Source organism: Oncorhynchus masou, chromosome 17, assembly GCF_036934945.1.
Source record: "Oncorhynchus masou masou isolate Uvic2021 chromosome 17, UVic_Omas_1.1, whole genome shotgun sequence".
NCBI lineage: Eukaryota > Metazoa > Chordata > Actinopteri > Salmoniformes > Salmonidae > Oncorhynchus > Oncorhynchus masou.
The window spans coordinates 27,123,269-27,195,357 of NC_088228.1; the positions used below are offsets into that span (position 1 = coordinate 27,123,269).

The 72,089-nt window shown below is 41.7% G+C and overlaps 1 long non-coding RNA gene across 2 annotated transcripts; it reads right to left on the reverse strand.

The window, feature by feature from the left end:
* Positions 1–4,048: 4,048 nt before the first annotated feature.
* LOC135558190 (uncharacterized) lies at positions 4,049–40,972 on the reverse strand. 2 transcript variants are annotated; one of them, XR_010458321.1, is made up of 4 exons: positions 40,718–40,972; positions 5,249–5,534; positions 5,044–5,150; positions 4,049–4,928 (listed from the first exon to the last, which is right to left on the reverse strand). It is a non-coding gene; the product is annotated as an uncharacterized LOC135558190 (long non-coding RNA). The 2 variants fall into 2 exon arrangements; XR_010458322.1 differs by lacking the exon at positions 40,718–40,972 and adding an exon at positions 15,535–15,567.
* Between the last annotated feature and the right edge of the window lie 31,117 nt (positions 40,973–72,089).

Sequence of the window (72,089 nt, forward strand, 5' to 3'; positions counted from 1 at the left end):
TCCCTTTGCTGTCCAAGAACAGACAAATCTCCTCACGAAGCTCGAAACATCTTTGAAGCACCTTTCCCTGGCTTAGCCATCGCACCTCTGTGTGATAAGGCAAATCACCATGCTCCGTTTCTAACTCCGTCAGAAATGCCTTGAACTGGCGGTGATTCAAACCTTTGGCTCTGATAAAGTTAACTGTGCGCGTGATGATGCTCATTACATGCTCCATTTTCAAGGCTTTACCGCACAACGCTTCCTGGTGTATGATACAATGATAAGCTGTCAGCTCACCTGTCGCGTTTTCCTCTTGCATCTTTTCCCGTATCTTCGCCACCAGTCCGCTCCTGTGTCCACACATCGCAGGTGCTCCGTCGGTTGTCAAACCCACGAGTTTTTCCCAAGGCAGCTCCATCTCATTTACACATCTTGACACCTCTTCATACAAATCATGCCCCGTAGTTGTGCCATGCATAGGACGTAAAGCCAAAAACTCCTCTGTCACGCTTAGGCTGGAGTCCACTCCGCGGATGAAAATTGACAACTGGGCAATGTCAGAAATGTCGGTGCTCTCATCCACAGCCAAGGAATATGCAATGAAATCTTTTCCCTTTTTCACAAGCTGCTCTTTTAGATTGATGGACAACTGGTCTACTCTCTCGGCAATGGTGTTTCTGCTCAGACTCACATTTAAAAAGAGTTGCCTTTTTTCTGGGCAAACTTCGTCACAAACTTTAATCATGCAGTTTTTGATGAAATCCCCTCCGTAAATGGCCGGGCTGATTTAGCGATCTCTTCTGCCAAAATAAAACTGGCCTTGACAGCAGCCTGGCCTTGTGATTTGGCTTTTTTGAACAGAGCCTGTCGAGATTTGAGGCCTCGTTTTAATTCCTCTGCCTTTTGTAGCCTTTGTTCCATGTCCATATTCTTGTTTTTGTCCGCGTGTTTCGTTTCATAATGTCGTGATTTGGCTTTTTTGAACAGAGCCTGTCGAGATTTGAGGCCTCGTTTTAATTCCTCTGCCTTTTGTAGCCTTTGTTCCATGTCCATATTCTTGTTTTTGTCCGCGTGTTTCGTTTCATAATGTCGTCTCAGATTATACTCTTTCAGTACCGCCACACTTTCTCCACACAGAAGACACACAGGTTTTCCAGCTACCTCCGTGAACATATACTCCGACTCCCACCTTGTTTGAAACCCCCGGTTCTCAGTGTCCACCTTCCGTTTTGCCATTTTTGATGGGTATCTGAAAGTTAATTTTACTGTGATGCTGACGACTGCTGTGCCAATAAATATTGAAATGAAGCAGCCTACTGCTCGGTGCGTCACCGTTGCATTGTGGGAAATGTAGTATTGGTGCGTGTAAAAGATCTGCGGGCTGCCGGCTTGCTGCGGTCTGCGGGCCGGTTCTAATAATAAATCAAGATCATCCCAGGGGCCGTAAAAAACCTTCTCGCGGGCCGGATGTGGCCCGCGGGCCTTGACTCTGACATATGTGATCTACATGATAAGGCCCAAACGCATTCTCACCCCTATTCAAAACATGTTGAATAAAAATGTCTTTATCCTGGGCCAAGTACTCCAACCATTGAATGGACCCACTAGAGTATGACTTGAATTGGTGTCGGTAGTTGTCAGGCGAGGGGATAGCTATAGATGCTGTAGGTAGAAAGTGTGTATGATAGGTTTTCATGCATGCCGATGCAATAGTTGTACAAATCCAGGGGTCAATGCCGGCAACTTTGATGACCTTTTCTCGGAATCTGACGTATCCGTCACAAAGTATAACCACATCACTGTCACAGTATGATTCCATCTCTTTATGGAAATCAAAGGTGTTCTGTCTTACTGTCTCATACCACGTCATGAATCTCTCTCGCTCTTTGGGAGACATTTGAACAAACCCGTACATTTTGGGGCTGGGATAAGATCCGATATAATGTAGATTCTCCTCAGATGTGAAGAAGTGGGGAAACCAGCCTTTCACAGAGTTTTCCAAACCCAAGGCCTCAGGCATTTGAGCCAATCTCATGGGTAAGTAACTTAAACTGTCAATGTATCTCTGGTTGAAGGTGGGGTCTACAAAACACAAGATTTTACTACCTTGAGCTATGACACTGGATGCAACGACTTGCTATATCAAGGGGTTCAAATGAAGGTAGGAGTCATAGGTTCCAGAATTGTGCACTATAAACATGAAGTTTCTGTACTGGGGTTTTCTAAAGTGTTTTAGAAAGAGGAGTGCACAATTGGGCCCCTCTGCCGACCACTTATCACCCTTGAAAGTCAGGGTAGATACAAAAATAGGCAAATGAACCCCTGATTGCTGATTAGTCTCAAAATCATAAAAAACATATTTCTCTGAATGTTCATCTTCAGCCAAGGGCTGAATATAACACTCGTGTGGCACTTCTTGAACCACTTCAGCGTCTCTGCTTTTCAAAGGCCCTTTACAGATTGGACAATGTATGATTCCACACACATGAGGTTTAGGGCTGTCTATTTTAAGGTTGTAATTGCAATGGCATTTTGGACATTTCTTGTTAATGTCACAACTGCTTACAGATTTACAGGCCTTGGGGTGCCATGTTTCAATTTTACTGTAACTGTCACGCCTTGGTCTTAGTATTTTGTGTTTTAGTTTATTAGTTAGTCAGACCAGGGTGTGACATGGGTTTATTATGTATTGTATTTTCGTATTGGGGTTTTGTAGTGTTTGGGATTGTAGCTGATTAGGGGTGTGTGTGTTAAATAGGTTGGCTGCCTGAGGCGGTTCTCAATCAGAGTCAGGTGATTCTCGTTGTCGCTGATTGGGAACCGTATTTAGGTAGCCTGGTTTTCGCTTTGCATTTCGTGGGTGATTGTTCCTGTCTCTGTGTTAGTTTCACCAGTCAGGCTGTAATAGGTTTCACGTTCCGTTTGTTGTTTTGTATTATTTAGTTGTTCATGTATAGTTTGTTCGTTTGTTTTCACATTAAACATGAGTAACCTACACGCTGCATTTCGGTCCGACTCTCTTTCAACAAAAGAAGAACGCCGTTACAGTAACAGTAGGCCGAACGACATGTGCGGTGACAATCCGAACAGGGAGTCAAGTTTAAGGGACACATCGGACACGTTTTATCCAGACATTCTGAACAGTTATAATAGGCACGAGTGCCCCCCCCCCCCCCTTCGGGTGTAGCCTGTATGACAGTCTGGGCACACATATGGTGCGCCTAAAAACGCTGTGATGTTGGTAATAGCATAATAATCTGAGGATGAGGTTGTGGGTTGTTTTGGAATTTCAAGAGAGCTGCATTAGCTCTACTGTGGTACAAAACCACAATTTTTAATGTTCAGAAAGTTTTCAAATTTGACTATGTCGGAGAATGACACCGCATCCTGTATACCTAGACCCACGGCCATTTGGAGCTCTCTAGCCTTGTGTAACGCCACTAGATCCGTACATCCAGGGTTGAGTAAATGTGCGAGGCCTATTGCAAAGCATAGCTTATTACCAGGATTGTGAACATTTATGAGATATGCCCTTTTATTGCTTATGAATTCTGATTGCATTAGGCAATCTAGTTTCCTTCTCTGCCCCCCACCACCCAGGGGTTGACGTATTGTTTGCATTACAAGCTCGAGGGTCCTATCAGATATGACGGATAAATTTGACTGAACAGGTTGTTCCAGCAGGGCTATAAATTGTTCAAGATCTGCTTCGTCATTGGGTAAAATAAGAGATACTGTGTTTTGCATGCTATCTCCACAAATGTCCTACTGTAAGACATCACGAGGTTCGCCATAATCTCTTGCCCTGTCTAACAGTTCGTTCAGAGTATCCAATAGCATCACATAAAACACAGCATAGTCAAAATTCTGATTCAGCCATGTGAAATTGAAAAACTGTTGAATCTCTGTATTGCTGAATTTATTTCGGTACACAACCTGGACACTTCTATCGAAACCATCTCCCTCCTGATTTGAGACAGTTTTCCAATTCCTCAAAAACATTGTATTGCGTTTCAGACTCTTTGGACATGGGAGTTAATGGCGGGGTCTGTGTGGGGTCCTGTGTTGAAGATCTTATGCTCTCATTCATCTGGATAACTTCTTTGGGACTGGGGGGCAGTATTGAGTAGCTTGGATAATAAGGTGCCCAGAGTAAACTACCTGCTACTCAGAGCCAAAAGCTATAATAAGCATATAATTAGTATATTTGGATAGAAAACACTCCGAAGTTTCTAAAACTGTTTGAATTATGTCTGTGAGTGTAACGCTAGCGTCTCACATATCCCACAGAGGCTAATTAACGATATGAGTGCGTCAGGGATAACAGGTTTTCATCGGTCGTCCCGGACTCTTCCATAAGATTAATTAATTATATGAGTTCGGCAGGAATCTGGGATAACAGGGTTTCATCTATCGGAATTATGTCTGTTACCCCAGCCTCATTGATCTGGTAAATTAAAGCTTGGAGTTCGGGCAGTATCTGGGATTACGTCTGTTGGCTTATCCATTTGGGTAATTAATGATGTGTGTTCTTGTGGTATTCTGGAAGGATACATGTTACATATAGGTTTTTAGCATCTGTATTTGCTTTTTTTAATCGGTTTGTTGTTTACCAAACGTGGTATTGTTCGATGCCAGAAGGATAGATCCTGACTGTATCGCCACTCGAGGAAAGCCACCATTCATTTGTGTAGCAAAACATTTCTGGAAAGGCTGTGAGAACCTAGCTTGTTCTATTTCAAGTTTGGGTGTTTCTACAAAAGAATTGGATGAATCAAGAAGGTTGGCCGCTTCACATAACATCAAGTCGTCTACCTCCGAAATGCCATTGAAATCTTTGAAATCATCTGGTTTTGGTGTTTTATTGGGGATGTCCTGTGTGCCGAAATCCTCCGCGTGCTCTCGTTGTGTATGGTATTCTGTGCCGTTATACGCTGGGGAGGAGTCTGAAAGAAAATAATACATACAAAATAGGTTATTAAACATAAAATATATTAGATAAAAAATGTCAAATACATTTCAGATATAATACTATATATTAACAATACATAATTAAATTACCTGGGCTTTTTTTGATGAGGGCTGTACTGACGAATCACCGGAAACCATTGCCTCTAGACTTTTTTCACCAAGCATTCCAGATTCTACCGGGCATGTCTCATTGGAGTCTGAAAAAACATTATTTGTCATTGTTTTAACATATTCAATCATAAAAATGTATAAATAATAATACAATTTGTATAACTAATAACAAATGGCATCATACCGTGTCCATGTAGCGCCATTTCTTGAAGCAGTAAGTTTCCGGCCCAGTAACACTTCTGGGGCTGAGGTGATTCTGCGCAATGCACTTGCGCCTGAGTTGTGCGTCCCTTGTTTGGGTCTTGAATATGGAGCGAGTGGGTGGAGGTTCCCGGGGGATTTGATGGGACGGTTATATCCTCTGTTCTTGGTGTGTTTGAAAAAACGTTCATACAGAATGGGAGAATAGCATCTATTTCATCGTCTCCGCCGAGTCCATAATGCAACCGGGATCCTTTGCAGACTGTCAGCTGTAAACACATAAATAGCTTTTAATATAGGGTGCACACTTTTTTTAATGTATAAATATTCTTATGGATTTTATTATTGGACTTACGTCGAAAATAGTGTGATGGTGTCACACCCTGACCTTAGTTATCTTTGTTTTCTTTATTATTTGGTTAGGTCAGGGTGTGACAAGGGTGGTTTGTTTAGTTGTTGTATTGTCTAGGGGTTTTTGTATGTCTTGGTGTTTATATGTCTATGGTTGTCTAGATTGGTTCTCAATCAGAGGCAGCTGTTTATCGTTGTCTCTGGTTGAGCACCATATTTAGGTAGCCATATTCCTTGGTTATTTTGTGGGTTGTTATTCTATGTTTAGTTGCCTGTTCTGCACTAGCCATATTGTTTCACGGTTCATTTTGTTGTTTTGTTAAGTTCTGTTCAGTGTTCTCTCCTTTATTAAAGAGTTATGTTCGCTTACCACGCTGCACCTTGGTCTCCTCTTTATGACGACCGTGACAGATGGCGACTGGCTGCACATGTTTTGCTCCTGAGAATCCCTTTCTAACGCTGTCGGTTCCCAATCAATTATTCTTGGTAGCAGCTGGGTAAAGGATGGATATCTTACAAACGTTAGATAATATTAACATATATTTATACGATATATATAAATTTTAAATTATAAGAATATGTGCATTTGACATATTACCTAAAAATCGTTGTCCCCCGTTTAAAAAAAAACATAACTCCTGTTTAATATTACAATAATATCAAATTGTAATATCCAAACAATTCCTTTAAAATACCTAACGCCTCCAAATCTAATATATTATTTTCACTAACTCACCTTCAGAAAGCTCCATTAGGACGGATTCACAGATTACCTTTTAGCTGTTCTGGGATGATAACTACTCTGGGCTGTTAGCCTGGTGTCTGGAGTTGTGCTTTTGCCGTTCGTACAGAATGGATAGTATCTGTTTCACTAGCCTCGCTCCGCAGTCGTGTCTGTAAACAGTCGATATTCTGTAATGAGCTTACAGAGCGGGGGTGCCGTTTTTCGGTCGGCATCCTGTATGCAAAAATGTTCATATAGTACCCCAGAAGGTTTAGAGACCCCAAAACACCAGGACGGTGTCTCGACATATTCTGTCTGCCAGTATTTCCTTTTGATTTCCTACAACCTCAGGGGTAGCAGCTTGGGGTGTGTCCGATGTAAATGTATATACCGAGGTGTGGGCGCCGTTGGTATATGTGCTGATTAGAACTTACATTTGTTTTAAACCGTAGGAGGTTGTCTATTCATGATATTTTCTGCTTGGGTGGTTTGACTTTTTAGCCCCCACATGCTCTGGGGTGGAATAAATACATATTTGAAAGGCATGTGTGGTAATGCATCGAAAGTGCCATGCCCAATTGAAGAGACGCACACAAAATCCTAAACAGCCTCACACACCTTTTTGGTTTCAAATGCCCCATGCAGAGACACACACTCCCATCTCCTTTTGTTTTGAAACACACACACATACATGTCCTGCACACACACACACCCACCCACGCGCACGCACACGTCTTTTCCGAAAGCCTTTTTCTCCGGGACAGGCATGTTGATAAAGCAAAAAGCCAGAGCCCCTTCGTTAAAGGTGAGATATAGCATTAATACCCTTTATTTCATTCTAAATCTTTAGTACAAACCTTTTAAAACATGCTATAATTATTTAAACATTTGACTTTTCCTTTATTACAGATAAAGGGCCCGGCTCTATGGGTTAGCCCTGACATCCATCCATCTCCAATTCACCGTCGTCAAGACAGACTCTCTTGCTCGGAGGATATCCCACACACTCTCTGTCAAGGCTCCGTAAGTTTTCACTCCATGGGTTAGATCAAACGTCTTGCATGTAGACCCTGGGTACATCTTAAGGAAAGAAGCGGCCAGCAATGTAATTGTTCACGATTTTGGAAAAGACTGTCCAGCTTATTCATCATTGTTATGAATATAGGGTAATCAATCCATTTAAAGCTAAACACTGGCATAAAAAAATTGACATCCTTGCTGGCTTTGGAAAATACATATGAAATGATAGATTTTGTCGCATTTGTACTATCATATTGTTCACATGCTAAAATTGTCACTTTGGAGTCGGGGCTATACGCCATTGAAGAGATCCTTATGGCTTTCAAATCACTGCGCCCACACACAAGCTCATCCAATGCATAGCCTGGCAGGGTTGTACCACTCAGGGCCTGTTCAATTTGACAGAGCGCTAGCCGTATCTTAAGCCATTCTCTCATACGCAGCGCAGGAGAAAAACTCCCGGGTTTTGCATGATACAGGGGTTTGGGACCGCTGTCTGTGAAAATCTTCACAGTTGAATCCTCAGGTTGGAATATGTAAGCCATATGTCCATCACTCGTATCCAAAATCCAATAAAACATTCAGGGGCATCATACAAAATGTCCTCGATGCTTTTATCATTGGGTTCGTGTCAAGAGATGCATTGCACCCCAAGAATTGGCCCAGGAGACATAATTTTCTGTTTAATTTTCTGGGTTTTATTTTTAAAATCTTGTGTGTTGTTCTGGGTCTTATTTATAATGCGTCTGCCACCAACACAACCCCCCCCGGACATTCCTGCTTCATAGACAACAACCCTAAGGGCAATAAAATAGGGGGGTGTGGGGCCATCCTCTTTGACATGTTCAAACACATCCCCCCGGTTCAACGAGGTCCCTACACATCAATCATCATGACAACTTCAAAGGAATAGATGCAATATAGACATAAATTAACTCACACTCTAACACCTGACAACAGAAACAGGATGCCCTTATATGGGCATAACCATGTGACATCTTCCCGCCAGGATGTCCTGACCGGATGCCCATATGTGGACATGTACGCGTCATCCAGACATAGGGTCATAAATCAAACGTTTGACGCGCGCCGTCTATTTTATTCTCTCTGCCATCATTCATATATAACTGACTATGGATCAGCTTTTTATTTTATATACACTTCACATATTACATCCCTCAATAGACCTACAAAACTCATGAAAAAATGTAAACAGTGATCAGGACAAATAATATTTCGGAAAAACATACGGAATGTTCACTGAAGCACCATTCGTGCTCTTCTAATGTGCCCTTTCTTTCCTACAATGGAGGCCAAAAGGCTTTGCACAAAGTGCTGCTATTTAAATCAATACATCCCTCATTACAGAATAATGAATATTTCATCACAAAGACTATTACTTCAACTGAATAATTTAGTTGTGTTATATTAGTCAGGGATAGGGAGGGCTCAGCGTTACCCTGGTCCCGGCATGGACCCTCCGTTCTAGACCCACTGACACATCATTAAGGTCTTTAAACCAACTGAAAGGTTCTGGAATGGGGTTCATGGCTTGTCAGTTTGCAAATGCCATGTGGGGTCACAGTTCAGTCCTATGACTGGCAAACTGGATCCACACATCCAATTAGTGATGATACACACGACTTTATAAGCATTTTTCGTTATTATAATGAGCCACTTGCCTCGGTCAAATTCCCTGGTGGATGAATAGCTTTTGAGCTCATTCTGAAAATCATAAACCCTAGTCACCTCATAATTATATACGCCAGGCTGTTACTCAAAGAGTTGTGAAGAACCAATAGAACCAAGGGACAATATGGGGTACATTCAGCAGTGAAAACAACCCACTATAATGGTTTGTGATCTGACCGATGTTAAAAGGACAAGCAAATTCAATGACATTTAATTGGGGTATATCAAGTGATGGTGCTTTCACCATCCAGGTGACAGACAGATAAATGTGCTTCACCCTTTATGAACACAACCACAGTGGAGATAAGAATATTCTTTAGCACAGAGCTATGCTTTGGTTTAAATGAAACTAGTGCGATTCCGCCATTCCTGTAAGATTATGGAAATGTCAGCTACTCCCCTGTCTCTCATCTCTCAATGGGTAGCAGTAGAATGAGTGACACTAAAGGCACAGTGGGATAAGGACATGTCACCGCAAGCAAAGAGATATGGTGATTGTGATGAGTGCCCATTTCAATCAGATCTCTACTCATCCTCACTCTTTCAGTTAATCTGACTGACAATATAATTTGGTAATGTTTTCCATTAGCGATGTACTTTTCAGGCACAAAGAGGTATAATGAGATGTCACATGTACACACTGACAGTCACGTCAACTTTCCTTTCTTCCTTCAAAATGAAGCAATATTTTAATGACTGCTTCACAACTGTATGAAAGACTGACATTTTAGCCATACATACGGTATGAGCAGCTAACCCGATCCTTACCAGATGCATCAACATTTAATTACTGTAATCTATTTTCTACAAAAAAATAGGGCTTGTGTCAGTTTTAGTAGACACTGAAGACATCCACAGATCACCACAGTCCATAACCATCGCCTTCCCACCCCGCCATGGTGACAGTCAGTAGGACTGAGACTGTTACTTACACTCTGGCGATGACCCAGCCATTTTCTCTCCAACAGACTGATCTCACAGAACTCAGGGACCACATTGATAAGATACTAGTGTAGTGGTTGACTTCTCTCATCTCTGCACCACATCCAACTCTCTAGCTACATCCTCAATGACACCTTATTCCTTATATGTAGTGCACGACTTTTTACTAGGGTACAGCCTGACCTCAGAGCCATACAAAACATACTATTTCTGAGCACCTGCAAGACCTATGATAACTACTTATGGTCTAGTTAATTTAGACAGAAAAAGTAGGCCGTTGGTTGGGGAGGATGGATCGGCGTAATCCGGGACCTTCTAGCAAATCCATAGGTTGCATGTTCTTTGGGGACAACTGTAGCATTTTTCCCTAAAACTTATTGTAAACCTAACCCAATTTAACTAACCTGCTACATAAATTCACCTAACTTTTGTAATTTTAGTTTGCCTAACCTTTCACATAATTTATCCTTACCTTGTCGTTAGTTCACTTTACCACCAACGTAAAATTTCCACATAATGCACATTTGTTGTTACACGCAACCTGGTCTCAGAGAAAGATGTATAGTAGTAGATGTCCCTCAAGAAATTTGTTAAGTGGCTTCATCCATATCTGATTGTACAACTGGGAATGACGTATAATACTATAAGTCCTCCAATGATATTGTATGATATTTCAATCATAATGTAACAAAACATATCATACTAATTGGGCACCACGTTGAAAAGTAGTGGCATTCGGGACACACACTCTGGCTGCCTTGGTGCCACTATCACATACTGCAGTTCCTTGCCCACCAGAAGACCCAAGAATGATCCATACCTGTTACATTCCCCAGCAAACCCCAAAATGTTGCTCAAACAGAACAGGGAACTAACAAAGAGTCACTGACCAACAACCAAAATTAAGCAGGTGGGGTTTTAGGAGTGATTCTGAAAGACACTCATGGGGGTGTCCACTGAAATTTGACTAGCAACAACAACTGCAACCTAAAAGACACTCACCATGAGCACCCACTCAATTTGCACAAGAGGCAAACAAAAGAAAAACATACACCAAACTTAAAGACAGGAGGCAAACTGGGGTGGCAGGTAACCTAGTGGTTAGAGTGTTGGACTAGTAACCGAGCAGTTGCAAGATCAAATCCCAAACTATCAAACTATGCCACGCCAAATAATAGTGTTGACCCTCCACATCTCTCAAGGCACTGGGCTAGCCACTCTTAAATATCACCTGGGCTAGCACAGGTGAAACACCTTACCACTAACAAGATGGCAACCAGCACAGGTGTACCACATACTGACCAACGAGGTGAATCCAATTGGCGCACACTACAGTGTACATGCTCATGATCTATACGCGCTAAAGTCCATCCTCGAAGCATAAATGCAAAAAACAAAACCTGTAACAATACCCCTATAAGTATGAAACTATTTCCTTTACAAATAGTTTGCAGGGGGAGAAATGAGAGAGAGGCCCCAGGCCCCATGCTGTTCCCTATGTTTGGTTTGTTGTGAGAGCATTAGCAAACATATTATAGCTGCATAGACCACCCAGCCATGCAAATATACAATAACAGGTATATCATTATAATAGTGTTATTACCACATACTCAAGTGACGAGAAGAAAATGATGATGTCCATAAATGTACCTAACTCCATTTATGGCAGTGTTAAAATATCCAAGGGATTTTATCTGCAACACTAAGCAGTGCTCATGGTGTGATGGTCACATGTGATGAGGCCAGATCTGACTGAAGTTAAAGTAGAGAGTGTGTAGCCTAATTATTTTGTTGTTGTTTACCGATTCTGTTCTTGTGTGGGGTCTAATCAAAAGAACTCTCGTCTGGGGTTTCTGTAATGATCAATCATATCAAATGGGAGAGAGCAATGTAGTGATAGAGACATACACTACCCCCAGGGGAGACTGCCTGCCTGGCTAACTGGCTGTGTTTGAGGAAAACTATAGATTTACCATGTGAGGCTTTTGCATGTTTGAGCTGTTCAGTATATTCCCGGTTTATGTCAGTCAAGCTCTTAAAGGCCAAGTGCAGTCACAAACGTGATTTCCCTGAGTTTTATATATATACACCAAATGACCAAAAGTATATAGACACCTACTCATCTCATTACAAAATCATGAGCATTAATATGGAGTTGGTCCCCCATTTGCTGCTATTACAGCCTCTTCTGGTAAGGCTTTCCACTAGATGTTGGAACATTGCTGTGGGAACTTGCTTCCATTCAGCCACAAGAGCATTAGTGAGGTGGGCACTGATGTTGGGCGATTACTGTGCTGTACTGTACACTAGATAGCGGTAAATTTCCACATGTCGCTTAGGCCGCCCATTGTGACTCGCTTGTGGGCGTGCTGGCAGCATATAGTAGCATGTTCGATTGTGCTTCAAGAATTCAGCATAGCAAGTTTGTATGAAGGTCTGGTAATTAAATGGTTACATAGTTCAACTGTAATATCCTCTAAAACGCTCTGGTGACAAACAAACTTTGTTGCCCTGTTTCCAATTGTCCACATGGCTGGGAGAACCTATTCAAGTAAGTAAATACATTATGATTTTTTTTTAAAGACAATGCATTGTTAGCTAACTAGCTACAGTGTAGGCTATCTCAAATGAGCTAGCTAGTTGGCTAGTTAGCTATCTAGCCAACTTCACATACTGTATCAATAGGTAGCTGGTGATATTTAATTCACTTAGCTTGCTAATATGAAGTTAACTAGCTATCTTGATGTATTTATCACTGTAAAAAAAAATCAAAATGCATTTGTTGGTCGCTAACTAACATCCATGGAGGAGGGTGAAAGGATAGCAGCCCCAACTGACATAGTGAGAGTGTAGGCTATTCTGGACAGGGCAGGTACTTTTGTGTAGGTCCTGTCCCAAGAAGTGAGGACTGAGAAAATAGTAATATGATATTCTGTGCGGTGTAATTTGACCATAATGAAGTCTGTTTCTTGTGAGGTTTTCTGTCCTCAGATAAAGAGAGCTATGAAAGCCTGTCGACATATGAAGAGCAGTGGTTCTCAGTCCTGGTCCTGGGGACTCAAAGGTGTGCACATTTTTGTTTTTGCCTTAGCACTGCACAGCTGATCACACGGACGACTGTGTGATCACGCTTTCCGTAGCCGACGTGAGTAAGACCATTAACTTCTTATGGCTGGGGAGCAGTATTGAGTAGCTTGGATGAATAAGTTTCCCAAGGTAAACGGTCTGCTCCTCAGTGTCAGTTGCTAATATATGCATATTATTATTAGTATTGGATAGAAAACACTCTAAAGTTTCTAAAACTGTTTGAATGATGTCTGTGAGTATAACATAACTCATATGGCAGGCAAACTCCTGAGGAGAAATCAAAACAGGAAGTGAGAAATCTGAGCTTTGTTAGTATTCACCAGAGTCCCCAATGAAATCCCCTTGAGATATTAATGATGTTGCACTGCCTAGGGGTTCCAATAGATGTCAACCATCTATAGAAATTTGAATGAGACTTCTACGGTGTTGTGGGAGTGAATGAGAGCAGAATCTATCAGGTGTCTGGCAGTCAGCCATTTTCTGATCACGCTTATTCCTCATGGTATCCACTTGCGTTCCATTGCTCATCAAGACACAAAGGAATACTCCGGTTGGAACTTAATTGAAGCTATATGTTAAAAACATCCTAATGATTGATTCTGTACTTAGTTTGAAATGTTTCTTCGACCTGTAATATAACTTTTTGAAGTTTTGGTCCGATGTAACGCTGACCAGAATGAGCTTTTGGATATGTATACCAAACGCGCTAACAAAAGAAGGTATTTGGACATAAATAACGGACATTATTGAACAAAACAAACATTTATTGTGGACCAGAGATTCCTGGAAAGCTTTCTGATGTAGATCATCAAAGGTAAGGTAATATTTATCATGTAATTTCTTGTTTCTTGTTTATGTTGACGCCATCATTGCAGCTATTGTGACTTTTTCTTCTGAGCGCCGTTTCAGATTATTGCATGGGTTTCTTTTTCCGTATTTAAAAAAAAATCTGACACAGCGGGTGCATTAAGGAGAGGTATATCTATAATTCCATGTATAACTTGTATTATCATCTACATTGATGATGATTATTTCTGTTGAATGATGTGGCTATGCAAAATCACTGGATGCTTTTGGAACTAGTGAATGTAACGCGCCATTGTAAACTCATATTTTGATAAATATGAACTTTATCAAACAAAACATACATGTATTGTGTAACATGAAGTCCTATGAGTGTCATCTGATGAAGACGATCAAAGGTTAGGGAGTAATTGTATCTCTATTTGTGGTTTTTGTGACTCTGGCTGGAAAATCTTTGGCTGTTTGTGGTGCTTTTGCTGTAAAGCATATTTGAAATCGGACACTGTGGGGGATTAACAACAAGATTAGCTTTAAAATGGTATGAGATACATGTATGTTTGAGGAATTTTAATTATGACATTTTTGATGTTTTGAATTTGGCGCCCTGCACATTCACTGGCTGTTGTCATATTGCTCCCGTTAACGGGATTGCAGCCATAAGCAGTGTTAAACAGGTCAACATACACAAGGCAGAGGGGCCAGACGGATAACCAGGACGTGTGCTCCGGGCATGTTCTGACCAACTGGCAGGTGTCTTCACTGACATTTTCAACATGTCCCTGATTGAGTCTGTAATACCAACATGTTTCAAGCAGACCACCATGTGCCCAAGAACACAAAGGCAATCTGCCTAAATGACTACAGACCCGTAGCACTCACGTCTGTAGCCATGAAGTGCTTTGAAAGGTTGGTAATGGCTCACATCAACACCATTATCCCAGAAACTCTAGACCCACTCCAATTTGCATACCGCCCAAACAGATCCACAGATGATGCAACCTCTATTGCACTCCACACTGCCCTTTCCCACCTGGACAAAAGGAACACTTATGTGAGAATTCTATTCATTGACTACAGCTCAGTGTTCAACACCATAGTTCCCTCAATGCTCATCACTAAGCTAAGGATCCTGGGACTAAACACCTCCCTCTGCAACTGGATCCTGGACTTCCTGACGGGCTTCCCCCAGGTGGTGAGGGTAGGTAGCAACATATCTGCCACGCTGATCTTCAACACTGGAGTTCCCAGGGGTGCGAGCTCAGTCCCTTCCTGTACTCCCTGTGCGTACGGCCCAGTACATCACTGGGGCTAAGCTGCCTGCCATCCAGGACCTCTACACCAGGCGGTGTCAGAGGAAGTCCCTACAAATTGTCAAAGACCCCAGCTACCCCAGTCAGAGACTGTTCTCTTTACTACCGCATGGCAAGCGGTACCAGAGTGTCAAGTCTAGGACAAAAAGTATTCTCAACAGTTTTTACCACCAAGCCATAAATACTCCTGAACAGGTAATCAAAAGGCTACCCGCATCTATCATGCATCTATCAATCCAATGTTATCATGATTTGTTATAAGGGATATTATACTTTAGTAATCCACAATGACCTGGTGATGTAAAAGTCTAATAATTACATTGTCTTCCATATTCCTACCTTGTAACTGGAGATTCCTTCAAAACGATTGCCGACAGTTAATGTATAGGGCACAAGGACCAGGAGGGGATCTGCAGCTCACCGCCGTGTGCCAGGGGAGAAGTCTGCTGCTCAGCAGGATGTTTCAAGGATGGGGTCCAACAACGCAGTAAGAGAGGCAATCCGTGTGCGGGAGATCGTCACCTCCTACTTCTTCGATGAGGGTGCTGTTCCCTGGCAACACCATAGAATACACTATGCACAACCAAAGGCTATTTTAAGAATCATTCACATTGTAATAAAACTATTCTTCCATTTACATAGCTACATATGTCAACTGCAGTTATTCAATTCCCAGATTTTCTCCCTTTGATTTCAACTTCTCAGGTGAAGGTGCTATTTAGGTAAGGGTGTGATGTCTGTACAAAAACAAATAAGGCTATTTTAAATCACCCATATTGAAAAAATGTAGAACAATTAGACATCGTATAACCTACACCTACACACTTGTGTATCTATCTGATTGATGGATTGTGTTGTGCAGTAAGGAGGCTCAGGTGTATAACTGTGGCTCCTTCTACCTTCAAAGAATAGGCAAGAGGGCCAACCATGGAGAATAGTAAGACAATTCATTGTTTCTATAACTACGCTATATTGTTTGTCCTCGTGTGTCCATTCATGTTTTTCAGCATAAAGTACTCTGCAGCCACTTAGTGTGGTGTGGCCACCAGGTGAGGCCACACACAGATTCCTGTTGAACTAACTTATTTTCTCAATACGTCTCTCTCCTTCACTTCATCCCTCTCTCCTCTTCTCCTTTAATCCTCTAGGTTATATCAGCTGTGTCGGTGAACCCCTCCCGCATCTGAACTGGCTACATAGAGGGCACAGCATGATCAGAGGTGCATTGTCACTTGGTCAGGTCAACAGGAAATACTACTAAAGAGATACTTTACATTGAAATACAGATAGAGATGCAGTAGTCCCAGAGTTAATGATCCAAGGTCAGTTTTGCATTTCACCTCCTGATTATTATGATGGCTAACAATGTTAGAATAAAAAAAATAAACACAAGGCTTTAACATGCTTTAACATGCTATCTGTCTCTTGTCTGCAGATATGTTTTGATGTGAGAGAGGATGCCAACCCCCAGTCCCATCATCGCCACTTCACCCACTTTTAAGATAACCTTTGGGCCAACTATAAACACTATTATGTAAATGTGATGAACTGAGAGAATATTAGGGTAGCACTGTGATTCATTAATCATATGCTGCCTTCCCTGCTCCTATGTCTTACCTCTTTCCCTTTCTGTCTTTTACACCTCTTCCTCTGTTTTTATAATGCAAAACAGATGTGCATTGAAGTACAGATTGAACTTGTATTTATAATATTACAATTATAATATTTATAATGCATGTATTTAAAACACTTAATTATGAACTTCTTTCAAAAAAAGAACATTCTCTACTGGTTGAAATTAAGTCTTTCATTTGATGAGATACTACACCTGTCAGGATTTGGCCAGGGTTGTTCCGGGTTTTGGTCAGTAGATGCCCCCATTGTGCTTTTTGTCCTTATGTTTTTCTCTTGATCCCCATTAATTATTTGCACCTGTGCCTCGTTTCCTCTAATTGTATTTAAAACTTAGTTTCCCTCAGTTCTGTGCTCTGTGTTTGTATGTTAGCACCCTGCCCTAGTGTTCTGTGTACTCTTGTCGATTCCGGGTGACGCTCTTGTGGTATTCTGTTTTTTGTTTTTGTTTATTTTTTGTGAGTTTCTTTTGAGGCCTTTTTGTGCTTTTCCTACCACCTTTTGGATTTGCCATTTTTTGTATTTAAGGATTTTTTCTTTATTAAATACACCGTCTTAAGTACTGCTGTGTCTGCCTCATCTTCTGGGTTCTGCTGACTATTCGTGGCTCAGTTGGTTAAGTGACTGTTTCTCACTCCGGAGACCCAGGTTCGAAACCGGGTCCTGACAGAAACACAGAGCCAAAAATGAACCCAGAGGCAGCCAGTTCCCAGGACCTTTTGCCACGCTGTCCCACCACCAGGAGACTGTCCAACGCCACGAAGCCGCCCTGGTTCAGCAAGAGGCCTTAATGGCTAGACATTCTCATCTTCTGTCGGAGATGCTGACTTCCATTAAGCAAATATCTGATCGACTTACCCCGGCAACAGTTCCCGTCCCAGTACCTCAGGTTCACGTACCCATGGCAGTTAACCCCCTGGCTGAACCTCGTCTTCCACCTCCCCAACGGTTCTCAGGTGATCCAAGTGCTTGTAAAGGGTTTCTCACTCAATGTTCTCTCTCCTTTGAGCTGCAACCCTCGTCGTTTCCCACCGACCGGTCTAAGATCGCATATATCATCACCCTGCTGTCGGAAAAAGCCCTGGCCTGGGCTACTGCTGTGTGGGATGCCCATAGTTCCTGCTGTGCCAGCTACTCTGCCTTTGCTGAGGAATTCAAACAAGTGTTTCAAGGCCCAAGCAGTGGTTCTGACTCAGCCAAACAGCTCCTGACTCTCCATCAAGGTTGGCGCAGCGTGACGGACTATGCCATCCAGTTCCGCACGGTGGCAGCAGCGAGTGGCTGGAACAACGAGGCGCTCACGGTGTGCTTTCTGAAAGGCCTTTCCGACACTATCCAAGATGAACTGGCCACTCGGGAACCACCGGACAATCTCGAGTCCCTGATCAAGTTGGCCTCACGCATTGACCAGCGTCTGAGAGAGAGAGAACTCAACCGTAGACCTCTAGCCCCTATCAGTCCCAGCTCCGAGTCCCCACCTTTATCATCGCTGGCTCCACCGGAACCCATGCAGATTGGACGCATCTCCCAGGCTGAGAGAGACCGCCGGATGAGGGAGCGACGCTGTCTATATTGCGGCAAACCGGGCCATTTCCGTTCCACGTGTCCCGGGCTCCAGGGAAACGCTCTGTCCCGTACAGTCCGGGGGGATCTGTAACGGGAAACATAACCTCCTCCCATCCGTCCAACTCCCGTCTGCTCATTCCAGTCACCCTCTCCTGGGACAACCACAAGCTTCACCTTCAAGCCTTGGTAGACTCTGGAGCCGCAGGTAACTTCATGGATGGTGTCTGGGCGAAGGAGAATGGCGTTCCCTCTGAACCTCTAAGTGACCCCATGAGGGTTACTACATTGGATGGAAGCCCTTTGGGATCTGGACTTGTCACTCATGTCACTACCTCCTTGAGACTTTCAGTTTCACAACACCAGGAATTGATGAACTTTCATTTGATCTCCTGTTCCGAGTTCCCTCTCGTCCTTGGATACCCCTGGCTTCACAGCCATAACCCTCACATCGACTGGTCTGTGGGCACTATCAAGCAGTGGGGTCCTACGTGCCAAGCTACTTGTATTTTCCAGAATTCCCGAGTTCTACTCCCGAGTCTTTAGAATCCATCGACCTGACCCGAGTTCCCGAGTGTTACCATGACCTCAAACTGGTGTTTAGCAAACAGAGGGCCACCATGCTACCACCCCATAGATCTTACGATTGCCCCATCGACCTGTTTCCGGGCACTTGCCCCTCCAGGGGTCGGATCTTTTCCCTATCTCCACCCGAACGAGCTGCTATGGATACCTACATCAAGGACGCTCTGGAAGCAGGCCTCATGCGTCCATCCACCTCCCCGGCGGGAGCAGGGTTTTTCTTTGTGGCCAAGAAAGACGGTGGATTACGTCCTTGCATCGACTACCGGGGACTCAATGCCATAACCGTCCGTAACCGTTACCCGCTACCCCTTATGGCCACAGCCTTCGAGCTGCTCCAGGAAGCAGTTGTTTTCACTAAGCTTGACCTGCGGAACGCATACCATCTTGTGCGGATCAGACCTGGTGACGAGTGGAAGACCGCTTTCAACACGCCTACTGGTCACTATGAATACTTGGTGATGCCCTTCGGCCTGACCAACGCCCCAGCGGTGTTCCAAGCGCTCATAAACGATGTGCTTAGGGATATGCTTAACATATTTGTGTTCGTTTACTTGGATGACATCCTCATCTTTTCGAGCTCCCTTCAAGAACACACTAAGCATGTCAGACAAGTACTCAAACGCCTCCTAGACAGCCATCTGTACGTTAAGCTGGAAAAATGTGAATTCCATTCATCCCGAGTACAATTCCTGGGATTTGTAGTGGAACCCGGTCGAGTCCAAATGGACCCTAGGAAGGTAGGGGCGGTAGCGGATTGGCCCACCCCCAAATCCGTTAAGGATGTTCAGCGTTTCCTGGGCTTCACAAACTTTTACCGCAAGTTCATCAAGAACTTCAGTTTGGTGGCAGCTCCTCTCTCAGCTTTAACCAAAGGTGGCAATGCAAGGTTTTTGTGGGGAAGAGAAGCTGTGACGGCCTTCCAAGGACTCAAGCAGCGCGTCCTCTCTGCTCCCATCCTGATACTACCGACTACGGATGAACCATTTGTGGTGGAGGTAGACGCATCAGAGGTTGGTGTTGGAGCTGTCCTGTCTCAGAGGGGTGAAGACAAGAAGCTTCATCCGTGCGCTTTCTTCTCACACCGGCTTACCCCGACTGAGAGGAACTACGATGTGGGGGATCGTGAACTCCTAGCGGTTAAGATGGCATTGAAGGAATGGAGACACTGGCTCGAGGGGGCTTCTCACCCGTTTCAAGTGCTTATGGACCACAAAAATCTGGAGTATATCCAGCAGGCGAAGCGATTGAACTCTAGACAAGCTAGATGGTCTCTTTTCTTCAATCGATTCCAGTTTATCCTCACCTATCGGCCCGGGTCGAAGAATCTCAAACCGGATGCCCTGTCCCGAGTCTACGCTCCTGCCATTCGAGATGACACGGACATGCCTGTCCTTCCTGCTGCTAAGATTGTGGCTCCGATCTCGTGGCAAGTTGAGGATACCGTGAGACGTGCTCAAGCTAGCGAACCGGACCCTAAAGGAGGCCCTGCCAATCGGTTGTTTGTCCCCAAGGCAGTGAGGACTCAGGTCCTTCTGTGGGGGCACTCCTTTCGCCTCACCTGTCATCCGGGCGTAGGTTGCACCTTGGAGTTCATCCAGCGTAAGTTCTGGTGGCCTACCATAAGAGAAGACGTTGCCACTTTCGTCAATGCCTGCCCCGTGTGCTGCCAGGGCAAATCTTCTCACCTCCGCCCTCAAGGACTCCTTCACCCTTTACCTGTTCCCCACAGACCCTGGTCCCATATCTCATTGGACTTTATTACTGGACTTCCTCCATCCCATGGCAATACTACTATCCTAGTCATAATCGACAGGTTTTCAAAGGCGGCCAGGTTCGTCCCTCTGACTAAGTTACCTTCTGCCAAGGAAACGGCTGAGTTGGTAATTAATCATGTGTTCCGAGTCTTCGGCATTCCTCAAGATGTGGTTTCTGACAGAGGTCCCCAGTTCGCCTCAAGGTTTTGGAAGGCCTTCTGCCAACTCATGGGGGCTTCTGCCAGTCTATCTTCAGGGTACCATCCGGAGTCCAACGGCCAAACAGAGAGGATGAATCAAGAGCTGGAAACCACCCTCCGATGTATGACTCGTGACAACCCGTCCACATGGTCATCCTTTATTGTTTGGGCCGAATACGCGCACAACACCTTGCGCTCCTCCACTGGTATGTCCCCGCACGAGTGTCAGTTTGGCTATGCTCCTCCATTGTTCCCGGACCAGGAGGCAGAAGTCAGAGTGCCTTCAGCCTTGAAGTTCGTCAGACGCTGTCGGCTTATGTGGAGGAAGACCCGTCTTAATCTTATGCGTTCCTCACAGAGGTATCAACAACAAGCCAACAGACGTCGCCGTCCCGGGCCTACCCTGCGCCCGGCCAGAGAGTCTGGCTCTCCACAAGAGACTTACCTCTACGGGTGGAGTCTCGCAAGCTGTCCCAAAAATACATCGGTCCCTTCAAGGTTGCCAGGAGAGTTAACCCAGTTTCTTATCGCCTACACTTACCCAGATCCCTTAAGATTAATCCCACATTTCATGTTTCATTGTTAAAACCTGTTGTTTTTTCTCCCCTTGTCCCGGCAGACAGACCTCCCCCTCCGCCTCGTGTCATTGGAGGCCAGCCGGCTTATACCGTCCACCGGATACTGGATTCCCGCCGGGTGCAGCGGTCCTGGCAGTATCTGGTGGACTGGGAAGGCTACGGTCCTGAGGAGCGCTCCTGGGTTCCTGCCAAAGACATCCTGGACCCTGACCTCATTCGTCAGTTCAGGGTCCTCCACCCTGAGAGAGCTGGTAGGAACGTCAGGAGCCGTTCCTAGGGGGATTCTGTCAGGATTTGGCCAGGGTTGTTCCGGGTTTTGGTCAGTAGATGCCCCCATTGTGCTTTTTGTCCTTATGTTTTTCCCTTGATCCCCATTAATTATTTGCACCTGTGCCTCGTTTCCTCTAATTGTATTTAAACCCTTAGTTTCCCTCAGTTCTGTGCTCTGTGTTTGTATGTTAGCACCCTGCCCTAGTGTTCTGTGTACTCTTGTCGATTCCGGGTGACGCTCTTGTGGTATTCTGTTTTTTGTCTTTGTTTATTTTTTGTGAGTTTCTTTTGAGGCCTTTTTGTGCTTTTCCTACCACCTTTTGGATTTGCCATTTTTTGTATTTAAGGATTTTTTCTTTATTAAATACACCGTCTTAAGTACTGCTGTGTCTGCCTCATCTTCTGGGTTCTGCTGACTATTCGTGGCTCAGTTGGTTAAGTGACTGTTTCTCACTCCGGAGACCCAGGTTCGAAACCGGGTCCTGACAACACCTGTCCTGTTTATCAGATCAATGCAGATGAAGGGCATTAAATACTGAGATGAACTGGTTTTAGAGTTTTACATAATGCATAGGAAGTGTTGTGTACTGTTTAAATTCTATTTCTGTATATATGAATTACAAATCAGCCTTTAACTAGTTAAATCCTGTTTCTAGTCCAGGACCAAGATTGGTAAACACTGTTAGCCCACACTAGGCATTACAAATGGTGATCTTAGGTTTGTTTGCGGCTGCTCGGCCATGGAAACCCATTTCATGGAGCTCCCAATGAACAGTTCTTGTGCTGACATTGTTTCCAGAGGCAGTTTGGAACTCGGTAGTGAGGGTCGCAACCGAGAACATACAATTTTTACACGCTATGCGCTTCAGCACTCGTAGGTCCAGTTCTGTGAACTGGTGCGACATACCACTTCGTGACTGAGCAGGTGCTGCTCATAAATGTTTCTACTTCACAATAACAGCACTTACAATTAACCAGGGCAACAAAAAAAATAGCAGAAATTTGACAAACTGACTTGTTGGAAAGGTGGCATCCTATGACAATGCCACTTTGAAAGTTACTGAGCTCTTCAGTACGGCCATTCTTCTGTTTGTCTATGGAGATTGCAATGGCTGCGTGCTTGATTTTATACACCTGCCAGCAACGGGTGTGGCTGAAATAGCTGAATCCACTCATTTGAAGGGGGGTCCACATACTTTTGTATATATAGTGTGTATTTCCACACTATGAGGTTGGAATAATACTGTAAAATTGTGAAATGTATGATAATGCCCTTAAGTGTAAGAGCTGTTTGAAAAGACCACCTGCTAGATGCCTGTTTTGGTGGGATGGAGTTTTGGCCTGCCTAGTAATGTAGTGTAAAAATGAGAGAAGGTGATACTTGTGACTGGCTAGTATGGGAGCACAGTGTGATGACTCAATCAAGATGTGCTATGTGCTATGGATTTATAGTTACAGAGAAACTGTGTTATTCTGTTCGTCAGACGACATAATTTAGATAAGAGTAGTGATGATTAGATCCAAGAATGTGTGTCTTTTCTCATGCCTTGATTTTAATGTTTTGGGCCATGCAAAATTATGTTAATTAGACGATACTAGGAATTGGCACTCAGCATTAGTACTACCCACCTATAAGTACTAAAGGTCGATCGATGAATGGTAATGGCCGATTAATTAGGGACAATTTCAAGTTTTCATAACAATCGCTAATCTGTGTTTTTGGACGCCGATTATGGCCGATTACATTGCAATCCATGAGGAGACTGCGTGGCAGGCTGTCTGTAACGGTTTTCTGTAGGTGAAGGAGAGTCGGACCAAAATTCAGCGTGTAGATTGCGATTAATTTAATCAAAAAACATAAACACGAATCAATATAAAATACTACAAAAACGTAATGAACGTAACGAAAACCCGAAACAGCCTAAACTTATGTAAACTAACACAGCGACAGGAACAAGGACACTAAGGACAATCACCCATGAAACACACAAAGAATATGGCTGCCTAAATATGGTTCCCAATCAGAGACAACGATAATCTTCTGACTGATTAAGAACTGCCTCAGGCAGCCATAGACTAAAGCTAGACATCCCACAAAACCCCAAGACAAAAACACACCACAATAACCCATGTCACACCCTGGCCTGACCGAATAAATGAAGAATAAACATAATATATTTCGACCAGGGCGTGACAGAACCCCCCCCTAAGGTGCGGACTCCCGGACGCACATCAAAAATATAGGGAGGGTCCGGGTGGGCGCCTGTCCATGGTGGCGGCTCCGGCTCCGGCGCGGGACGTGGAACCCACTCTATAAATGTCTTAGTCCCCCCTCCTCGCATCCTATGATAGTCCACCTTCGCCACCGACCATGGCCTAGTAGTCCTCACCCAGAACCCCACTGGACTGAGGGTCAGCTCGGGATAGAGGGGCAGCTCGGGACAGAGGGGCAGCTCGGGACAGAGGGGCAGCTCGGGACAGAGGGGCAGCTCGGGACAGGGGCAGCTCGGGACAGGGGCAGCTCAGCACTGAGGGGAAGCTCGGGACTGAGAGGAAGCCCAGCACTGAGAGGAAGCCCAGCACTGAGAGGAAGCCCAGCACTGAGAGGAAGCTCAGCCAGGTAGTTGGATCCGGCATATCCTGGCTGTTTGACGGTTCTGGCAGATCCTGGCTGACTGGCAGATCTGGAAGAGTCTGGTTGACTGGCGGATCTGGAAGAGTCTGGCTGACTGGCGGATCTGGAAGAGTCTGGCTGACTGGCGGATCTGGAAGAGTCTGGCTGACTGGCGGATCTGGAAGAGTCTGGCTGACTGGCGGATCTGGAAGAGTCTGGCTGACTGGCGGATCTGGAAGAGTCTGGCTGACTGGCGGATCTGGAAGAGTCTGGCTGACAGGCGGATCTGGAAGAGTCTGGCGGATCTGGTGGATCGAAGAGTCTGGCTGACTGGCGGATCTGGAAGAGTCTGGCTGACTGGCGGATCTGGAAGAGTCTGGCTGACTAGCGGATCTGGAAGAGTCTGGCGGATCTGGAAGAGTCTGGCTGACTGGCGGATCTGGAAGGGTCTGGCTGACTGGCGGCTCTGGCTGCTCCATGCAGACTGGCAGCTCCATGCAGACTGACAGCTCCTTGCAGACTGACAGCTCCTTGTAGACTGGCAGCTCCTTGCAGACTGGCAGCTCCGGCTGCTCCATGCAGACTGACAGCTCTGGCTGCTTCATGTAGACTGACAGCTCTGGCTGCTCCATGTAGACTGACAGCTCTGGCTGCTCCATGCAGACTGACAGCTCCTTGCAGACTGACAGCTCCTTGCAGACTGACAGCTCCGGCTGCGCTAAACAGGCGGGAGACTCCATCAGCGCTGGAGAGGAGAAAGGCTCCGATAGCGCTGAACAGGCGGGAGGCTCCGGCAGCGCAGGAGAGGAGGAAGGCTCTGGCTGCGCTAAACAGACGGGAGACTCCAGCAGCGCAGGAGAGGAGGAAGGCTCTGGCTGCGCTGAACAGGCGAGGCGCACAGTAGGTCTGATGCGTGGTGCTGGCGGTGGGTGATTCTATAACGATTCTGTCACCCACCGTTTGCGGTGGGTGATTCTGTAACGGTTTTCTGTAGGTGAAGGAGAGTCGGACCAAAATGTAGATGCGTGTAGATTGCGATCCATGTTTAATCAAAAAACGTAAACACGAATCAATACAAAATACTACAAAAATAAGAACGTAATGAACGTAACGAAAACCGAAACAGCCTAAACTAACACAGCGACAGAAACAAGGACACTAAGGACAATCACCCACGAAACACACAAAGAATATGGCTGCCTAAATATGGTTCCCAATCAGAGACAACCATAATCACCTGACTCTGATTAAGAACCGCCTCAGGCAGCCATAGACTAAAGCTAGACATCCCACAAAACCCCAAGACAAAAACACACCACAATTTCGACCAGGGCGTGACACTGTCCACCTGTTATGCGAGTGTAGCATCAAAAGGATGTGGCTGCAAAGAGCCAAGGTAAGTTGTTAGCTAGCATTAAACTTATCTTATAATAAAACAATCAATCTTCACATAATCACGAGTTAACTACACATGGTTGATGATATTACTAGGTTAACAAGCTTGTCCTGCGTTGCATTTAATCAATATGGTGCCTGTTTATTTATCATCGAATCCCAGCCTACTTCAATTTCGCCAAACGGGTGATGAATTAACAAAAGTGCGTTTGCGAAAAAAGTACAGTCGTTGCACAAATGTACCTAACCATAAACATCAACCCCTTTCTTAAAATCAATACACAGAAGTATATATTTTTTTAAACCTGCATATTAAGTTAAAATAAATTATTGTTAGCAGGCAAAATTGGAAAATAGGAAAATTGTGTCACTTCTCTTGCGTTCAGTGCAAGCAGATTCAGGGTATATGCAGCAGTTTGGGCCGTCTGGCTCGTTGCGAACTGTGTGAAGACCATTTCCTCCTAACAAAGACCGTAATTCATTTGCCAGAATTTTACATAATTATGACATAACAGTAATATTTAGACTTAGGGTTGCCACCCGTTCGATAAAATACAGAACGGTGCCGTATTTCACTGAAAGAATAAACGTTTTGTGATAGTTCCCGGATTTGACCATATTACTGACCAAGGGCTCGTATTTCTGTGTGTTTATTATATTATAATTAAGTCTATGATTTGATATTTGATAGAGCAGTCTGACTGAGCGGTGGTAGGCAGCAGCAGGCTTGTAAGTATTCATTCAAATAGCACTTTACTGCGTTTGCCAGCAGTTCTCAGCAGTGCTTGTGGCACAGCCTGTTTATGACTTCAAGCCTATCAACTCCCGAAATTGGGCTGGCAATACTAAAGTGCCTATATGAACATCCAATAGTCAAAGGCATATGAAATACAAATGGTATCGAGAGAAATAGTCGACGCATCACAAATCATATAATAACTACAACCTAATACTTCTTAACTGGGAATATTGAAGATATTGCACTTTTACTTTCTTCTCCAACACTGTGTTTTTGCATTATTTAAACCAAATTGAACGTGTTTCATTATTTATTTAAGACTAAATAGATTTTATTTATGTATTATTTTAAGTTAAAATAAAATTATTCATTGTTCATTCAGTATTGTTGTAATTGTCATTATTACAAATATATTTATACAAATCATCCGATTAATCGGCATCGGCTTTTTTTGGTCCTCCAGTAATCGGTATCGGCGTTGAAAAGTCATAATCGGTCGACCTCTAATAAGTACCCACCTTCCTTGGAGAGTAGACATCTCTCTCTGAGTCACGTCCCAACTGCTGCTGAGATAGACAGAGACAGATGTTCCCTAGAATCCCCAATGAAACCACAGCAGCAGCAGGGTCCATAACTGGGGGGACCACACCGCAGTCCACATCTGTTACTGTTAGAGGTCGGGGCAGGGTCATGCCCCCTTTCCAGTAACGCAACGCCTTTGATCTTCAGAGCAAATATTCAACCATAATCCTTCTCCGGCAACTGTTTACTTTTAGAAATAATGTTAAGTTCTTCTGAGGTGGTTTATTTATTGGAAAAGTTACATCCTGAGCAGAAACTGATGTTGTTATGTCCTTGGATACTCTTTATCCTTCTATAACTTCTACAGCCTTTATTTGACAGAGAGCATCTTGGGTACTTTAATCGCAGCTTATTTTTATTCGAGGTCGTCCATAGGAACATTTGTTTCCTTTCACTTACTTTTCTGACCCTCATATACACAGTACAGGGACACAATACAAGACTCAAATCATCAGTAGCTTTCATCAGAATCAGCACAATAGCATGACACAATGTTGCCATGGACACAACTGTACAGCCTCGGCAAGATCTGAAGCCTACAAGACAAGTCTGAAATTACAAGTTGCGGCGGACACAAACTCAAATGACTCCATTTCTGCCGTTAGTAAAGGCACTTGCTCTGCCTTAGCACTGACATATCTGAGATGATTTCTTCTTCCTCTCAGCCTCTGCAAGATGACATGTGAGGGCCCTTCAGCTAGCTAACAGAGAGAAGAAAGAGAAAAATAGTGAGAGACTCAAGTATGCTCTAGAACAGGACTGTTCAATGTCGGTCCTGGAAGGCAAAAACACTTCTGGTTTTCATATTCTCCTAATCAGGCACTGATTCAGGGCAATTAACTACTAGGTAGAAAGAAACAAAAACCAGAAGTGATTTCAGCCCTCCAGGACCAGAATTGAACAGCCCTGTTCTAGAACAGGATTTGCCAAACTCGATCCTGGCCCATGCAGTGCAACCGCAAACATTGGCACGCTCATTCTCCTTCCCGGATTCATCCTTCCTAATTACATGGCAGGAGAATGAACACCCTTGCTGAGGCAGATATATGCCACTGGTTGAATCAATGTTGTTTCAATGTAATTTGTGAACGTATTCTGACATGGAGTCCACATTGATGAAAACTGAAAAATAATAATCCATGTAAACTGTTGTTTTGAGGGTAAAATTTCAACCACAGGATTATGTCATCATTGTAACTAATTTTCAACCTAGACAAACCTTGTATAAAATCTTTAATTTGTACCTTTGAAACAATGTCAGATCTTCAACTTCATATCCACTAGAATTTTCTTTTTTTACTATTGGCTGGGCAGCACTTCCTACTGGAGAGTTGATCTACAGCTATTCATTTGGTCTCCCATCCAGGGTTTTAACCAAGCCCAGCTTTTATATTCGTCACTGATTACTACCAATGTGCTATCATGAGAATGCCTATTGGGAAACGTCTTAATAACAAAATATATTGACTGTTGCTATCAAAGTCATTCCAAAGGATTGGTTTAACAGATCAAATTAAATGTAACCATACTGTATCACTTATATACGTCAATGATACTATTTAAGCCTATATACTGTAGCATTTGCAAATTCATCAACAGCTATTGTTTCAATTCAACCCAGGGCTCTAACTAAAAATTGAAAATACATACAGTTGAAGTCGGAAGTTTACATACACCTTAGCCAAATACATTTAAACTACGTTTTTCACAATTCCTAACATTTAATCCTAGTAAGAATTCCCTGTCTTAGGGTAGTTAGGATCACCACTTTATTTTAAGAATGTAAAATGTCAGAATAATAGAAGAGAGAATGATTTATTTCACCTTTAATTTCTTTCATCACATTCCCATTGGGTCAGAAGTTTACATACACTCAATTAGTATTTGGTAGCATTGCCTTTAAATTGTTTAACTTGGGTCAAACGTTTCCGGTAGCCTTCCACAAGCTTCCCACAATAAGTTGGGTGAATTTTGGCCCATTCCTCCTGACAGAGCTGGTGTAACTGAGTCAGGTTTGTAGGCCTCCTTGCTCGCACACTTTCAGTTCTGCCCACACATTTTTTATAGGATTGAAGTCAGGGCTTTGTGATAACCACTCCAATACCTTGACTTTGTTGTCCTAAATCAATTTTGCCAAAACTCTGGAAGTATGCTTGGGGTCGTTGTCCATTTGTCTTGAGATGTTGCTTCAATATATCAACATCATTTTCCTCCCTCATGATGACATCTATTTTGTGAAGTGCACCAGTCCCTCCTGAAGAAAAGCACCCCCACAATATGATGCTGTCACCCTATGCTTCACGGTTGGGATGGTGTTCTTCACCTTGCGAGCATCCACCTTTTTTTCCTACAAACATAACAATGGTCATTATGGCCAAACAGTTCTATTTTTGCTTCATCAGATCAGAGGACATTTCTCCAAAATGTACAATCTTTGTCCCCCTGTGCAGGTGCAAACCGTAATCTGGCTTTTTTTATTACGGTTTTGAAACAGTGGCTTATTCCTTGCGGAGCGGCTTTTCAGGTTATGTCGATATAGAACTCGTTTTACTGTGGATATAGATACTTTTGTACCTGTTTCCTCCAGCATCTTCACAAGGTCCTTTGCTGTTGTTCTGGGGTTGAGTTGCACTTTTAGAATCAAAGTACGTTCATCTCTAGGAGACAGAACGCGTCTCCTTCCTGGGTGGTATGAAGGTTGCATGGTCCCATGGTGTTTAGACTTGCGTAATATTGTTTGTAAAGATGAACGTGGTACCTTCAAGCGTTTGGAAATTGATCCCAAGGATGAACCAGACTTGGTTCTTGATCCCAAGGATGAACCAGACAAACCAGAGGTTTTGGCTGATTTCTTTTCATTTTCCCATGATGTCTTGCAAAGAGGCACTGAGTTTGAAGGTAGGTCTTGAAATACATCCACAGGTACACCTCCAATTGACTCAAATGATGTCAGAAGCTTCTAAAGCCATGACATCATTTTCTGGAATTTTCCAAGCTGTTTAAAGGCACAGTCAACTCAGTGGAGGTAAACTTCTGACCCACTGGAATTGTGATACAGTGAATTATAATTGAAATAATCTGTCTGTAAACAATTGTTGTAAAAATTACTTGTGTCATGCACAAAATAGATGTCCTAACCGAGTTGCCAAAAATATAGTTTGTTGATTAACAAGAAATATGTGGAGTGGTTGAAATATATGTTTTAATGACTCTAACCTTAGACTCCAAAGTGTATGTAAACTTCTGACTTCAACTGTATACGCCTAGGGTTTCAAACTTTGGTTGATTTCAAATGCAATTTTCAGGTAAATGGTGAATGTTGGATTCATCCCCATCTCAACCAAAAATCTAAGTTAAAATATAGGACTCAATCAAACTTTATTTAAAGTGCATTTAAAGTTTAATTAGATCAGATTTTGTCCTATTTTTTTTAACTTTTTTACTTTTTACTTTTACTTAATCATTTGTAGAAGCACCTTTGGCAGCGATTACAGATGTGAGTCTTTCTGGGTAAGTCTCTAAGAGCGTTCCACACCTGGATTGTGCAGCATTTACCCATTATTCTTTTTTTTTAAATTCAAGTCTGTCAAATTGGGGTTTGATCATTGCTAGAAAACCATTTTCAGGTCTTGCCATACATTCTCAAGTAGATTTAAGTCAAACTATAACTTGGCCACTAAGGAACATTCACTTTGTTCTTGGTAAGCAACTCCAGTGTAGATTTGGCCTTGTGTTTAAGGTTGTCCTTTCCCAAGCATCTGGTGGAAAGTAGACTGAACAAGGTTTTCCTCCATTCTGTTGCTTTTTTAGCCCAAAAAATCTCCCCAGTCCTTAACGATTACAGGCATACCCATAACATGATGCAGCCACCACTATGCTTGAAAATAGGAGAGTGGTATTCAGTAATGTGTTGCATTTGATTTGCCCCAAACATACCACTTTGTATTCAGGATAAAAAAGTGATATTTTCGCCACATTCTTTGCAGTATTATTTTAGTGCCTTGTTGCAAACAGGATGCATGTTTGTGAATATTTTTAGCCTGTACAAGCTTCCTTCTTTTCACTCTGTCAATTGGGTTAGTATTGTGGAATAATAATGTTGTTGATCCATCTTCAGTTTTCTCCTATCACAGCCATTAAACTCTGTAACTGATTTAAAGTCAATTGGCCTCATGGGGAAATCCCTGATCTTCTCCGCCTGCATCTTTGTAGTGACTGGGTGTATTGATACACCATCCAAAATGTAATTAATAACCTCACCATACTCACATGATATTTATTCAATGTCTGCTATTTTTTTTGTTGTACCCATCTATCAATAGATGCCCTTTGCGAGGCACTGGAAAATCTGGTCTTTGTGGTTGAATCTGTGTTTGAAATTCACTGCTCTGAGGGTCCTTACTGATAATTGTATGTGTGGGGTACAGAGATGAGAAAGTCATTAACAAATAATGTTAAACACTATTATTGCACTCAGAGTGAGTCCATGCAAGTTATGTGACTTGTTCAACCACATTTACATTTCAGCTTGTCATTTTGAATGACTTTGCAAACGTTTCAAAAAACATTAATTCCACTTTACTTTAACATATGGGGCCAGTGACAGAAAATTGCAATTGAATCAATTTCAAATTCAGGCTGTAACACAACATTATGTGGAAAAAGGTCAAGAGGTGTGAATAATTTCTGAAGGCACTGTGGCATGCGAAGGCCGCAAGTCTGTGGAAATCTTCACAATTCCTATAATCATCAGCGTTGAATCTCGAACCGCATTGATCACTTAAAAAAAAAAGTAATCTCAACTACAATCCAGGTATTTTGCACAGTGATAATACATTAACTTTCACGTTAATGTAGTCATCAATATCAGTGTAGTACTAATAATAGCATACGGTAGAACAAACACACGAGACATAACAATAAGAATTAAGAAGAACACGAGAAGTCAGTCAATTATACGTATACAAGGCAAGTTCCAATAGCATATTTACAATGTGCAGAGACACTGGAGTGATGAAGGCAGACACAGTATGTATAAGGGTAAGGTGACTAGGCATCAGGATATCTGGCATTGCATTCCCATTTGAACTTTGTTGTGCATTTAAATAGTTGAAAGTGCAGTGATAACAACATTTAGATGACAACTAAACCAAAAATCTGACATTGTTTTTCCATTGGAATTTCTTCGTGTTTTTAGATGTTTGAAGGCATAGTGACAACACATTGGGAATTTAGCAAACGGTTGAACTTTAATTGATCAACGTCTCAATCAAATATTACCCAAATTTCCACATTGACATTGCGATGTGTGCACAGTGGTATAGCTACACTACTATGACTTGACTTTTGTTGTCCTTTGTTTGTGTTTGCAGACAGGCAACGGCCACTTTCCCATCATTGTAGAGTGAATTGAGGTGGTTCCTGAGCTGCTTGGGATTTCATAGAGTGCCATGTTTGTGTTGATTCATTACAAAATGAGCTTTTAGTGATATTTCTCTATTGATTTATTTTACCTTGACAACAAATTCATTAATTTCACATTCAATGGAACTGCTTTGAAGATTTTAGCTGTAAACACATGGACAATATTCACATTTGAAGCAGATTACTTTATGTGACAATAGGGACCATTGAGTTCTAACCTAACATCCTTTCACTCTATTAAACTAAGTGATCACAGGAAATATCATTGTAAAGACCTTGACAATATGAGTGTCTTTCATTTCATTGGACTGTATTATTATTCATTGAATGGTCAAATTAATTAATCACATTCACTGAAACGTTTTCTTTTTGACTAGCCTTGTGTGGAGGACAGGAGTATTATACATTTTAAAGAGTGAAAAGTGATTGAAGCAAAATTAATTTAGACACTTTACTGAGATTGAAATCCATTGTGTTTCTGGGAAGATATCTGTACTGAACATTTAGCTTGGCCATTTTGTCTGTCCATGAGCAGGAAGGAGGCTTTCACTCTGATACACTTCCAAATAATTCTAAAGGGTAGATGAGTCTATGTACTGTCAATAGCCATGGTAATAGAGACTAACTAAATGACTGATTATACAGTATTGGATCAAAACAAATCTCTCCAGTTTTAATTTACGTTTACAGACAATATACTATATAACTCCGTGTGCATGTGTACAATCTTTACTACAGTTTGTTTCCACATATTTTGTCATTCATACATGCATACAGTATATACACTATATATACAAAAGTATGTGGACACCCCTTCAAATGAGTGGATTCGTCTATTTCAGCCACACTCGTTGCTGACAGGTGTATAAAATTGAGCACACAGCCATGCAATCTCCACAGACAAACATTGGCAGTAGAATGGCCTTACTGAAGAACTCAGTGACTTTCAACGTGGCACCGTCATAGGATGCCACCTTTCTAAAAAGTCAGTTTGTCAAATGTAAGTTCTGTTATTGTGAAGTGGAAATATCTAGATGCAACAACGGCTCAGCCAAAAAGTGGTAGGCCACACAAGGTCACAGAATGGGACCGTCGAGTGCTAAGGCGCGTCTCTCCTCGGTTGCCGCACTCACTACCGAGTTCCACACTGCCTCTGGAAGCAACGTCACACCATAACTGTTAGTCGGGAGCTTCATGAGATGGGTTTCAATGGCCGAGCAGCAACACATAAGCCTAAAATTACCATGCACATTGCCAAATGTCGTCTGGAGTGGTGTAAAGCTCGCCACCATTGGACTCTGTAGCATTCTCTGGAGTGATGAGTCACACTTCCCCATCTGGAAGTCGGAGGGACGAATCTGGGTTTGGTGGATGTCAGGAGGATGCTCCCTGCCCCAATGCATAGTGCCAACTGTAAAGTTTGGTGAAGGAATAATTGTCTGGGGCTGTTTTTCATGGTTCGGGCTAGGACCCTTAGTTCCAGTGAAAGGAAATCTTAATGCTACAGCATACAATGACATTCTAGACCATTCTGTGCTTCCAACTTTGTGGCAACCGTTTGGGGAAAGCTCTTTCCTGTTTCAGCATGACAATGCCCTTGTGCACAAAGCGAGGTCCATACAGAAATGGCTTATCGAGATCGGTGTGGAAGACCTTGACTGGCCTGCACAGAGCCCTGACATCAACCACATCGAACACCTTTGGGATGAATTGGAACTCCGACTGCGAGCCAGGCCTAATCGCCCAACACCAGTGCCAAACCTCACTAATGAATGTGGCTGAATGGAAGCAAGTCTCTGTAGCAATGTTCTAACATCTAGTGGAAAGCCTTCCCAGAAGAGTGGAGGCTGTTATAGCAGCAAAGGGGGGACCAACTCCATATTAATGCCCATGATTTTGGAATGAGACGTCCGACGAGCAGGTGTCCAAATACCTTTAGTCATGTACGTACACTGTATGTACAGTGCCTTGCGAAAGTATTCGGCCCCCTTGAACTTTGCAACCTTTTGCCACATTTCAGGCTTCAAACATAAAGATATAAAACTGTATTTTTTGTGAAGAATCAACAACAAGTGGGACACAATCATGAAGTGGAACGACATTTATTGGATATTTCAAACTTTTTTAACAAATCAAAAACTGAAAAATTGGGCGTGCAAAATTATTCAGCGCCACCTTTTGCTGCGATTACAGCTGTAAGTCGCTTGGGGTATGTCTCTATCAGTTTTGCACATCGAGAGACTGACATTTTTTCCCATTCCTCCTTGCAAAACAGCTTGAGCTCAGTGAGGTTGGATGGAGAGCATTTGTGAACAGCAGTTTTCAGTTCTTTCCACAGATTCTCGATTGGATTCAGGTCTGGACTTTGACTTGGCCATTCTAACACCTGGATATGTTTATTTTTGAACCATTCCATTGTAGATTTTGCTTTATGTTTTGGATCATTGTCCTGTTGGAAGACAAATCTCTGTCCCAGTCTCAGGTCTTTTGCAGACTCCATCAGGTTTTCTTCCAGAATGGTCCTGTATTTGGCTCCATCCATCTTCCCATCAATTTTAACCATCTTCCCTGTCCCTGCTGAAGAAAAGCAGGCCCAAACCATGATGCTGCCACCACCATGTTTGACAGTGGTGATGGTGTGTACAGGGTGATTAGCTGTGTTGCTTTTACGCCAAACATAACGTTTTGCATTGTTGCCAAAAAGTTCAATTTTGGTTTCATCTGACCAGAGCACCTTCTTCCACATGTTTGGTGAGTCTCCCAGGTGGCTTGTGGCAAACTTTAAACAACACTTTTTATGGATATCTTTAAGAAATGGCTTTCTTCTTGCCACTCTTTCATAAAGGCCAGATTTGTGCAATATACGACTGATTGTTGTCCTATGGACAGAGTCTCCCACCTCAGCTGTAGATCTCTGCAGTTCATCCAGAGTGATCATGGGCCTCTTGGCTGCATCTCTGATCAGTCTTCTCCTTGTATGAGCTGAAAGTTTAGAGGGACGGCCAGGTCGTGGTAGATTTGCAGTGGTCTGATACTCCTTCTATTTCAATATTATCGCTTGCACAGTGCTCCTTGGGATGTTTAAAGCTTGGGAAATCTTTTTGTATCCAAATCCGGCTTTAAACTTCTTCACAACAGTATCTCGGACCTGCCTGGTGTGTTCCTTGTTCTTCATGATGCTCTCTGCGCTTTTAACGGACCTCTGAGACTATCACAGTGCAGGTGCATTTATACGGAGACTTGATTACACACAGGTGGATTGTATTTATCATCATTAGTCATTTAGGTCAACATTGGATCATTCAGAGATCCTCACTGAACTTCTGGAGAGAGTTTGCTGCACTGAAAGTAAAGGGGCTGAATAATTTTGCACGCCCAATTTTTCAGTTTTTGATTTGTTAAAAAAGTTTGAAATATCCAATAAATGTCGTTCCACTTCATGATTGTGTCCCACTTGTTGTTGATTCTTCACAAAAAATACAGTTTTATATTGTTATGTTTGAAGCCTGAAATGTGGCAAAAGGTCGCAAAGTTCAAGGGGTCCGAATACTTTCGCAAGGCACTGTATGTACACTATCTGCACTCTGTTCATGCATTGACAATCAAATAATATAGCCTGGTCATGTTTTGAAGTGTTTCTGAAGAGGAGGACAGAGATGACACTGGTTAAGTGCCTAGGCTAGCTGTCACTGTACATGGACAAACAGTGAAGTGAGGAAACGAAACAGGATAAGGCAGCCAATTAGGTGGAAAGATCACTCATAATGCACTCTCAGGGGACCATGCAGTGTAAGGCAAAGCTGGCAGCTCACGAAGCTGAGGCTGTGCCAGATTCACTGAGCAATTAAGACAGATAGGAGAACCACTGTGGCATAGCCCTTTACACACGTACCTGTATACGGGTTAAAAATGGGAGATTTGGACACTAATACGTGCCTAAAATGGAACGTAGTCGATGTGCAGTAACATACTGTACATGGCATAAGAGCTCTGGCTCTGCGCTTCACAGCGCTGCATTTTGACTGACGGCCATTCTGAACTTGAGCATTGCACACGACAAGAAGTTGCCCCCATCCCTCCCGGTAATTGGGCAACTTTTGCAAACGTTTTGTTGTCTGAATGAAGGAAAGGCTGTAAATTGAGATGACTCTATGTATTATTATAATAAATAGCCTCTTTGATATCATATTAGCCAGCCAAACACCTGTGAGTCCAAATACGCACTTCACATTTTTAAACCATAAAACGAATGTCCTACACGGTGTCAATGATTAAGATCACTATGTTTGATGTATAGTCACATGATGACATGAAGTCATACACTGGGTTGTTCTGAACAGAATTAGACTATTTGTTAATTTTGAAGAACATTTGCTGTGGCACATGCACCTGAAGGCACTCATGACTCCTTTCTATGCACACCAAAATTACGTTCTGTTTCTCTGAACTGCCTTGTAAAAGCATAACACTGTAAGATCGTATTTTATAACTTAGCTAGTCATGATGGCAGTAGAACAAGCTTTCCCGGAGAGTAAACATACTGGTAAAAGGATGACTGCAATAAAATTATATGGAAGACATAATTTGGCCTTTTACTGAGATGATTTTCAAAAGATGCCTTAATGTGTCATGCAGTATTTTGAGGCTTTACAAACACTAACACGCAGCCAAGGTTGCACTGACTACAACATGCTTCACAGTACTGTATAAAAAACACAGAATGTTTAGAGAAACTAAGAAAGCCTGGCTCACCAGAGTAATTCATTTCCAATGTGTTATCAGTGGTGGAAAAAGTACCCAATTGTCATATTTGAGTTAAAGTAAAGATACCTTAATAGAAAATATGACATGAGTAAAAGTTTAAAAGTGTTTGGTTTTAAATATACTAACAAGTAACAAAAGTTAATGTAATTGCTAAAATATATATATATATATATATATATATATATATATATATATATGTATCAAAAGTAAAAGTATAAATATTGAGCAAACCAGATGATTTTTTAAAAATGTACTGAGAGCCAGGGGCATACTAACACTCAGACATAATTTACAAATGAAGCATGTGTGTTTAGTGAGTCCGCCAGATCAGAGGCAGTAGGGATGACTAGGGATGTGTGTGAATTGTGAGTTGTTTCTGGTGAACACGCGTGTTCCAAGACCAGTAACCGGTGATGACCAATAAGGGGAATTAGAAAATTCTGTTGGAAAATGGAAACCAAGCTATTTAGCTTGCTATCTACCAAAGTTGAGTGTCTAACTTTTTTAACTTCCTAATAAAAATTGACATTTTATTAGCTAAATGATGCCTAGTTAGCAATGTCATGTTTTATGGGACAGAGTGTGAAACACATTTTGTTGATACTAGTGTCAATCTGTCAGCGCCACTGACTGGCTGGCACTTAGCTAGTAAATGTTAGCTATCAAATTGTTGCACAATTAATATGATAGGTAGTTAGCTAACCAATGATTTGCCTCAACACTTATATTTGTTGGTGAATACGTTGCTGTCTTTTAATAACAATGTGTCTTTTAATAACAATGTGCATGTTATGTGCATGTTTTTTTAATAGTACAACCATAGTGGAACCATGAAAGACTTAAATTCACCAGAGCCTCTAAAGCCTTCTTCACACTGCAGGCCTTAATGCTCAAATCAGTTTGGTTTTTCAAATCTGTTTTGGACTACCCACTGTCCAAACTAGGCTTGTCACGATACCAACATTTTACAAACAATACGATACCAGGCCAAGTATCACGATACCGAGTATTAATGTGATACCCACAGTGAAAAAAAATTGGAAGCTGCTGGAGGAAGGACAGATCATAATAATGGCTGGAACGGCACAAACAGAACGGCATCAAACATATAGAAACCATGTGTTTGATACCATTCCACAACAGCCATTAACACAAGCCCATCCTTCCAAATGAAGGTGCCGTCAACCTCCTGTGATATACAGTGCATTCGGAAAGTATTCAGAACCCTCTAGTTTTTCCACATTTTGTTACGTTACAGCCATATTCTAAAACGATTAAATTAATTGATTTCCTCTTCACTCTACACACAATACCCCATAATGACAAAGAAACAGTTTTTTGAAATATTTGCAAAATTATTACAATAAAAAAACAGAAATACCTTATTTACCTAAGTATTCAGACCCTTTGCTACGAGACTCAAAATTGAGCTGAGGTGCATCCTGTTTCCATAGATCATCCTTGAGATGTTTCTACAACTTGATTGGAGTCCACCTGTGGTAAACCCAATCGATTGGACATGATTTGGAAAGGCACACACCTGTCTATATAAGGTCCCACAGTTGACAGTGCATGTCAGAGAAAACACCAAACCATGAGGTCGAAGGAATTGTCCGTCTGGGGAAAAGTATCAAAATATTGCTGCAGTTTTGAAGGTCCCCAAGAACACAGTGGCCTCCATCGTTCTTAAATGGAAGAAATTTGGAGCAACCAATATTCTTCCTAGAGCTGGCCGCCCGGCCAAACTGAGCAATCTGGGGAGAAGGGCCTCGGTCAGGGACGTGAACAAGAACCCAATGGTCACTCTGACAGAGCTCCAGAGTTCCTCTGTGGAGATGTTAGAACTTTCCAGAAGGACAAACATCTCTGCAGCACTCCACCAATCAGGCCTTTATGGTGAAGGTGTCAGATTGAAGCCACTCCTCAGTAAAAGGCACATGACAGCACACTTGGAGTTTGCCAAAAGGCACCTAAAGGACTCAGAAACAAGATTCTCTGGTCTGATGAAACCAAAATTGAACTCTTTGGCCTGAACGCCATGTGTAACGTCTGGAGGAAACCTGGCATCGCCCCTATGGTGAAGCATGGTGGTGGCATCATTATGCTGTGGGGATGTTTTTCAGCGGAAGAGACTGTGAGACTAGTCAGGATCGAGCGAAAGATGAACGGAGCAAAGTACAGAGAGATCCTTGATGAAAATCTGCCTCAGAGCGCTCACGACCTCAGACTGGGGGCAAAGATTCACCTTCCAACAGGACAACGACCATAAGCACACAGCCAAAATGCAGGAGTGGCTTTGGGACAAGTCTCTGACTGTCCTTGAATGGCCCAGCCAGAGCCCAGACATGAACCCAGTCTAACATCTCTGGAGAAACCTGAAAATAGCTGTGCAGCGACACTCCCCATCCAACCTGACAGACCTTGAGAGGATCTGCTGGGAAGAATGGGAGAAACTCCCCAAATACAGGTGTGCCAAGCTTGTAGTGTCATATCCAAGAAGACTCAAGGCTGTAACAACTGCCATGGTCACGCCTGCTCCCGCTCTTCCTCCCCCTGGTGCTCGAGGGTTCCAGGATCCCCAGCATTACGCACTCAAGCCACCATCAGTACTTGTGTCATTACCTTCCCTATATCTGTCTGTTCCCAAGCTCTGTTCCCTGCTTCGGGATTGTTTGTCATATGTCCTTGTTTACCTATGTGCTGACGCTGTTCCTGTCGTGTTCTATGTCTGTTCCTGAATAAAGGTTTGACTCCCCGTACCCGCTTCTCCTGTCCGGCGTCGGTCCTTACAGCCATAGTTGTATCAACAATGTACTGAGTAAAGGGTCTGAATACTTATGTAAATGTAATATTTTTTATTTTTAAAACATTTGCAAAAATAGTTTTTGCTTTGTCATTATGGTGTATTGTGTGTAGATGAGGGGGGAAATGATTTAATCAATTTTAGAATAAGGCTGTCAAGTGGTCTGAATACTTTCCGAAGGCACTGTACATGTATGATGATCTACATGTCATTGTGTCAGTAAGGGGAAAACACGGCATGAAACCTTATTTTCTCTGCAGTTTAACACAGACACACACACTCTCCCACAAACTCACATTGCACCAAACTGAATTTAAGGGGCACCAGAAATAAATAGATTGTTTACATAGTTTAGGCTGACATTAGGCCAATATGAAGCCTACCTTTTTGAAGCAGAACCCTTTTCTTGTCTTCCTGTGCCAATCAAATATTCCTAAACCAATGGTTGTATTACCAGGTTGTTAGCTAGCTAGGTAAAATGACTGAACGTTGCTTGTTATCAAAACAATTATTAGCTACACGGGATTAGTCTAAAACGGCCCGTGACTTGGTTTGTGAAATGACATAAAATGCATGTGAATCCCAATAGAAGAAAAAAAATCCAAATCGGGTAAATTACCGTTTTGGTTAGATACAAGCCGTTTTCTTTGCTGTAAAGCTGCAAACATGCCGGTCACGAAGCGGTGCTCCATTTCCACTCTCTGACACTCACAGAGGCTGTATGACAGTGAACTTGCAAAGTCTGGACAGTGTGCTTGGTTATAACAAGCGGTGAAATTATACAATGTATCAACATAGCTCATTTTGCACGCTGCTCCAATGTAACAATTGTACAAATCTAACAGTGGAAGACTCATCAGGGTCTAGGTCTGCATCCCCGCTCATCATCACTATCACGACTAAAGACTGGAAAATTAGACGCGCTTGAAGAGCTGATGGAGAGAAGCTGTTGCTGTTAGGGGATGCGGCTGGCTGATTACAGCTGCCAAACGTGATATGCGCATGAACATGACGCGGATATTATTGGACCTGTGCATACAAGAGACTAGTGCCTGTTGCTTCAATTCAACCAAATGTATAAATAAAACTGACTTTATAAACATTTTAGAACAGGCACCAGCAGGTTCTTTAGATTGGTAAGACAGAAAAAGTATGCAGTATCATATGAAACGGAACTATCTATTCTAAAATGTTGCTATCATAAGTATCATGACGTTTTGGTACCATGATATTACCGTGGTACTAGCTTGAAATATCCGATTCCATGTGTTTTTTGGCTGTTCAGACTGCAAGGAAAAAGAACATATTCAAATCAGATATGCAAATAATTAGGACTTGGGTCACTTCAAACTGCCAATGTGAACAAAGCTTTACTATCATGCAGCCATGTCGAGACTAGATACATTACATGCACAGATAGTCTGGCCTTCGTTTAACCATACTTGCTTTATTGGTCATTTATAAGCCAGTTGCACAGCTATTCTGTCATAGTGACCAACCTGACAGACAACACACATCACAGGCTGGGAGCAGCTCATGGGCACTTGTGGGTAAAGTGCCTTGCTCAAGGGCACAACATCAGTGGGTAGTATACAGAGATATTACAGGTGGTAACCCTTTGGCTGCCGGATCATTCCCTGCAGGCAGCTAGGGGTTCGAACCGATAACCCGCAAGTAATCAGCCTGCATTTCTAACCTCGAAGCTACTGCCGCCCTATTCATGTTGCTCTTTCCTCGCTCCCTTTCCTTTGTTCAACCTTTGACCTGTCTTATTAACCCTTCCTTCCTCAAAGTATGTAATTTAGAAATGTGGATGAAACTATCCCTTAAAATCTCCCCCCTAACGGTTCATCTTAGCGGTGAAGAGCGAATCCCCGAGCCAGGAAAGTGAAAAAAATCTGCCGTTCTGCCCTTGACCAAGGTAGTTAACCTCCAACAATTGCTCCCCAGGCGCCAAAGACGTGGATGTCGATTAAGGCAGCCCCCCCGCACCTCTCTGATTCAGAGGGGTTGGGTTAAATGCGGAAGACACATTTAGGTTGAATGCATACAGTTGTGCAACTGACTAGGTGGTACCTTTCTCTTTTGCAATGGAGGAGATAGACCAGGAAACACTCTTTTCAAAGACTCTACTATAGCCTGAAGTTAAAGAAAACCATGAAAGACTTACACGCAGTGATTATTAACGCCACCTTTTTCATACATGAGGGGAGGTCCTTGGGACACACACATGATTACATAGGACTGTGGTCACACCAAGTGACACACCAAGCTTGAGCAGAAGCCAGCCGGGTCTCGCCAGGTACAGGTATTTCTTGCTTAATTTGAAAAGTGATTGTTAAAAACAATTTTTAATTAATTGAATACTTTGTGTTCACAACAGAGTCAAATGTGAGAGGGCAGCCCAGATGACCGAGTGGCTGAAGAACAACATCTGTCCGGGAAACCAAGTTGCAGAGTACATGAAATAGACTACAATCCAGAGGGCTTAGTGGATCAGACAGAATGGGGCCAAGACAGTCGAGATAGTCAGAGGGTATCCGTGTCTGCTGGATACTCCAGGCATGGTGGGTTAAATTGTTTACAAAAACATTAGACTTGAATTTCATTTTGTTTGCTGTGATTAACTAGCCTGGGTGACGCAACCCACGTGACTCAGCACAGGGAGAGCTGTGATCAGACAGGTCTGGAAAGGAGGTTGTTCATTAATGCAATATTCGCTCAAAAATTGTGCGACAGGGTTTGATTGCAAATCCAACCATTGTAGTGGAAGGGAGCGATTCAGACCAATTGGCATTTTCAGTGGCTCGTTAAAACCCTTGATGGGAGACCAAAGTGTAGCTGTAGATATATACATTCTCCAGTAGGAGGTTCTGCCCAGCCATTTTTTCCTTTGGATTGTGAATATAGCGTTGAAGATCTGATGTTGCTTTAAAGGTATAAATTCAACATATTGTATACAAGTTTTGTCTATGTTGAAATTTGGTTACCATGATGCAAGAATCCTGTGGTTGAAATTTCATCCTCAAAACAACAGTTGATGACTTTTTTCAAATCAAATTAATTTTCCACATAGATTCCACATCCTAATATGTTGACAAATTACATTGAATGCTAATTCATCCAGTTTGTGCCCAGTGAGGAGGCATAAGAGACAGAGAGCTTTGTAGCTCAATTCATGCTCTGAAGCAGCTGAACTATGCATGGTCAATGTTTCATTTCGAAAGGATCCTCAAAACCTACTCAGAGCTCTTTCATTATCTCCTCAGCATTAGTACTACCCACCTATAAGTACCCACCTTCCTTGGAGAGTAGACATCTCTCTCTGAGTCACGTCCCAACTGCTGCTGAGACAGACAGAGACAGATGTTCCCTAGAATCCCCAATGAAACCACAGCAGCAGTAGGGTCCATATCTGAGGTGACCATATCTGGGGTAACAACATGATGTTCTTTCTTCTGAGGATTTTGAAGTGGTTAGAACACTTATTGGAAAAGTTACTTCCTGAGCAGAAACTGATGTTGTTATGTCCTTGGATACTCTTTATCCTTCTATAACTTCTACAGTATTTATTTGACAGAGAGCATCTTGGGTACTTTAATCGCAGCTTATTCTTATTCGAGGTCGTCCATAGGGACATTTGTTTCCTTTCACTTACTTTTCTGACCCTCATACACAGTAGTACAGGGACACAATACAAGGCTCAAATCATCAGTAGCTTTCATCAGAATCAGCACAACATGATACAATGTTGCCATGGACACAACTGTACAGCCGCGGCAAGATCTGAAGCCTGTACAAGGCGGACGGACATGCTTGACAGAAGCTCAGCTCCAAGTCTGAAATTACAAGTTGCGGCGGACACTCTAACTGAAATGACTCCATTTCTGCCGTTAGTAAAGGCACTTGCTCTGCCTTAGCACTGACATATGAGATGATTTCTTCTTCCTGTCAGCCTCTGCGGGAATAGCCACTGTCCAGGAAAGAGATGACATGTGAGGGCCCTTCAGTTAGTTCAGTAAGAGAGGGAGAGGAAAGAGAAAAATTGTGAGACTCAAGTTGGATATGCTGTAGAACAGGGCTGGTCAATGTTGTTCCAGGAGGGCTAAAACACTTCTGGTTTTCTTCCTCTCCTAACAAGTGACTGATTCAGATCTGGAACACTAGGTGAGTGCAATTAACTACCAGGTAGAAACAAACACCAGAAGTGGTTTCGGCCCTGCAGGACCAGAATTGAACAGCCCTGCTCAAGAAAATAGAAAATGGCTTACTATTATGTGTAATGATATTACCTGATATCCAGTTTACATGTTAGGGAAACACAATGGCAAAACAGAACATTTCTCATAGAATGATCAAACCAGGCTGCACCTCTATGCGTATCTTCTGTCAGACACTCTAACCTTATAACAATTGAAGGGTATTTTAAGGTAGTCCTGGCTTCCCCAACTTATAATTACCTCTGGGTGAGTTACAGTTATTGATCTTCCCATGCAGTGCAACCACATTCATTGGCACATTAATTTTACATCCCTCCCAGTTACATGGTACAGTAGGAGAATGAACACTCTTGCTGAGGCAGCTATATCTCACTGGTCACAAACGGATTCAATCAAAGTTGTTTCAACATGATTTGTCAACATATTGTGACGTGGAATCTATGTGAAAAATACATTGGATTTGAAAAAGTAATCAAAGGAAAGCGTTGTTTTGAGGGGGAAGTTTCAACCACAGGATTATAACATCATTATTAAAACCAATTTTCAACATAGACAAACCTTGCATAAAATATGTTGAATTTGTACCTTTGAAACAATGTCAGATCTTCAACGTTACATCCACTATAAAAAAATTAATAAATATTGGCAGCGCAGTACCTCCTACAGGAGTTGATCTACAGCTACTCATTTGGATTCCCGTCCAGGGTTTCAACCAAGCCCAGCCCTGCTTAGCTTTTGTGTTGGTCACTGATTGCTACCAATGTGCTATTATGAGAATGATAATCAAGAGACATGTTAATAACAAAATAGATATAATGTTGTTATCGAAGTCATTTCAAAGGGTAGGTTTAACAGAGCTAAATAAATGGAACCATACAAATACATATATTATGGATCTCCATACCAATCCCCTGCCAAAGCAGCAGCTACGCTTCCTGGGGTCCAGCAAAATTAAGGCAGTTTATAACATTTTAAAAACATTACAATACACTCACGGAAATCACAACACACTGTGTACCCTCAGGCCCCTACTCTACTACAACCACACATCTACAGTACTAAATCCACGCGTATGTATGGTGCGTAAGTTATCGTGTGTGTGTATGCATGTGTCTGTGCCAATGCTTGTGTTGCTTCACAGTCCCCGCTGTTCCATAAGGTGCTTTTGTTATTATATCTGTTATTATATCTAATTTTACTGTATGCATGAGTTACTTGATGTGGAATAGAGTTCCATGTAGTCAATGCACTATGTAGTGCTGTGTGCCTGCCATAGTCTGTTCTGGACTTGGGGACTTTGAAGAGACCTCTTGTGGCATGTCTTGTGGGGTATGCATGGGTGTCTGAGCTGTGTGCCAGTAGTTTAGACAGACAGCTCGGTGCATTCAACATGTCAATACCTCTCATAAATAAAAGTAGTGGTGAAGTCAATCTCTCCTCCACTTTCAGCCAAGAGAGATTGACATGCATATTATTAATATTAGCTCTCTGTGTACATCCAAGGGCCAGCCGTGCTGCTTTGTTCTGAGCTGATTGCAATTTTCCTAAGTCCTTTTTTTGTGGCATCTGTCCACACAACTGAACAGTAGTCAAGGTGCAACAAAACTAGGGCCTGTAGAACCTGCCTTGTTGATAGTGTTGTTAAGAAGGCAGAGCATCGCTTTATTATAGACAGACTTCTTCCCATTTGTCGTGTCTTTGTTTATGCCGGGTGAAGTGATATGACATGCTATTCTATAAAATAATTTCTCCGCAATCAATATCACCTGATTGACCTAATCATGTAAATGTAATTAACTAGAGAATTGGCACCACAAAATAATATTTATAAGGCTGTTATCTTCAGAATAAACTCTTAAAAACCTAGTAATATTTTACATCAATAGCAGTCAATATCAATCGTCATCTTAATTCAGTCTCATCTGAAAGTTGTAAATTCTTTAATCTGCGTTTGCAGCTGTGGTTGCTAACTCAATGGCTAGGAGGTATCACATCTGTAGTGAATAAGAGTTCAAAGTTCATACCATTCGCAACCAAAGCATACGCTGATGTTGGCTTTGTTCTGTAGGTTTTATCTGAACCATTCTGACATCGGACCGTCGTCCTACATCCCCAGAACAGGAAGTTCTATTGTCTTTAAGGCTTTATATAGGAAGGGAGAAAAGGGGTGTGTTTCTTCACGTGGGCGGGCCACTGAGTGAGCAGCCCTATCTTATGAAAACCCACATTTCACATTTTAGAAGCTAAAATCACATTTCATCCCATCACAAATCATTTAATATTCAAACATTTAAATTGAACAACAATTCCATGTGAATCTGATAACTCTGATGTGTAGACTTTCCACTGTAGAGTTTATGTCATCTTATCATTGATGAGAATGTCTCAGATGACAACCGAAATGACATCCTATTCATTAAGTACCATTGGTAGGATTACCAGAATATAGTTCATTTCCCCCCACCTTCTGACGTTCCCAGAATCTCTATGTTAACCAAGGGTTTTGTAAATGTAACCTCAGTAGGGTAGAGAGAGGAAAAAGGGGGAAAGAGGTATTTATGACTGTCATAAACCTACCCCTCAGGCCAACGTCATGACACATTTTAGCTACTATTGCATCAATATGTTTTGATCTTGACGAATTACAATCTAGGGTTACTCCAAGCAGTTTAGTCATCTCAACTTGCTCAATTTCCACGTTATTTATTACAAGATTTAGTTGAGGTTTAGGGTTTAGTGGGTATTTTGTTCCAAAAACATTGCCTTTAGTTTTAGAAATATTTAGGGCTAACTTCTTTTTTCCCACCGACTCTGAAACTAACTGTATAGTGTTGAGTCATCCGCATACATAGACACTCTGGCATTACTCAAAGTCAGTGGAATGTCATTAGTAAAACAAAACAAAAAGCAAGGGGACTAAACAGCTAGCCTGGGAAATTCCTGATTCTAACTGGATTATATTTCAGAGGCTTCCATTAAAGAACACCCTCTGTGTTCTGTTCGACAAGTAACTCTTTTTCCACATTGAAGCAGGGGTTGTGAAGCCGTAACACATACGTTTATCCAGCAGCAGACTATGATTGATAAATGTCAAAAGCCGCACTGAAGTCTAACAATACAGCCCCCAAAATCATTCATAATCAATTTCTCCCAGCAAATCGTCAGTAATTTGTGTAAGTGCTGTGCTTGTTGAGTGTCCTTCCCTATAAGCGTGCTGAAATTCTGTTGTCAATTTGTTTACTGTGAAATAGCATTGTATCTGGTCAAACACAACTTTTACCAGAAGTTTACTAAGGGTTGGTAACAGGCTGATTGGTCAGCTATTTGAGCCAGTAAAGGGGGCTTTACTATTCTGGGGTAGCGGAAACACTTTAGCCTCCCTCCAGGCCTGAGGGCACAGTCTCTCTAGTAGGCTTAAATTGAAGATGTGGCAAATGGCAGTGGCAATATCGTCTGCTATTATCCTCAGTAGTTTTCCATCCAGATTGTCAGACCCCGGCGGCTTGTCATTGTTGATAGACAACAATAATCTTTTCACATCTTCCACGCTGACTTTACGGAATACAAAAGTACAATACTTGTCTTTCATAATTTGGTACCATATACTTGGATGTGTAGTGTCAGTTTCATTTAAGGTTACTATCATTCTTTATATCATTTATTTTTTGTTTCATAGTGTAGTTTATTTTTTATTTAGTTTAGTCACATGATTGCTTAATTTGCTGTATGTTTGCCATTCAGTTGTGCTGCCAGACTTAATTGCCATACCTTTTGCCTCATTCCTCTCAACCATACAATTTTTCAATTCCTCATCAATCCAAGGGGATTTAACAGTTTTTACAGTCATTTTCTTAGTGGGTGCGTGCTTATTAGTAACTTGAAGAAGTAGTTTCATAAATGTGTCAAGTGCGGCATCTGGTTGCTTCTCATTAAAACGCCACAGACCAGCAAATATTCTTTACATCATATGAATCACTACAAAACTTCTTGGATGACCTCTTATACACTATATTAGGCCCAGCCGTTGGAACTTTGGAATTCCTACAGTTGAAGTCGCAAGTTTACATACACTCAGGTTAGAGTCATTAAAACTCGTTTTTTCAACCACTCCACAAATTTCTTGTTAACAAAATATCGTTGTGGCAAGTCGTTTAGGACATCTACTTTGTGCATGACACAAGTCAAATTTCCAACAATTGTTTACAGACAGATTATTTCACTTATAATTCACTGTATCACAATTCCAATGGGTCAGAAGTTTACATATACTAAATTGACTGTGCCTTTAAACAGCTTGGAAAATTGCAGAAAATGATGTCATGGCTTCAGAAGACTGATAGGCTAATTGACATAATTTGAGTCAATCGGAGGTGTACCTGTGGATGTATTTCAAGGCCTACCTTAAAACTCAGTGCTTCTTTGCTTGACATCACGGGAAAATCAAAAGAAATCAGTCAAGACCTCAGAAAAAAAATTGTGGTTCATCCTTGGGAGCAATTTCCAAATGCCTGAAGGTACCACGTTCATCTGTACAAACAATAGTACGCAAGTATAAACACCATGGGACCACGCACCCGTCATACCGCTCAGGAAGGAGACGCGTTCTGTCTCCTAGAGATGAACGTACTTTGGTGCGAAAAGTGCAAATCAATCCCAGAACAACAGCAAAGGACCTTGTGAAGATGCTGGAGGAAACAGGTACAAAAGTATCTATATCCACAGTAAAACGAGTTCTATATCGACATAACCTGAAAAGCCGCTCAGCAAGGAAGAAGCCACTGTTTCAAAACCGCAATAAAAAAAAGCCAAACTACGGTTTGTAACTGCACATGGGGACAAAGATTGTACTTTTTGGAGAAATGTCCTCTGGTCTGATGAAACAAAAATGGAACTGTTTGGCCATAATGACCATCGTTATGTTTGGAGGAAAAAGAGGGAGACTTGCAAGTCGAAGAACATCATCCCAACCGTGAAGCATGGGGTGGCAGCATCATGTTGTTGGGGTGCTTTGCTGCAGGAGGGACTGGTGCACTTCACAAAATAGATGGCATCATGAGGTAGGAAAAATATGCAGATATATTGAAGCAACATCTCAAGACATCAGTAAGGAAGTTAAAGCTTGGTCGCAAATGGGTCTTCCAAATGGACTGTGCTACCAAATACTAATTGAGTATATGTAAACTTCTGATTCACTGGGAATATGATGAAAGAAATAAAATATGAAATAAATCATTCTCTCTACTATTATTCTGACATTTCACATTCTGAAAATAAAGTGGTGATCCTAACTGACATAAGACATTACATTTTTACTAGGATTAAATGTCAGGAATTGTTAAATGTATTTGGCTAAGGTATATGTAAACTTCTGACTTCAACTGTAGATATGGCTATTATATTGTGATCACTACATCCTATGGATGTGGATACTGCTTTAAAGCAAATATCTGCAGCATTAGTAAATATGTGATCAGTACATGTTGATGATTTATTTCCTCTTCTGTTTGTAACTACCCTGATAGGTTGACAGACAACCTGATCCAGATTGCAGGCACTGGTTACAGTTTTAAGTTTTTTCCTGAGTGGGCATCTTGTTGATAGCCAGTCAATATTTAAATCGCCCAGAAAATACACTTCTCTGTGGATATCACATACATTATCAAGCATTTCACACATATTATCCAGATACTGACTGTTAACACTTGGTAGTCTATAGCAGCTTCCCACAAGAATGGGATTTTAGGTGAGGCAGATTAACCTGTAGCCATATTACAACAGTATTTAACATTAGATCGTCTCTAAGCTTTACAGGAATGTGGTTCTGAATATAGACCGCAACATCGCCTCCTTTGGCACTTCTATCTTCTCCGTACATGTTATAACCATGTATTGCTACCACTGTATAATCAAATGTATTATCTAAGTGAGTTGTGAGATAGGCAGAATATGAATGTCATCTGTTACATGCTAGTCATTGACTTCATGGACCTTGTTTCTTAGGCTACCTATGTTAATATGGGCTGTTTTTAGCACTTTTCTGTGTTGCTTGATTGTTTTTAATGCTTTACTGGGAAGCTTATCAGAGGTAGACATTCATACTATTTACATTGGAGCTGATAATGCAGGGTGAGCTGCATTAAGCACTCTTCCTACTATTGCACACCGCCTCAGTGCTAACAGTGTAACTCTGGTTTATAGGCTCTTGATTACTGCTTACAATAGCAGTAGGATAAACATTTACATTACATTTAAGTCATTTAGCAGACGCTCTTATCCAGAGCGACTTACAAATTGGTGAATTCACCTTCTGACATCCAGTGGAACAGCCACTTTACAATAGTGCATCTAAATCATTAAGGGGGGGTGAGAAGGATTACTTATCCTATCCTAGGTATTCCTTGAAGAGGTGGGGTTTCAGGTGTCTCCGGAAGGTGGTGATTGACTCCGCTGTCCTGGCGTCGTGAGGGAGTTTGTTCCACCATTGGGGGGCCAGAGCAGCGAACAGTTTTGACTGGGCTGAGCGGGAACTGTACTTCCTCAGTGGTAGGGAGGCGAGCAGGCCAGAGGTGGATGAACGCAGTGCCCTTGCTTGGGTGTAGGGCCTGATCAGAGCCTGGAGGTACTGCGGTGCCGTTCCCCTCACAGCTCCGTAGGCAAGCACCATGGTCTTGTAGCGGATGCGAGCTTCAACTGGAAGCCAGTGGAGAGAGCGGAGGAGCGGGGTGACGTGAGAGAACTTGGGAAGGTTGAACACCAGACGGGCTGCGGCGTTCTGGATGAGTTGTAGGGGTTTAATGGCACAGGCATGGAGCCCAGCCAACAGCGAGTTGCAGTAATCCAGACGGGAGATGACAAGTGCCTGGATTAGGACCTGCGCCGCTTCCTGTGTGAGGCAGGGTCGTACTCTGCGGATGTTGTAGAGCATGAACCTACAGGAACGGGCCACCGCCATGATGTTGGTTGAGAACGACAGGGTGTTGTCCAGGATCACGCCAAGGTTCTTAGCGCTCTGGGAGGAGGACACAATGGAGTTGTCAACCGTGATGGCGAGATCATGGAACGGGCAGTCCTTCCCCGGGAGGAAGAGCAGCTCCGTCTTGCCGAGGTTCAGCTTGAGGTGGTGATCCGTCATCCACACTGATATGTCTGCCAGACATGCAGAGATGCGATTCGCCACCTGGTCATCAGAAGGGGGAAAGGAGAAGATTAATTGTGTGTCGTCTGCATAGCAATGATAGGAGAGACCATGTGAGGTTATGACAGAGCCAAGTGACTTGGTGTATAGCGAGAATAGGAGAGGGCCTAGAACAGAGCCCTGGGGGACACCAGTGGTGAGAGCGCGTGGCGAGGAGACAGATTCTCGCCACGCCACCTGGTAGGAGCGACCTGTCAGGTAGGACGCAATCCAAGCGTGGGCCGCGCCGGAGATGCCCAACTCGGAGAGGGTGGAGAGGAGGATCTGATGGTTCACAGTATCGAAGGCAGCCGATAGGTCTAGAAGGATGAGAGCAGAGGAGAGAGAGTTAGCTTTAGCAGTGCGGAGCGCCTCCGTGATACAGAGAAGAGCAGTCTCAGTTGAATGACTAGTCTTGAAACCTGACTGATAAACAGATGTATTCAGTGCAATTAGGGGTACATAAATTAAATGACTTGCATTATGTTTGCCATTGCCCCTAAGATCATGTACATTTGATGCAGCATTATGATGACTCATTGTCACAATGGTAGGGATTAACTGAGCTGGTCTTGGATCATTTACCAGTCATTGTTTCAAAGCGTGGACAGAGTCCAGGAGCCAAGATGATTTGGATGGACTCCATCATTCCTGTAGAGTATCTTCTGTTTCCAGAAGGTGTCAAAATGATCAAGGAAAGTGAGTCCAGCAGAGCTACAGTAGTCTTTTAGCCAGATGTGTAATGCCAGCAGTCTGCCTAATCGTTCACACCCGCGGCCCAACGATCGTACTGGACCTGAAATGATTGGCCATTTTTTGGAGTCTTTTCATGCTAAAATCAGTTCTTTAAAATCAATTTTCAAATGTTCCAAGCTAGCCCTCCTGATGTCGTTTGACCCCACATTGGACTATGGCAGTGTCAGCTCCAGGCATTCTATATAGCAGTCATCAAGAGCTATTGTTTCAATTCAACCCAGGGTTCAACTACAAATAGACAGTACGTATAGGCCTTTGTTTTCAAGCTTTGGTTGATTTCAGATTTAATCCTCAAGTTAATCAAGAATATGTTGGATTCACATCTCCATCTCAACCAAAAAGTTTTAAAAAAGGACTAAATCAGATAAAACTTTATTGAAAATGGATTTAAATTTGAATTAGATTAGATTTAGTCCTATTCTTTAACTTCAAATTGGATATTGAATTGTGTTTGGTTGTCAACTCAACCAAATATCAACATTTGAAGGAGATGTACAGTATTTTCTGCTTGAATAGTTCTATCTGTGCCACTGTTCTATCTGTGCCACTAATAATTTATGTTGGATTCACGTCTCCAACTCAACCAAAAATCTATGTTAAAGAATAGGACTAAATCAAATTTAACCTTGAAATGCACTTTTTTTAATGATTTAGTTCTATTCTATAATTTAACACATCATTGTCACTTTCGTAATTCAATAAATAGGCTATCTTACAAACTAATGTACCAGTATTTAGTCCACCTTAAAATGAGTAACACATCCATGTCCGCTTAGTAACATGAGCTTACTGTTAGTATAATGGCTTCCTATGTAATCGTAGAAAGCATTTATGTTCAACATACAGTGGCTTGCAAAGGTCACTTGTCTGTGGAAATCTTCACAATTGCTATAATAGTCTGTGCAGAATCTTGAACAGCATCGATCATTTGCCCGATGTACTTTATGCAATCTCAACTGCAATCCAGATCATTGTTGTGCTATTAAATTAAGCACAGTGATAACACGTGACGTTGTTGTACAAATACAAAATATATGACATTGTTTTTCCATTGGTTGTGTTTTTAGATGATTGATAACACATTGGGAATTCAACAAACGTCTGGCTGTCTTTTTGAGTAGGTGAATAAAGGTGGAAATCGAATTTGTATTGATACATGTGGAGTCATGGCTTACATTACAAAATCAGCTTTTAGTGATATTTCTCTAAATCATATTTTACCTTGACAACAAATTAATTAATTTCATATTCAATGGAACTGCTTTGAAGATTTTAGCTGTAAATACATGGACAATACTCACATTTGAAGCAGATTACTTTGTGACATGTGCATTATATGAGAATAGCGCCAAAAGAGATGTCTGCCGTTTTACGATCCCGTAACCAATTGTTCATGTTTTTACAATTTGATTTGATTTGACAATAGGGTCCAAGGAGTTCTGACCTCATCATTTCACTCGAAACTGAGTGATCACGGGTCATATGATTGTAAAGACCTTGACAATATGAGTGTCTTTCTTTTCATTGGAATGAATGACTTTTCAATGATTGGTCAAATTGAAATGAAATGTATCTTTTTGACTAGCCTTGTGTGGAGGACAGGAGTATAATACATTTTAAAGAATGACTAGCCTGTGTGGAGGACAGGAGTATCACAAGAGGCTGGTGAGGGGAGGACGGCTCATAATAATGGCTGGAATGGAGTGAATGGAAGGGTATTAAACACATGGAAACCATGTGCTTGATGTGTTAAATCCTATCCCATTAATTCCGGTCCAAGCAGGACTATGAGCTCGTCCTCCCCAATTAAGGGGCCAGCAGCCACCTGTGAGGAGTATAACACATTTTAAAGAGTGAAACGTGATTGCACTACTATAACTGTTGACTTTTGTTGACCTTTGTTTCTGCTTGCAGGCAGGCAACAGCCACTTTCCCATCATTCTTGAGTTAATTGAGGTAGTTGCTGAACTGCTTGGGTTTTCAATGAGTGCCACATTTGTTTTGATGCATGTCAAGTCATGTCTTGCAGTACAGATTCAGCTTTTAGTGATATCTTGTTTTTTTGACGCTGGATTAATTAATTTCATATTCAAAGGGACTGCGTCGAAGATTTTAGCTGTAGATACATAGACATTATTCACATTTGAAGCAGAATACTGTATGTGACAATAGGGGCCATTGAGTTCTGACTACTACCTTTTCACTCTATTAAAATGAGTGATCACAGGTAATATCATTGTAAAGACCTTGACAATATGAGTCTTTCATTTCATTGGACTGAATGATTATTCCTTGAATCAAATTGATCACATTCACTGTAATTTCTTTATTTTTGACTAGCCTTGTGTGAAGGACAGGAGGAGTATTATACACTTTAAAGAGTGAATAGTGATTGAAGCCAAATTAATTTAGCCAGTTTGCTGAGATTGAGTTCCATTGTGTTTCTGGGTAGATATCTGTACTGAACATTTAGCTTGGCCATTTTGTCTGTCCATGAGCAGGAAGGAGCCTTTCACTTGCATACACTTCCAAGGAATTCTGTAGGGTAGATGAGTCAATGTACAGTACTTTTAATAACCATGGTAACAAATGACCGATCATGAAGATTATGCAATATTGGATCAACACAAATCGCTCCAGTTTCTAATAATAACATATGTTTACTGTAAAAAGTGTTTGTGCATGTGTACAACCTGTATTACAATATTACAATCTGTTTCTAAATATTTGTTTTTCATACATGCATACAGTTTGTATGTACACTGTCTGCACTCTGTTCATGCATTGACAACCAAATAACATAGTATGGTCATGAAGTGAAGTGTTTCTTCTTTTTTTGAACAATTTTATTTGATCTTTTATAGACAATGCAAAACATACACATACAAATGACAACTTCATACAAACATAAACGACATCACACCTGCCCAGACCCATTAGCACACGTCCACATTACTTTCCGCCACATAGCCCATGCACTTTCAATATTTAAATAATAAAACACTCGATTTTTCTACTGTGTTATAAATGGCTGATTTATTGTTTGCCACGTTTTTAGTATATGTTTTTTTCAAGATGAGTGATCAGAAGAGAATAATTCAACCCATCGGGTATCTCACTACACCCCCGATATGCCATTGTAATATGCAGACAGACAGTTTACATTCTAACACGGAACCAGGGACCTGGCATGTGCCATCGTGCGCTATCGTGCATAAATGTATTTTGTCCCCCTACACCAAACGTGATCACGACACGCAGGTTAAAATATCTAAACAAACTCTGAACCAATGACATTAATTTGGGGACAAGTCGAAAAGCATAAAATATGTATGGCAATTTAGCTAGTTAGCTTGCACTTGCTAGCTAATTTGTCCTATTTAACTAGCTTGCTGTTGCTAGCTAATTTGCCGTGGGATATAAACATTGAGTTATTATTTTACCTGAAATTCACAAGATCCTCTACTCCGACAATTAATCCACACATAAAACTGCCAACTGAATCGTTTCTAGTCATCTCTCCTCCTTCCAGGCTTTGTCCTCTTTGAACCTTATATGGTGATCGGCATCCACACTTTCATAGTATTACCACGACAACCGGAAAAACAGTTTCTCTTTCAATCACCCAAGTGGGTATAACCAATGAGGAGATGGCACATGGGTACCTGCTTCTATAAACCAATTAGGAGATGGGAGAGGCAGGACTTGCAGTGCGATCTGCGTCAGAAATAGAAAGGAGTTCTATTTTAGCCCTTGACATCGCAGATGCTCGTTGGAGCGCGCGAGCAGTGTGGGTGCAATAATTGAATAACATGGATTTCTAAATGTATTTTGCGACACTCACACATGCGACGTGTCCGGTCTGGTCAGCATGTAATACTTCTGACAGACAACTGTCTAGCTCTGGCTGCAACTTCCAGACTTAATATTATTCCCAAAAAGCATGGATTATTGAGTCATTATTAGTTTTACACTTAAGACATGACTGTCATTGTGCTGTAGAATTTGTGAATTGTCTCTTGTATAAATAATTCTATACATGAGTTTATTCTGGATTAAGCGTACATTTTGTAAAGTAAAATTAGTTACGCACCAACTTTGCCAAATCAGTTATTTTTAAGTCTTGTTTCCAATAGTTTAGATTTTTTTCTAAGATATTGTCAATTGGATTTGCTCTCTGCAAGGTTTTGTATATCTTCCCAATGATATAAACATTTCACTCAAATAAGGTTGCTCTGATGGCCAAAAGATTTCAAATTGAAATTTCGTGATAAGTAACTTTTAAGTTGCATGTAGAGTACCTGTCAAAAGTTTGGACACACCTTCTCATTCAAGGGTTTTTCTTAATTTTGACTATTTTCTACATTGTTGAATAATAGTGAAGACATCAAAACAATGAATAACACATTTAACTCGGCAAGTCAGTTAAGATTAAGAACAAATTCTTAATTTACAATGATGGCCTACCCTAACCCAGACGACGCAGGGCCGTAAGTCGCTCTGGATAAGAGCGTCTGCTAAATGACTTAAATGTAAATGTAATTGTGCACGGCCCTATGGGACTCTCGATCACAGCCAGTTGTGATAAAGCCCGGGATCGAACAAGAGTCTGTTGTGACACTTCTAGCACTGACATGCAGTTCCTTAGACCGCTGTGCCACTCAGGAGCCCAATATTATATATTTAGATTCTTCAAAGTATCCACCCTTTGCCTTGATGACAGCTTTGCACACTCTTGGCATTTTTTACAGTTTCACGTGGAATTCTTTTCCAACAGTCTTGAAAGAGTTCTTGTTGGCTGCTTTTTTTTCACTCTGTGGTCCAACTCATCCCAAATGTCTCAAATCTGTTGAGGCCAGGTGATTGTGAAGGCCAGGTAATCTGATGCATCACTCCATCACCCTCCTTCTTGGCCAAATAGCACTTACAAATCCTGGAGGTGTGTTGGGTCATTGTCCTCTTGAAAAACAAATAGTCTCACTAAGCGCAAACCAAAATGCAAAATGCTATTGTAGCCATGCTGGTTAAGTGTGCCATGAATTATAAATAAATTATCGAAATGTCACCAGCAAAGCACCCTCACACAATCACACCTCCTCCATGCTTCATGGTGGGAACCACACATGCGGAGATCATTCGTTCACCTATTCTGTGTCTTACAAAGTGGATCCAGAAATCTCAAATTTGGATGTCCATTGCTCGCGTTTCTTGGCCCAAGTAAGTCTCTTCTTCTTGTTGTTGTTTAGTAGTGGTTTCTTTGCAGCAATTCAAGAACAATTGCCTGATTCATGCAGTCACCTCTGAACAGTTGTTGATAAGTGTCTGTTACTTTAACTATGTGAAAGCATTTATTTGGGCTGCAATCTGAGGTGAAGTTAACTCTAATTAACTTATCCTCTGCAGCAGAGGAAACTCTAGGTCTTCCTTTCCTGTGGTGGTCCTCATGAAATACAGTTTCATCAAAAAAAGCCATTGAATTCACGAGTATAACAATAGAACACCAAATTAAAAACATTGACAGGTCAGGGAATCAGCCACAAAATCCTTCATCAGTGATTTAAACACACCAATCGGGACAAGTTCTTCCAGTTTAAAATATTTTGTAAGGTGTTCCAAGACGATGGCGCAGAGTACATAAAACCCCTTTTATCAAATTCAGTTCGGACATTTGGAACAGTTAGCCAGATAAAGTCCAGCGAACGAAGAGAGTATCCACCACATTTCTGAACAATAAAAATGCCCAAATAAAAAGGTAGTAAACCCAAAATGGCATTGTAAATAAAAGTGTACCAGTGACTGAGCCTACGAGTGACTAGAGAAGGCCAGCCAACCCTGGGATACAAAGTGCAGTAAGGGTTTTGCAGTTTAAAATCAATCTCAAAGCGCCATGGTAAAGTGTGTCAATTGATCTCAAACACTGAGCAGATGCATTCATATATAAAATATCCCCATAGTCTAGTAAAGACATAAATGTAGCTGATACTAGCCTCCTTCTGGCTTCAAAAGAAAAACAGACCTTATTCCTAAAATAAAATCCCAATTTCAGCTTAAATTGTTTTGTAAGTTGTTGAATATGCAATTTAAAAGAGAGGCCGTCATCAATTAAAATTCTAAGATATTTATATGAGGTTGCCCTAACAGGTAGTAATAGGTGAAAGGTTCAGAGGTCTATTTCTTGCATTAGAAAACACCAGTTCAGTTGTCAGTATTGAGGATAAGCTTCAATTGACACAAGGTATTGTTACGGTTTTCTGGTGAGAGAGAGGAGGACCAAAATGCAACGTGGTTATTCATAAACATCTTTAATGAAAGACGAAAATACGAACAATTTACAAAAACAATAAACGTACCGTGAAGCCTGACAACAGTCCTAACTGGTGCAAAACACAAAGACAGGAACAATCACCCACAAAATACTCAAAGAATATGGCTGCCTAAATATGGTTCCCAATCAGAGACAACGATAAACACCTGCCTCTGATTGACAACAACTCTAGGCAACCATAGACTTTCCTAGACAACTCCACTAACCACAATCCCATAACCTACAAAAAACCCCTAGACAAAACACACCACATAAATACCCATGTCACACCCTGGCCTGACCAAAATAATAAAGAAAACACAAAATACTAAGGCCAGGGCGTGACAGGTATGTTGAACAGTATAAAAAGCAGTTTGCATGTTCTGGAAAGCTTTTGTAAGAGACGAGGCACAACAGTAAATAACAGTATCATCAGCATAAAAATTAAGTTGTGCATTTTGGACATTTGTCTAAATCATTTATGTAAATAGTGAATAAGAGAGGACCAAGTACAGAGCCTTGGGGCACACCATTCAAGACAGACAATTTAACAGACATAAGCCCATCAAATTAAGTGCACTGAGTTCTATCAGACAGATAGTTCGCAAACCATGCAGCGCATGCTCCGAAAGACCTACACTCGACAATCTCTGCCTTAGTATAGCATGATCAACTGTATCAAACGCCTTAGAGAGATCAATAAAAAGTGAGACACAGTGCTGTTTTTTGTCAATGGCTTCAGTGATATCATTTAAAACCGTCATAGCTGCTGTAATTGGGCTATGCTTCTTCCTGAAGCCCGATTGGTTCATTGATAAAATAGAGTTAGTAAATAAAAACTCTTAGCTGTCGACTTACAAGGGTTTCAAGTATTTTCACCAGGGGTGACAGCTTTGAGATTGGCCTATAATTATTTAAAATAGTTGGATCTCCCCCTTTTAAAAGTGGTAGGACAAATGCTGATTTCCAGATCTTTGGAATTTCATTACATTCCAGGGTTAGATTGAACAGAGATGTATGTAAGTGGTTCAGCTATGAAATCAGCTGCCAGATTTAAAAAGCAGGGATCCAAAAGATCAGGACCTGCAGGCTCTCTCTGATCTAAGGATTTCAGGGCTTTATGTACCACCTGCACTGAGAATGGCAAAAAGCTAAAAGTTTTACCAGCTCTCACTGGTTCATCCACACAGGGTTGTACAGACACAGAGGACACTGAATCAAACAGCCTACCAGATGATACAAAGTGCTCATTAAAACAATTCAGCATTTCAGTTTTGTCATATATACAGTAGCAACAGAGTCCTTCAAAACACATGACGGTAATTCATTAACATTACTGTTACCAGACATAGACTTAATAGCCTTCCAAAACCTTCTAGGGTCATTCAGGTTATCAGTGGTAACAGACATAAAATATTCAGACTTGGCCTTCTTGAGAAGAAAAGGACACTTGTTTCGTAACTGCCTAAAAATAAGCCAATCAGCATCAGAACATGATTTCCTTGCTTTAGCCCAGGCTAGATTACGGTAGTGAATAATACAAGACAGCTCAGAAAACCATGGATTATCCTGCCCTTTAACCCGGAACCTGCAGAATGGGGCATGTTTGTTTACTATTTGGGAAAAAACATCATGAAAGAATTTCCAGGCAGTTTCCACTTCAGGGATAAGCTCAATCTTGCTCCAGTCAAAATAAAACAAATCATGAAAGAAAGCCTGCTCATTAAAACACTTCAAATTTCTCTTACGAATAAAACGTGGGTTTGTCTTTGGAACCTTAGTATTTCTAACAGCAACAACAGCACAATAGTCACTTAAATCATTACAAAAAACACCAACCGCAGAATATATATGTGGAACATTTGTCAATATCAAATCAATCAACTTAATGAGCCAGGTTTCAGAAAATACAATTACATCAGTATCAGTTGATTTCGCCCAAATTTTAACCCCATCAATTTTTGACAACAGGCTGTGTACATTTAAATGAAAAATACCAAAATCAGATCTTGATTTAAAAATCAGAGGGGGTTTGGAGACATTGCATATCAGGGCCAGGGTTAGGTTGCACGTCACCTGATATCAACAAAAGAAGAATAACTAGGCACCTCTGTTTAATAACCTTGCACGGCTTCTTTTTTTAAGAGACTTATCGCAAGCAAATTCTACAAGAGAGTTTCCAGACAATATAAAACAGTCATTTAAAACCATTCGATTTTGGTAGTGACACAAATTCGTACTGTTCACATCATGCCACAAATACATCGGCACTTGGACGAGTGGACCGAGTGAGAAAGAGTGAGTTCCTGCAGACAAAATGTCCAATGGACGGGAGAGCACATTGTCAAATGTACTCACCCAGCGACAATGTTTGTTTTCTCCAGAGTTCAGTAAAGTCAGTGCACAAAGCAATAACACGAAAATGGTAATTTTCTCTGACAAAAAAAAAGAAAAATTAGAGAACAATGAAGGTAAGAGGAGAGAGAGACAGCATGTATGTATGAGTCTGAATGTGAGTGTTTGCGAGTGTGAGTAGATTGGGTGTTGAGGTCGGTAGAGAGAACGGGTTGGGGATTGTTGAGCTGCCACTGACTGCCAGGCGAAGAGCAAAAAGGAGCAGCTTGGACAAGACACTCCGCGGACGAAGGAGGAACTCAGGCCAGCCAGAGATAGGGTTACTTTGGTAAACTTCAAGTAATGACGTGCCGAGTTGAGGACCCGTGATCTTTACACCAGCAAAAATAAAATAGTTTGCACTACACAACAACGAAGTTACGCAACCATAAATAAATAGGTTATTAGTAGGTTAAACTGTACTAGTCACAGACAAACGACTTGACATGCTGCCATCTTGGATCTGAGAGGGACGGGAGTACTGAGTACTGAGTCATGAATCTGTGTAAGGGTCTACAGACAATCACAGATCGCAAAGGGAAAACCAGCCACATCGCGGACACTGATGTCTTGCTTCCTGACAAGCTAAACACCTTCACCACCCGCTTTGAGGATAACACTGTGCCACCGACACAGCCTGCTCCCAAGGACTGTGGGCTCTCGTTCTCCATAGGCGACATGAGTAATACATTAAAGCGTGTTAACCTTCGCAAGGCTGCCGGCCCAGATGGAATCCCTAGCCGTGTCCTGTGAGCATATGCAGACCAGCTGGCTGGAGTGTTTACAGACATGTTCAATCTCTCCCTATCCCAGTCTGCTGTCCCCAATTGCTTTAAGATGTCCACCATTGTTCCTGCGTCCAAGAAAGCAAAGGTCATTTAACTAAATGACTATCACCTCGTAGCACTCACTTCTGTCATCAAGAAGTGATTTGAGAGGCTAGTTAAGGGTCATATCACCTCCACCTTACCTGAATCCCTAGACAAACTTCAATTTGCATACCGCCCCAATAGATCCACAGACGATGCAATTGCCATCGCACTGCGCTATCCCATCTGGATAAGAGGAATACCTACGTAAGAATGCTGTTCATTGATTATAGCTCAGCCTTCAACACCATAGTACCCTCCAAGCTCATCATCCCGCCCTGTGCAACTGGGTTCTGGACTTCCTGACGGGCTGTCTTCAGGTGGTGAAGGTAGGTAACAGCACCTCCACTACTCTGATCCTCAACACAGAGGACCCACAAGGGTGCGTGCTCAGCCCCCTCCTCTACTCCCTAGTCCCGTCACCCATAACTGTGTGGCCACGCACGCCTCCAACTCAATCATCTAGTTTACAGACGACACAACTATAGTAGGCCTGATTACCAACAATGACGAGACAGGGAGGAGGTGAGGGCCCAGGCAGAGTGGTGCCAGGAAAATAACCGCGTATCGGGCTGTATCACCACCTGGGGCGGCAAGGTAGCCTAGTGGTTAGAGTGTTGAACTAGAACGTTGGACTAGTAACCGGAAGGTTGCAAGTTCAAACCCCTGAGCTGACAAGGTACAAAATAAATCTGTCGTTCTGCCCCTGAACAGGCAGTTAACCCACTGTTACTAGGCCGTCATTGAAAATAAGAATTTGTTCTTAACTGACTTGCCTAGTTAAATAAAGGTAAAAAAAAAAAAACTGCACCAACTGCACCAGATGGTGGTGCGGTCAGCTCAACGCATCACTGGGGGCACACTGCCTGCCCTCCAGGACAACCACAGCACCTGATGTCACAGGAAGGCCAAAAGATCATAAAGGTCATCAACCAACCGCCCCATGGCCAGCTATCATCCAGAAGGCGAGTTCAGTACTGTTGCATCAAAGCTGGGAAAAGAGAGACTGGAAAACCCGGTCACTCAAACCCTGCACTTAAGAGGCTGCTGCCCTATGTACATAGACATGGAATCACTGATCACTTTAATAATGGAACACTAGCCACTTTAAGTATGTTTCCATAGTGCTTTACTCATTTCATATATATTATATTTTACAGTAGTTTAGTCAATGCCACTCCAACATGGCTGATTCTAATATCTATATATTTCTTAATTTTATAATTTTACTTTTAGATATGCATGTAATGTTGTGAATTGTTAGATACTACTAATATGGAAAATATAAAGAACTTTGAAAGTTTCTTAAAGTGCAGTCGCAAAAAGAATCAAGTGCTATGATGAAACTGGCACTCATGAGGATCGCCATAGGAATGGAAGACCCAGAGTTACCTCTGCGGCAGAGGATGAGTTCATTATAGTTACCAGCCTCAGAAATTGCAGCCCAAATAAATGCTTCACAGAGTTCAAGTAACAGACACATCTCAACATCAATTGTTCAGAGGAGACTGTGTAAATCAGGTCTTCATTGTCGAATTGCTGCAAACAATCCACTACTAAAGGAAACCAATAAGAATATGAGACTTGCTTGGCCCAGAAACACAAGCAATGGACATTAGACCAGTGTAAATTTGTCCTGTGGTCTGGAGTCCAAATTTGAGATTATTTTTGGATGTCTTTGTGGGTGAACAGATTATCCTCACATGTGTATTTCCCACCATGTAGCATGGAGGAGGAGGTGTTTTGAGGTGGGGGTGCTTTGTTGGTGGCACTGTCTGTGATTTATTTAGAATTCATGGCACACTTAACGAGCATGGCTGCCACAGCATTCTGCAGAAATACACCATCCCATCTAGTTTGGGCTTAGTGGGACAATTATTTGTTTTGCAACAGGACAATAACCCAACACACCTCAGGCTGAGGTGTGTTGGGTTAGAAGGAGAGTGATGGAGTGCTGCATCAGATGACCTGGCCTCTGAAATCCCTCGACCTCAACCAAATTGAGATGGTTTGGGATGAGTTGGACCGCAGAGTGAAGGAAAAGCAGCCAACAAGTGCTCAACTTATGTGGGAACTCCTTCAAGAGTGTTGGAAAATAATTCCAGGTGAAACTGGTTGAGAGAATGCCAAGAGTGTGCAAAGCTTTCATCAAGGAAAATAGTGGCTATTTGAAGTATTTTGATTTTTTTTAACACTTCTTTTGGTTACTACATGATTCCATATGTGTTTTTTCATAGTGTTGATGTCTTCACTATTACTCTACACTGTAGGAAATAGTAAAAATAAAGAAAAACCCTGGAATGAGAAGGTGTTCTAAAACTTTTGACCGGTACTGTATGTGTATGCGACCAATACAATTTAATTTGATTTGATTTGATGACCTAGTATACTTTTTCAAAGAACGCTTTACAGTCATAATTGGTATTGCTGAAAATAAATGCAAAAACGTTGGCAAAATTACATTTATTCTTCTGTAAGATTTATGGGAAGATTATTCCATTTAATTAGATCTGCTATCATATTGTTGAGTAATGGAAGAAAGTCTTTTATATATTTGTTGGGTTTTGTCACTTATTTAGCACCCTAAGTATTTTATATATATTTTTTTGCTCCAAAGGCTTGCTGTTGATGATGAGTTATTCTTGTTCCTATTGTTTCTTCCACATCAATTTTTAACCTGAGTTTTTGATCTCCTGGTACTCCTGCTCATTCTGTTCACCAGCTCTGAAGGTCTACTTCACCGGTCTTCTAGGCGTCACTGAACTGGATCATTACCACCAACCCCGGACGGTCTTGTCTCATTACGCACACCTGGTTCATATTCCCCCTGATTGTACAGTTGAAGTCGGAAGTTTACATACACTTAAGTTGGAGTCATTAAAACTCATTTTTCAACCACTCCACAAATTTCTTGTTATCAATCTATAGTTTTGGCAAGTTGGTTAGGACATCTACTTTGTGCATGACACAAGTAATTTTTCCAACAATTGTTAACAGACAGATTATTTCACTTATAATTCACTGTATCACAATTCCAGTGGGTCAGAAGTTTACATACACTAAGTTGACTGCCTTTAAACAGCTTGGAAAATTCCCCCAAATTATGTCATGGCTTTAGAAGCTTCTGATAGGCTCATTGACATCATTTGAGTCAATTGGAGGTGTACCTGTGGATGTATTTCAAGGTCTACCTTCAAACTCAGGGCCGCTTTGCTTGACATCATGGGAAAATCAAAATAAATCCGCCAAGACCTCAGAAAAACATTGGAGCCATCCACAAGTCTGGTTCGTCATTGGGAACAATTTCTAAACACCTGAAGGTACCACGTTCATCTGTACAAACAATATTACGCAGGTATAAACACCATGGGACCATGCAACCATTTTTGGATGAGGACACTAAATCATTGCACTCCCTCTCTTGCTCTTGGTCCTCATCTTTGTAAGTCTCATTGATTTAGTATGAGAAGGCCGACACTCCAGGCCTTGGGAATCTCGCTCCACGCTCCAGTCAAATGGTACACGCTCCGCTTCGTTCACATACTCTGGTAATTCTTTCTCCAAGCGGTTCAATTTTCAGTGCAAACAGGAGGGGGAGGGGACATCCCTGTCTTGTGCCCCTTTCTCAAGCAATTTCATCAGATAATGTGTTATTTGTGAATATTTTTGCTTTAGGACATTTATACAATATTCTTACCAAATGTATTATCTCAGCTGGAAAGTTAAAATCTTAAAGTTTTAAATAGCTAAGGCAATTCAAGACGGTCGAAAGCCTTTTCTGTATCAACAGCCATTATTGATAAATCTGTATCTTGTTTTTTTGCGTAATGTATTGTATTAAACTGAAACATGTTATTTTATTTGTTTGCAAAAGTATTTTTTTAATAAAGCCTGTTTGATATGTGTCAAGTCTGGAAAGACTTTTGCCATGCTTTTGCTTGTAAGCTTTGTTGTTATTTTATTGTCACAATTTATTAAATATATTATAAGCGACTCTCCAGGTTTTCCTGAATTGAGTGACTTGTGTAAATATGGGGGCTACTTTGTCCCAAAATTTTGAATGGACTTCTATGGGAAAGCCATCCATTCCTGGTGCTTTTCTCCATGCAAATGTTTTAAGAGTATCTAATATTTCTTCTTGGGTGATCCCTGTTTTTGGTGAATATTTTTTGTCTACTGAACGTTGCTTCAGAATTGTCAGTCTATAGTCTAAGACGACTATAGGATCCGTCCAACTGTTTAATTCTGGAATATATACATTTTCATAGAAAATGTCATTAATCGCAATGCTGTTTCTAATTACCACTTTAATTTCTTTATCTTTTAAAAATATAACTTGTTTAGCATGTATTCATTTTGTGAGTTGTGAGATATTTAGCAAGTTTATTTGATATTAAGTGGTATGCTTTATTTGAGTTTAACCTGTAGTTGTTGGCTCTCTTCAACAGTAAAATATTGTGTTCCTGCTTAAGTTGACATTTTAATATCTTCTTTAGAGTGTAAAGTTTTTTTATGGGCTTTTTCGACGATAGTGACTTATTTTTCTATAATTTGTATTTCTAAATCAGATTCAACTTTTGCTGAGTATGTGATTATCATTCCCCTAATGTACACTTTAAATGCATCCCAAATTATAGTGAGGGTTGTCTTGTCTCTGTCCTCGATGTCTACATTTGTGACCCGTTTTAGGAAAACTAGGCGTATGTTTCAAGTCACGACTTCACAGGAGAGCCATTTGAACATTATTATTATGCGTTTTGGGGCAGAAATGCCTTCTGGGAACATGTGAACTTTCATTTGCCTTAATAACAAACTTGTATGCCATCTGTAAATATGAATAAAATTGTTAATTTTGAGCCTTGTTGGCTAAGCCACAGTTAAAGTCAGCAACCTTCCCACTAGCCATGATTGGCTGAGATAATGAGTGGGCTGGACATGCCGAGAGCGGAGTTCGGATTGAACTGCCATATAGAAGGCTTCTGACTATTTCAGGTGATCTGTCTGTGTTGGTAACCCTGTCGAACGTGGCTTTTAAAAAATGTATTGTGTAATGGAGCTGCATACCTGTTGCTCTCCACTTTCTGGAGGAATGAGTTTTGAAATCAGTGGAATTAGAGTGGGATAGCTAAAGAGATGGAGAAAAAACATGTCTCAGGATTACATCTTCAAACTAAGGCCAACCGTGACACGGCATCCGTGACAGGGATTCACATGCATGATGATCTATAAGGGTTAGATGCTTCTAATTTTTACAAAGTGGTTTCAAAATGTACTGTTAGCTAGCTAATGTTAGCTGGCTGGCTCCCTAGCTAACGGTACATGTATGACGTTATTATTCATATCCCAGAACCATTTGCTTTGCTAGTTAGAGCCTAACGTTAGCTAGCTAACATTGAGCTTGATTGGTTAGCTCCCAGCAGATTCATGCAGGGTGTAATGACATGATTTGGCACTATGTTCATTGTTGTTTAACTAGCTAACGTAAGCTGGCTGGTTCGTTAGCTAACGTGACGTGTGATCTTACATGTTGTTTACCTGGCTAGGTTCATTGTTTACCTAGCTAGCTACATGTCTTAAACTAAAGTGTACAATACCCATTGAATATGGCAGGTGTCAGTAAACGTCAGCAAAAAAAGAGTAATGAAATTGTTGCCAGCACAGCTGGTTAGACTGTTTTCATGTTATCCAGAGGTAAACAAATCATCGGCCAGGGTGTCAAGTGTGAGCTTGGAATGCCCCGAGACCAAAATTAGATGGTTGTGTCAAAAGCTTAAGAGAGTGTGAATGATGCTGAATGGGTGTAGACAAAGAATAACATTTCACTAGATACAAAAATATTCAAAGGCCATTTTCTCAAAAGTGACTTTTAAAGCTAGGGGGCAGAATCTTCACTTTTGGATAAATAGCGTGCCCAATTTCAACTTCCTGCTACTCAAGCCAAGAATATAAGATATGCATATTATTCATATATTTGGATAGACAACAAGCTGAAGTTTCTAAAACTGTTTGAATCATGTCTGTGACTATAACATAACTTATGTAGCAGGCAAAACCCAGAGGACTAACTGTTCAGATTCCCCCCCCCCTGTTCCCTATTTTGTCTTTGCCATTGGATATTTAATAGGAACCTATTGTCAGTTCCTACCGCTTCCACTGGATGTCGCCAGTCTTTGGAAAATGGTTGAGGTTATTCCTTTGTGCTATGAAGAAGTAGACTAACTTGGAACTGGGGACACTTTTGTGAGTTGTGCAAGAAGTGAAAAGCAGTGCTTGTTTCTTTTCTTTCCTGTATTGAATACAGATTGCCCCGTCTAAAGTTTGATTGATTATTAACGTTTAAAAATACCTAAAGTTGTATTACAAAAGTAGTTTGAAATATTTTGGCAAAGTTTATAGGCAACTTTTGAAATATTTTGTTGTGACGTTGCATTTTGTAAGCTGTTTTTTTCTGGATCAAACACACTTTACAAATGGACATTTTCGAAATATATGGACGGAATTAATCAAACAAAAGGACCAATTGTGAGGTTTATGGGACATATTGGAGTGCCAACAAAAGAAGCTCGTCAAAGGTAAGGCATGATTTATATTTTATTTCAGCGTTTTGTGTAGCGCCTGCTATGCTTGCTCCTTTGTTTACTGCTGGTGCAGATGGGTGCAGGCTATCAGATAATAGCTTTTTATGCTTTCGCCGAAAAGCATTTTAAAAATCTGACATGTCGGCTGGATTCAGAACGAGTATAGCTTTAATTGAGTGTCTTACATGTCTGATTTGATGACAGTTTGGATTTTATATCATTTTATTTGAATCTGTCTCTCTGCATTTCCCCCAGCAATTGGCCAGTTGAGACGCTAGCGTCTACCCTATCCATAAGAGGTATTTTTTACTTTCAAAGTTGAATTCATTTCCCACTGTTCCTCAAAAATGCAGTTTATGATATACCATTTTGTAGCTTTGAGTCTTTTATCCAATGTAAAAACAGAATTTCAAATGTTGATACATATGACCAAATCCAGGAGGTGAGTCACGTTTGTTTTGGTAAAAGTTTTTTTTCCATTTATGTATTTCATACATTTCTGGGCCTGAAGATGTGCTCTGTTAATTCTCCAAATTCTGTCGCTAAGTGTATTTTCTGTTGGTAATCCTTGTGTGGTGTTCTGGTCTGTGGGCCTTGGCAAATATTCTGTGGAGAACATTAAAAGAACACATTTTCTGTTACGGCGTTCTTCGTTTGTCGAAAGAGAGTCGGACCGAAATGCAGCGTGTTGGTTACTAATGTTTTTAATAGACAAATGACGATACATGAAATAACAAAAACAACAAACGGAACGTGAAAAACCTATACAGCCTGTCTGGTGAACACTAAGACAGAGACAGGAACAATCACCCACGAAATACAAAGTGAAACCCAGGCTACCTAAATACGGTTCCCAATCAGAGACAACGAGAATCACCTGACTCTGATTGAGAACCGCCTCAGGCAGCCAAACCTATGCAACACACACCCCTAATCAGCCACAATCCCAATAACTAAAAAACCCCACTAAGAATTACAACAAACAATAAACCCATGTCACACCCTGGCCTGACCAACTAATTAACTAAAACACAAAATACTAAGACCAAGGCATGACATTTTCATTGAGTGCACACTGTACACCCCCTTACACATGGTGTTCGGGTCCACTGGACCCAAGGGTAATAAAAGTATGGAAAAGTGTGTGTGTACAGAAGGTGAAAAAAGGTAAAAAATTTAACAAAAAGGTTTGCTGTGTGACTTTACTGAGTCTTCCTCCTCCCTGAGCCTGCAGTTTCAACTGCGCCAATGACCTGTCTGGAGAGTCTTCCTCTTAGGAAGATTAATTTTCCAAATATGAGGATCATGTCTCTGTCAATTCGGAGTCTGACAGTGAGTTGGAAGAAGAGGATGAGACTGACCAGCAGCCAGTCCCAGGACAAGCCCCTCAGCAACCAGCTCATCAGCAGCCTGTAGGAGGAGAAATATGGATGTCAAAAAAATGTGAAATTGAATGGTTTTCTTGCCTAAGGAATGAGCCACCCCACATGGCTGCCAATGTGATAAGGATGCAACCAGGGCTGGGATGGCGATTCATCCCAGACTCCATCCAGACAATCATACTGGACTTCACTAATTTGGAGGAAGGCGTGTTTTTGGAGAGAGATGGAAGGAGATGGACCAAACTCATTCACATGCATACATTGGGGTTCTTTTCCTTGCTGGTGATTTCAGATCCAATGGGGAATCCACAGAATCCCTGTGGGATGCAGAAACTGTCAGATAACTTTTCTGTGCAACAATGTCGCTGAAAAACTTCCACATTATTTCCAGGATTATCCGCTTTGATAACTGAGACACCAGACAAGCTCGGCAGCAGAGAGACAAGCTAGCTGTAATCAAGTCAGTGCAGAGAGACAAGCTAGCTGCAATCAGGTCAGTGTGGGACAAGTGGATGGACTGCCTTCCCCTGTTTTACAACCCTAGCCCAACGTTACTGTTGATACGCAGCTTATGCCATTTAGTGGCCGCTGCCCAATCAGGCAGTACATACAGTCTCAACCCACAAAATATGGAATCAAGATCTGTGCTGCTGGTGGTGCTGCTTCTTCATATGAGTGGAACTTGCAAGTGTATACGGGGAAGCCAGATGGAGTAGCCCCTGTGAAGAACCAAGGGATGCGGGATGTCCTGGACATGATACAGGGACTCCGTGGCCGCAACATCACATGCAATAGCTAGGAGTGCACAATTTAGACAAGCTGGTGACTGGTGACAGCTGCAAAAGAACAACCTTACGCTGGCCACTTGTGATATTCTTCAACATCGTGTACATCTTGGCGTACAACACGTTTGTCATCTGGATGGCATTGAACCCAGATTGGAACAGAGGGAAGCTCCAGAGAAGACAGCTCTTTCTTGAGGAGCTGGGCAAGGCATTGGTAAGACCTCAAATCCAGAGGAGGCAACATATCCCAAAGACCACAGCTTCTGCAGCCATCAGGAGCAGCCTGACCCACAGAACCAACATCTTCAATACCGGAAGTAAGTTTGAGTGATGTTGTTGCAAGTGTGTGTGTCTGACTCTCCTACCCTTGGCCTGCTGTAACTATATATGTGAGTGAGTGAGTGGGATGTTAGTAAAATTCCTGAACTAAGTGTTTTTATCATTCTAGATTGCAGTGTGTAGAGCCAAGAAGGACAGGAAGACAGTACACATGCATGAAGTGCAAGAAATACATTTGCAACATACACACAGTAAAACTCGGTGTGTAGACCGGGCTTAATGTGTTCAATTGGCCTCATTTATCATTTCCATAAAATATTGTATGTAAAATGTGTCCTTCCTTGTTCATTTCAAAGCAATACACACCAATAGAGATGAAAACCTTGTTTAATTTATACTTGTTTAAGATAAACATTATTTATTCCTCCCATGCCTTGATTATTATTGATTTTTGTTTCCAAAAATTACATTTTATCCAACAAAAATAAATAGATTTTTTTATTGATAAATGTGATCCAGCAGAGGTAAATAGCCAATTTTAACCATGTATGCTGTATAAATTGTTTGTAATTGATATGGCAACATCTAAGTATGAAGTATTTTTTCATAAATTGTTGTGTCTGTATTGTTTTAAAACCCTATCATGTTGTGGGTCCATCAGACCTGTGAACATTGTGTGAATAACAAAAACATGAACACCACGCAAGGGTTAAGCATGATACCGGAGAATATCTTTATATCATACATTTTAGAATCAAGTCAATTGTTGAGTGCATTATTTGAGGATGAAAATGTAGTCAACTCTTAAATAGCTTTTCTTACTTTGAGAAAAAAAAGGAATTGTTTTTTGTTGTTGGGTGATCTCCAATAGTAATCTCCAGGTGTCCTGTAAATGTGTATTTTTTATTACTTCGTCTGCCAATCTCATCGATGTGTGATTTAGGTCACCTACTAAAATAACAGCTCCTGTCTGGATTTGATCTAATATTGCTTGAATTATATCTAAAAACAACAGATTTGCCCCTGGTGGGATATACAGTACAATGAAATCAATGTGTATTTTTCACCATGTAAAGATAGAATGCAACATTGGAAAATGGCCTTCTTAATCCATATGCTGGGATATAAAGAAAAAAAATGTGTTGTTATTTATCAGGGTGTCTACACCTCTGGTGTTACTACAGTAGGTGGCAACATAGGACTCTCCAACCCAGCTCCTCTTTGCAAGTTACATTTCTCCTTTTTTAAAT